The sequence below is a fragment of the Alosa pseudoharengus genome, unplaced genomic scaffold, assembly GCF_046254945.1.
Source record: "Alosa pseudoharengus isolate Yale_2024_CS ecotype anadromous, Long Island Sound unplaced genomic scaffold, YU_APseudo_1.1 YU_APseudo_1.1_scf_16, whole genome shotgun sequence".
In the NCBI taxonomy this organism is placed as follows: Eukaryota; Metazoa; Chordata; class Actinopteri; order Clupeiformes; family Clupeidae; genus Alosa; species Alosa pseudoharengus.
In genome coordinates, this window is record NW_027468630.1 from 2,412,702 (window position 1) to 2,484,465 (window position 71,764).

A 71,764-nucleotide genomic window follows, 5' to 3' on the forward strand; every position below is an offset into this window, starting at 1 on the left:
AACAACAAAAGCTGCCCCTGAAGCACCAGATTCTTGATCCTTTGATCCATCTGTAAAAATTAATAAATGCTCTTGATAATTTTATTGTACATGACACTGAAATACATGCACCAAATCCATCTCAGGATTTTCAGACTTAAACTTAAGCAGCTCTAAATCTTTCTTTGGGACCTCCAGTTGCCATAATGGAATTGAAGGCCACATTACTCCTGAACAGAAGCTCTTATCCAGAATAGACAGTTATTGTGCCACAGTCTCCCCTGTCCATCCAAAACATGACAGATTTGCCACTTCTCTCTCCCAGCTTGGTTGAATAGCAACTTTAACTGGGTGATCACACCCTTGACCCATTAAATTGACCCAGTAGTTTGCCTGCAGCTGTTTTCTTCGCAAGTATAATGGCATCTCTCCTGTTTCTATCTGTAAAGAACACACTGGTGAAGAGCGCACGGCTCCTGTACAAATTCTTAGCGCTTTTGCTTGGACTACATCTAGTCCAGCCAAAACTGACTTGGCTGCAGATCCATATGCCAGACACCCATATTCAATTCTAGCTCTAATTAAATAAATATAAATCTGTTTCAGAGAAGCTATGTCTGCCCCCCAATCCATTCAACTCGGATCAGTCAAAAACCTCAGAACTTGAAAGCATGACGAAATACAGAGAAGGCACAGATATTAACAAATACTAGAGAAACATGTACGTTTTTATATAAAACTTTAGCAAACACTCTCAAATTTGAGCATGCTATAATGTGAAAGATGCGAAAATTATATTTTGTGCATTGCATTCTGTACTAGGTCTCTAGGGTTCTGCTCCGTACCATAGTGCTCAGTGCGTCATCGCTTTCATTTTTATCATTGCGCAGGCTCAGTTTTCTCTCTGCTCCTTTAGAACACCTTGAGGCTAGCAAGCTAGTTTAGCAACGGCTCCGGCTGGCATGATGTTTTCTGCCGTGGTTCGGCTTTCAGCCTCAGGAATTAGAAGTTTAGCGCGGGCACGTCCCTCTTATACAGGTAAGGCGCAATGCCCGTTAGCAGTTTCTCTCATATTGTATTTGTAATGTTAGTTTATATCAGTCCATCACAAATGTCATACTGAACTGTTAGCTAGCGAGCTAGTGTCGAAATGCTAACGTTAAAGTACCCCCTGGTAGGCTGCCTGGTTCAAACGAGGTCAAGGAGAACTGACGTTTACGATAACGGTTCCAATCTCTGTGCTTTGAATATGGCATATTTCGTGGATAGTCTACTGTTCGTCATACTTTGGATCACACCGGTTTAAATAGCTGGTTGTATTTAATAGAGGCACTTGGAGGAATATCCAGCTAAATAACGTTAGCCAGTCATGACCTAGCCAGCTTAGCATCTGTTAGCTATGTTATGTGTCGCTGAGTTACACCTTCAGTGCAACATTAACGTTATAGTTAGCGTCAGTCAGTGGCTACTTAATTAAATAGCTAGAGAACGTCGCATAATCAGGAAAGGGTTTCATAAGAGGAAATACTCATTGACGACTCAACGCGAAAGTTCACAGGAATGGCTTTAACGCTAACGGTAGCAGCTAGTCCCACTCGTTGTCCCCTTAGCAGCTAACAATCTTTGGTCCCATCACTTGCTTTCTTTTCTAAGAGTGACGTTTCCTGTCCTTGCAGTTTTAATTTATGTGAGAGATGGCATTGCCATGGTTGTGGCAGTGCACATGAGCTACATGTTATTAATTATTTTCTCTAAACTAGAATAGAAGCATGTCCTTGCTGTGACCGATGTTGGTCTCTGGGACTATGGCGTTCAAAGTCAGCGCCCCTCAAGAACGTTACGTTGGGCTACGCCACTCTAGCAACGCCGCTGATATTTTGCCAAGTTGTGAGTAGAACAAGTGCAAAAAGTAATGCCAACACCTACGGAGACCCCGAGGGGTTATGGTGGCACATTTTTATGGTCAACTCTGGCGTTCTTTCGTTGTAGTTCTAGTTAGCATTCCCCGGTTTTGAGAGTATTTTAACTCAGTGCAAATACATTATATTATAAATTAGACTATGAACGAAGACTACACGATTTGTATGAGATAAAGGGAAATCCTGCTGTTGTCATTCATCCCTCTCGGTTTGTTTGTGTGTCATCACTATCCCAACAGAGAATACACTTTTCGTTTGAGCCACTTGTGAGTCACGTAGGCTATATTTGCCTATGCTGATGGCAGTGTAAGATAAAGGTCTTGTTCTGTTTTACGGTGCATCAGGGCTAGCCTACTTGCTGTTAAGACAGAAAAAAGCCAGATAAACTATAAGCCTTCACCAAATTCAGAGTTGTGCTTCTGGAATGTTCACAAGATGGTTTTTTTATAGCCTACATTTCAGAGTTGTTTGGTTTGAGTAGAATATAGGATACAAACAGTTTGTTTGTTTTTGCATCAAAATGATTCTTCTTTTGCACCAGAAAAGAAAATGAGTAGTACATTAATCCAATACAGAGCCCTGGAGCTTCATTGCAAAAACTGTTTTGAGTGTGCACTCATTTTACTAAATAATGCTCTCATTTTAATAGATTGTGGTTAACATTTAATATATTATCCCTCATTTTAGTAAATAGGCTATAGTGTGGCCTTTTGGCTAAATTGTGTGCTCATTTTACACAAACTAAAATGACAGCACAATAGTAAACGGGCCACAATTTAGTAAAATAAAGTTTGTATACGAGCTGAAGTGGAAGCCGGTGTATACAGACCACTGGAACAAAAGTAATGTCAGTATTTTCCATAGGTGTTATTGTTATTCCTGTATAACTAGGTGATGTATATAATTATTATTTCTCATTTGCAGCACCTCTTGCCTCGCGATGCTACTCACATGCCAAGGCGGAGACAGATGAGGAGTTTGATGCTCGCTGGGTAACTTATTTCAGCAAACCAGACATTGATGCCTGGGAACTCAAAAAAGGTATGAGCCGGGTGCCTATGACTACCTATCATATGGTGTTCGAAAGCATGTCCATGTTGGAATGTAATGTGGACAACCACGGTGAAGTCTTTAAAGGGGAACTTGGCATCTATTTCAACGTAATAACCCCGTTTAGAAATCATTTGGATGGTTAAAGGACCTGTTCTGGTGAAAATGGTGACTTTCCCCGCTGCGCCTAGCGTCCCCAGGCGGAAAACCAACCTTGCAACATTGAGACTACCGTCCCGGAAAAAGAAATTGGGAAACAAGAAACTCGTTTTAAATAGTGTTTCTTACCTTGTAACATCCACATAGTTCTGCCAAACTTATGCTAACCGTTCGCTAGCTTGTAAACAAATCCATGTGCTTTATCGTTACCTTTCCCACAGTTTGAAATAGCATAATGCACAATTCTCTAACTAATCATGTGAATACATGTATACATGTGAAATAAACATGGATAACCTCTCCTTCTGTCTGCAGGCATGAACACCCTGATTGGGTATGACCTGGTCCCTGAGCCAAAGATCCTGGATTCAGCACTAAGAGCCTGCAGAAGGCTCAACGACCTGGCCAGCGCCATCCGCATCCTGGAGGCAGTCAAGGTCAGCACTGTCCTCAAACCTGATCTCTGTCCTCAAACCTGATCTCTGTCCTCCAACCTGATCTCTGTCCTCCAACCTGATCTCTGTCCTCAAACCTGATCTCTGTCCTCAAACCTGCTCTCTGTCCTCCAACCTGATCTCTGTCCTCAAACCTGATCTCTGTCCTCCAACCTGATCTCTGTCCTCAAACCTGCTCTCTGTCCTCCAACCTGATCTCTGTCCTCAAACCTGATCTCTGTCCTCAAACCTGCTCTCTGTCCTCAAACCTGCTCTCTGTCCTCAAACCTGATCTCTGTCCTCAAACCTGATCTCTGTCCTCCAACCTGATCTCTGTCCTCAAACCTGATCTCGCACAAGTCTGCACTTTCAGGTGTCCTGTTGCCTGCAGTGTTGATGCTTTTGGTCTTGGTTGTATCTGTCTGCTGCTGGGACCGTATTGCATTTCATGATGGTGTCGGAGAAGATGAGGACTTTTTAAAAACAATTTAATTAAATATACATATTTAGGTCTTATTTATTATATCAGTCATTAATATATATTTATGGTATTTTGTAGATGCTTTTGTCCAAATCGACTTACAGTAAATTAACATTACATTAGTTAAAAATAATAGAATTAAATAAATGTGAACAAAGTCTACATTAAGCATAATAGTAAAAATAACAATGATGTCATTAACAATATCAAATCAACAATGAAAATAATGTTTTATTATAACAAAACATAAACATGCAAACCATAGGCTATAAATTATACCAGTGGTTCTCAAATGGGGGTACGTGAAGGCACTCCACGGGGTAGGTGAGATTTTAAAATATACATATATTTGAAAAGTAGAATCCATGCAAAAATACTTTTAAAAACAATTATTTAATACATATTTCAGGAACATATAAGTTCATAAAATGAATTTTATATTTCAGTAGGCTATGGTCACTGTTTTTACTACATTAGTTTGAATCATTTGCAATAAATTTAGTCATGGATTATTAAAATAGTTCAAAATAGTTTTTTTCCAAATATTTAAATTTTGTATGTGTTTTTTCAGTTCCAAAGTTTAATAAATTAGACACTGATGGCACAGTGCTCTGTTTTAAGTCTTTTTTTCTCAACTAAAAATGCTTTGCGCTGGTTAGGGGGTACTTGGCTGAAAAAATATTTCACAGGGGGTACATCACTGATAAAAGGTTGAGAACCACTGAATTATACTATAATTATTTTATACATACAAGCCAATTTGTATAGTATATATTAGTATGCATAGAAAACTATAATAATAAAATGTGAAATGAAACAAAAGTATACAAAGGCTAAATGGACGGTGCGGAAGCTTATTGACACTACTACTTAATGTCTGCCGTCTGCAGTTCCACCAAGTGTTTCAGAAGCTTACGGTGTGTTTCCACACACCGAAATTTCGCGTCGCTCTCATTGAGGTTGAATGGAGACGAAATTCGCCCTGCTTGGGCGAAATGAAAGCGAATCGCCGAGGCAGGCGAAACAAAGTTGGCCAAAGTTTAACTTTATTTAAATGAGGACCATTCAAGAATGAATCAGGTCTGCGTCTTTGTGTTTGGAGGCGGGAGTTACAAAAAAGTCTGACCAAGATGGCGTTGACTACCTGAGCTGTAACACAAAAATTTGTATGTGATTAAAATGTTTCTACATGAACATTGGCACTTGTATCAACACGAATTGTGGTTTATATGCAACACGAACTTAGTCAGAGCACATACACCACTAAATAGACCACTATATATGTTAGTTTAAGCACTCGATCTTTTTTAGCTAGCTGACAGGCGAAATGCTACTATTTTAGGACATTGGATTGCATTGTAAACCTAGCTAGACAGCTAGGCTACATGCTGCAACACAGGTATGAAATGTATTATGTCTTATTGACCTTGAATTGTCATGAATTGTTGTTTATAGGCAACATCAACTTAGTCGAGGCATAAAGACCCCTGGATATCTTAAGTACTTAAACGTTTGAACTAGCTGATTAGCCTAATTAGCTCGCTTGCCACCACTGGCTAGACACTGCAGTCAAAAGGTTAGCGGTTTCGCAGTCACGCCCCCGAGGCGAAATTTCGCTGGCCGAAAATCGCGAGGTGTTTCGCTGTGTGGAAACCCACCGTTATTCACACTACTACTTAATGTCTGCCGTTCCACCAAGTGTGGCGCGGCATGTTTCAGCAGCTTATTGACACTACTACTTTAATGTCTGCCATTCCACCAAGTGTGGCGCGGCATGTTTCAGAAGCTTATTCACACTACTACTTTAATGTCTGCCATTCCACTAAGTGTGGCGCGGCATGTTTCAGCAGCTTATTGACACTACTACTTTAATGTCTGCCGTTCCACCAAGTGTGGCGCGGCATGTTTCAGCAGCGGCTCTCCACTCTGCTTCACTTTAAATATGCATATTATCTGTTTTTGATCTATGCTGCCTAGGGATGCACGATATATCGGCGGCCGATATATTATTGGCCGATAAGTGAAAAAATTTAAATATTATTATCGGTCCGATAAAAGAATTCTGGCCGATAATTTGCGCCGATATTTTTTAAAGTCCTAATTTAGGCCTATGTAAGGTCCGTCTGGCTGTCTGGCTACACTGAGCTACTTGAGCTTGGTTGGCTATACTTTTTCCTCAATATAATGTCAGCGGTGTGAATGTATTTCACCACTCTAACAAAATCTGTGGATATGCGTTCATTTGGGAATCAGTGCATCTCAAAATCCTCTCGTGAATGATCCGCCATTTAACCTTACCAGAGCGGAGCTCAGCCCTATCTAGAGTCGTCTTGTGCTGATGTGTTTGCACTTTACCGCGCTGGTCGGGGAAACAAATAAACAAACTCGTTAGTGGGACGAGTACATAAGTAGGCCTAGTTCTAAGTTGTGTTTTAGTATTATATTTGCATTAATTTAGCTTGGGTTTGTATTATTACCTAGAAATATGCTAACCATTCCTGCTTCAGTTCCAGACAGGTCATAATAAGTTATTAAAACCTTCGGGGCTAACCCCTTTCGTTTCTGCTGCAGCAGGTTGTGCGCAACAGAGTAGACGGACATAAGATAAGATACAGTCTGAGGAGTTGCAGCTTTATTCAGTTACCCGCAGTTGAAACTAAACCTAAGTTTCCCTCACAAACTTTGATTTGGTCGCTATACTGTAGCTTATTCCCAGCTGAGCCGTTTATGAGTGTTTAGTCCTAAATGAAAACGATTCATACTCTCTAGCCACTCACTCGCAATTCACTGACGTCAGGTTCACTTAAAGGAGCCACACATACTGTAGGGCTAGGCTACTGTTATGTTGACTGCTTTACTATTGAGGACTATTATGAGTTGTCCATCATTTGGTGGTAGGTAAAATTACTGCAATAAAATTATGCTTATTAAATGCTTTCCCCAAATCACTTTTCTCAATTTTTTTTCAAGAGTGATATTATCGGTTATCGTATCGGCCACAACAAACCAATAAATATCGGTTATCGTTATCGGCCCTAAAATTCCATATCGGTGCATCTCTAATGCTGCCCCTAAAAGTGGTGTCGTATACAGATACACAGCCCTTTTGCTGGCAAGACGAGCATAACCTTTTATCTTTATATCCATGAGTATTTTTTGGTCATAAATTTCCGGAAGGTCCATTTACTTTTAATTATTGTTTAATTAGATAAGTTTTGCTTGTATGAAACAAGGATGGAAGATTTGATCATGCACATGGCTCTTGGTGTCCTTTCGCACAGTGGTCACCATGGTTACTAGTGCATTACTTTCTGCAGTGGTCACCAACCTTTTTGAGCCCAAGATCCTGACCTCGGCCCTGAACAAAGGCAAGATCTACCTTCAAGCGTCAAAAGAGAACCAAAGCCAAAATACTTCCAATTTAAGGCCTTTTATGTCAAAAATATCACATCCTCCACCCCCTCGTGAATCTGTGCCTCTGCACCTTTAAGTCTGAGTTACACAAGGTGACAAGGATGGCATGCATTTTACAAATCTAAATCAAACCAAAATCATGTAAGTGTTTGTGACAATACGTGTCATAATAAATTTGATAATGTTTGATCGCTGTTTTGGTATGACGCATCTTTCAAGTAATGAATACGCACTCTAGAAAGTAAGAGTAAACTAGGCCTATGTACTATGCGCTCCGTGTCTGTGCACGTCGGCAATCGCAATTGATTACGTTCCTCAAATGGAGAACACATCCATGTTTCCTCGCATCTCATGGCCACTCCAAGTAATCCTTCTGTGTTTGCAAAATTTCTGACAGTTCCTGATCGCTAAACTATTGTTTTCCTTTCCTGTCCGTTAGCAGTTGACGTAGAAGCACCTAGCATAATTTGACCTCAGCGGTGACGTAGAAGCACCTAGCATAATTTGACTTCAGCGTTGACGTAGAAGCACCTAGCATAATTTGACTTCAGCAGTGACGTAGAAGCACCTAGCATAATTTGACTTCAGCAGTGACGTAGAAGCACCTAGCATAATTGGACTTCAGCAGTGACGTAGAAGCACCTAGCATAATTTGACTTCAGCAGTGACAAGTCCTGCTGTGAGATGGAGAGAGAACCTGCAGTTCTGTGCGTCCTGCAAGTGGTTCTGTGCGTGTGTGTGTCTGCATGGGGTTCTGTGCGTGTGTGTGTCTGCATGGGGTTCTGTGCGTGTGTGTGTCTGCATGGGGTTACGTTCGGTTCAAGTCAGAAGTTGGTCCGTCCGGTCCCACATTCACGCTGCTCCATTATTAGATTAACGTTATCAGACAGCACTGTAAATGTGTGTGGGAATTTCTCACATTATGATGGCTAGAATTGTGGGACTTGAATAAATCATGCGCTATACATACCCGCAAGCAATAGCAAAGAAGTGGGCAATCGGTAAATACACCTTAACTTCTCCCCTCTGTTCCTCAGCCATTTTGTTTGTAAGAGTGATATGGATGGAGAATTACAGAACATTTGCGCTGATGCCTTATTTCCACTGTCTTTCCAGGACAAATCAGGCCCCCATAAAGAGATCTACCCCTACTTGATCCAGGAGCTGAAGCCCACGCTACAGGAGCTTGGCATCTCTACTCCTGAGGAGCTCGGCATTGATCAAATCTAATCATACATATTTTGGTGAGTCCTCACAATGGATATTGTCTGGAATTGATTGTATGGGGCATTGCCTGTACGGGTAGTGAAAGCTGGTGTGTGTGTGTGTGTCTATCCACGTAGCCATATTCTTGCTTAATTAATTTTAAGGAGTACCAAAAAGTCATCAGAAAGATGTGTGAATTATTGCAGTGTTGCTTTAAACTCTTGACTGGTGTATTTTTAAAATATGTGTGTTCACAGGTCTTGTGAAGTGTTCATCAAGATCAAATTCTGCATTTGAAGACTCTGCCTTCTATTTGGTTCTGGGATGTTAGACTTGATCCCCTCTGTGTCCTGTTGTGTATAAAGGTTATGGACCTAATAAACAGAGCAATGTACACTTTATGTTGTCAAATGTTATAAATATTTATCATACAGCACAACTGGAGTGCCTTTCCCACCTCTGAAGATGTAAAAGTATTTCTCTAAAAAGGCTCTGATTAAATACATTAGGGAGGGACAGCTAGTGGGCATACTGAGGCAGTCTAAACATGCACATTTGTCTTATGATCTGTATATTGCAAGTGCAACTTTATGTGTATAATGTACTAAGATGCCGAATAAACAATATGTATACATTTGAAGTAGAATGTTCTAGCAGTCAGAAAAACCAAGAGTGGTGTAAGGTAAGTCTATATGGCATATACCACAAACACTGATGTTCGCATCTGCATGACACTAATGTGAACATATACAGATCACCTCATCTGATTGAGCCGTTGCTAAACCCATTCCTAGAATGGCCACTGTCCTATCCGGTTCACAGTCTACTCTAAACCATTACGCCAAAACATTTTTTTTTTTTTTTTTAAATGGTCTCTTCCCCCTTCTATTTTACCTTCAATAAGGATACCTAACATTAGGCTACACCCTAATTACTAAACAGGCCTCAGCTATGTGGCCAAAGACCACATGGCCTACGACGGAGTATTAGGGCCACATGAAGGGGAAAAAAATATATTTTTGCTATGAGAGATTAAACTCGACATGTCTACTTTAAACTACAAATTTCGAGAGTAAAGTTGAAATATAATGTTGACTTTAATCTCGATGTGTCGACATTTCGAGAATAAAGTTGACACCATACTACTACTTTAATCTCGACTTTTCAGCAAAACTAGTTAGGAGAGAGAACGACCGCTCCCAAGGGGGTTGTAGAAAAGGGTCCTATGTTCCCCGCCTTGTATCTGACCACGGAAATTGCATGGGATATGCTTGCGAGTGCACATTTCGTGCACAAACGGTAGCAAAGTGTATTTTTCTGTCAATGTTGCTTGCCGTAGCACACCAGAGGGGTATTTCACAAAACCTAGATAAGGGATTAAGCTGGGATTTTTAGGTTATCCTGGATGAATTTAGCCTTGACTTGGTTTCACAAAAGAGATGGCACATAAATTACCATGGGGATTTATTCTATGCACCTAGCCTGGTCCCGACCAGGCTAACAGCCAAGCTAAGTTAATTCTAATGGTAATTATGTCGTCTTATTGGTTCAGCTAGCTGTCATTCACATCAGACCTCCGTGCTAATTTTTAAGGAGCTTTATTCCATTTATAAACTATTTGCTAAATGTATTTGCTCGCAAAATAAAACAGATTGTCTGTCTACTACCATATAGTTATTATTTTAATTGTGATAGCCTTATTATTATATATATTTACATATATTATTAACATAGGCCTAGGTACTCTTTTTTTGCTTATTTTATTGATAGACGTTTGATGAATAGCCTACTGTAGTTGATTGGAAGTGGAGGGGAAGTTCTCGGAGGTATTTTCAACTATAATATTAAGGTATGCATCTTTGCAGAGGCAAGCGCTTTCTTAATGACGTTGCGTTCCGAGACGAGAAAGCACTCACACGTGGGTTCATACGTACATTTGCATTCAGTTGGTCTACCACGCCTACTCCCGCTGTTTTACAGAAATAGCCATGATTCCCCATTCCAAAAATGACAACTTTACTTCATTGTTAGTCTGTATCAAAAGCGGTTGTTCACTTTGTGGGAATGACGCTATTTTCCGCGTCTTTCTTATTCCAACCGTGGGCATTTTGGAGCAGAAACGAGAACGCGCACACATCCTGAATTACTTACACCTGGCTTGACATAGTTGCTCCTACTCATCCTAGATTGGCGTTAGTGAAACGAGTTTAGCTAGGATGACCAGACAACGCTGTCAAACCTCGCTTTATCACTTATCTTGGATGTCTTAATTCTGCCTTTGTGAAATACCCCTCAGAGGGGTATTTCACAAAACCTAGATAAGGGATTAAGCTGGGATTTTTAGGTTATCCTGGATGAATTTAGCCTTGACTTGGTTTCACAAAAGAGATGGCACATAAGTTACCATGGGGATTAATTCTCTGCACCTAGCCTGGTCCCGACCAGCCTAACAGCCAAGTTAATTCTAATGGTAATTATGTCGTCTTATTGGTTCTGCTAGCTGTCATTCACATCAGACCTCCATGCTAATTTTTAAGGAGCTTTATTCCATTTATAAACTATTTGCTAAATGTATTTGCTCGCAAAACAAAACAGATTGTCTGCCTACTACCATATGGTTATTATTTTAATTGTGATAGCCTTATAATAATTAACATAGGTTATAGGTACTCATTGTTTGCTTATTTTATTGATAGACGTTTGATGAATAGCCTAGGGCCTACTGTAGTTGATTGGGAGTGGAGGGGCAAGTTTTCGAAGGTATTTTCAACTACAATATTAATATTGGTATATCATATATGTGCATATTTGCAGTGGCAAGCGCTTTCTTATTGACGTTGCGTTCCGAGACAAGGAAGCACTCACACGTGGGTGCATACATAAATTTGCATTCAGTTGGTCTACCACGCCTACTCCTGCTGTTTTACAGAAATAGCCATGATTCCCCATACCAAAAAGGACAACTTCACTTAATTGTTAGTCTATGTCAAAAGCCGTTGTTCCCTTTGTGTGAATGACGCTATTTTCCGCGTCTTTTTTATTCCAACCGTGGGCACTTTGGAGCAGAAACGAGAACGCGCACACATCCTGAATTACTTACACCTGGCTTGACATAGTCGCTCCTACTCATCCTAGATTGGCATTAGTGAAACGAGTTGAGCTAGGATGACCAGACAACGCTATGTCAAACCTCGCTTTATTACTTATCTTGGATGTCTTAATTCTGCCTTTGTGAAATACCCCTCAGAGGGGTATTTCACAAAACCTATATAAGGGATTAAGGTGGGATTTTTAGGTTATCCTGGATGAATTTAGCCTTGACTTGGTTTCACAAAAGAGATGGCACATAAGTTACCATGGGGATTTATTCTCTGCCCCTAGCCTAACAGCCAAGCTAAGTTAATTCTAATGGTAATTATGTCGTCTTATTGGTTCAGCTAGCTGTCATTCACATCAGATCTCCGTGCTAATTTTTAAGGAGCTTTATTCCATTTATAAACTATTTGCTATATGTATTTGCTCGCAAAACAAAACAGATTGCGTAGGGCACCAAAGGACAGAGGGGGCACCCAAATGTAACCAATGAATAGTAGCTTTACTGCAAACTGCGTTTCACTCTTCATCAATAACGTTTACAATGTCAGAATGCACTAACACCATGGTACATGGAAGTTTGATACTTTTTGGGTTCTCTCAATCTCCACCACGTACTAGTAGAATGGAATTGGTGGGTCTTCAATAATTCGTTTCCCAAGCATTTAGGCTACATGAAGCACATGATATGCCAAGTCGACAAAAAATCCATTCAGATAGCTAGGTGGATACCAGGCTCATAATTCACTTTTATTTGCAAAACGAAATGTGAAGCAACATGTCATTCCATACTTTCCAAAGCAATGAAGGCTGCTTAAAACAACTTAACATTGTGCATATTATTGCTAATATTGTGCTATCAATGTAACTCAACAAACAAGGCTTGTAAACAAGAGCTGACAAAAGGGCATTATGAGAACGTAAAGACCAATGCTCTTAAAGTGACCGTGCAGCATTTATAAGAAAACATGGTCTGTATAATAGGCCTTTTATTTTACTTTAGGTGTTTGAGTTACCATTTAAATGTCACTCACTCAAAGCCACTCACTTAGGGCACCGAAATGGCCAGTAGGCCACCATCTTGACATGTCTTTATTAAGCTTTGATTTACAATAGGCTCTCTATTGAGCAGGCCTAGGCCTTAAAGTTACAGTATTTATATCACAATTTACCAGACTTTGACCTTTTGTCGGTTTTTAACAAAATTCTTGTTTTGCATCATGAGCACTGCGCCTATTGCATTCTTACTGTATGTTGTTAGCCTTAAGCCTAGCTCAGTCATTATGCTATACCACATCTCCCTCCATTGGAAGAGCAATGAGCTGCATTGAGCGTAATAAACTGCATTTAAAATGGCAAATCCATATTTCTAGATATTTTGGTGAAAGTAACTTAAAAGTAATGCAATAGTAGCTAGTGTAATGCCTTACAATTCAGAGACAGTAATATTATAATGTAACAAATTACTTTGAAATGACAGTAATAAGTAATGCATAGTACATTACGATTTTGAAGTAACTTGCCCAACACTGCAAATAAATCAATTGTCATCAGTTGTTGTATGGTATGCACGTCCATAGTGGGATATTTGCACGCACAGCACTATTAAAGCGCATTCGAGATCCAAAATGTTAGTAGAGGCGGAGCTCCACCTGTAAGATATATGACAGAATCCTACACGTGAGATAACTTCGTTTTTTAAGACAGTTGATTGGTCAGTGTGCGGTAGATTACACGATTTGAGCTATAATTTAGCACATAACCTCCTCCCGACCAGGTTTGGTTGACAGCATAAGATACCATGGTGATATAGCGACACTAAAACAGATCCACTTTCGTGTCACAGTATACCCTGGCTTTGAGCGCAACATACCTCGCTAACCCACTAATCGAGATTCGTAGTACACCCCACTGGTCCCGACCAGGCTAACAGCCAAGCTAACTTCGCATTAAGGTAACTTCGCATTGTCCGCTTCAGCACTAAATTGAGGACAGCAACACACAAGAGCTGCACCTCTCACAGAAGAAACGCGCTACAACTACATGCCTTTTTGTTGATATTTAATTGGTTTGTTTTGTTCATTTTTCCGTTCGCTGGCACGCTGCAGGGGGGACTGCGCGTTGCTCCGAAGCCCCTTTGGTCTGACTCGTCAATAATCCAAAAATGTCCCTTTGGGTCTACAGCCCAGTATAGTTTGATATCTCTTTGTTCCATTAAAATGAATCCCATTCTTCCGACAGCTCAACCAAAGGCTATTTTAGATCACCTCCTTCACCTCTTGTAGCCTACAGTAAGAATCAACAATGACATATGCCAAGTGCAAAGCCAATGACAAAGCCATGCAGACTCGGCTAGATTTAAACACAGCAGGCCGTTGCAGCAAGACAGTGAGCCAATCCTAATATCATAGGAAAACAGGTGGGGCTGTGTCATACAAGACTTAAGTGTCTCAATTAAATCAATTAAACGTGACTATATCGCACTGGGCTCCGCACTGCGCCTCTGTGCAAAGAACTTCAGTTCGCGGCGCCCCCTCTTCCTTCCCTCCTTCCCTCATCACAAACAAAGTGTTTTCCACCAAAAGCTGTCACCGGTCCGCACGTCTGTTGTAACTGTGTTGACTGAAGGGATTGTGTGTTTCTGGTTAAATAAAACGGATATATGTGAGTGTTTGTATGTGAATATTTTCCTTATTTATTGATGTCATACAGGTAGCCTAAGTTAAGTTTATGCTAACATAGCCTAGCATTATTAACTTAAACTCGTCTCTCTTAGCATCTGTTGAACCTTCTTTTCATCTTCTGAAATTATCGATGCGCATTAAACTGCATATAAGTCAAGCAGCTATTTCAAGCAGCTACTGTTACAATTAAATCAATTAAACGTGACTATAGGCCTATCACACTGGGCTCCGCACTGCGCCTCTGTGCAAAGAACTTCAGTTCGCGGCGCCCCCTCTCCTTCCCTCATCACAAACAAAGTGTGGGCACGGAGCAACAACAACCCGCGCCTTGCTGTGCGGCTGCAGTCTACTTGGAAGCAGCGGGGAACATAGGACCCGGGGAACATAGGGATGACCCCCTCCCAAGTACCTGCCACTGAATCAAGTTGGCTGACGACTCAGCAAATGTGTAGCCTAGATGATTTGGTGAAATTGTACTTTCACGGAATTTTGAGATGTTGAGTTTATTCTCGTCATGGAAAAAATATTTTTTTCTTCATGTGTGGCCCTAATACTCCGCCGTAGAAACAACATGCATGCTGTCTCACTTGTGAGTTTTAGCCACGACCTGACACTAGACTTGATGCTATTCATGGGTTTCATCAGGTCCCTTTCCACAGGTGTATAAAATCAAGCACCTTAATTATCAATGCAGACTGCATGGTGCTTGATTAATAAACATGTGGAAAGGGACCTGATGAAACCCATGAACAGGTTATGTGTGGTTTGGGTGTGTGCATGCGTGTTGTGCTGTACACTACTCAGTGAAATTGATGAGCGGCCGCTACTACCTTGTTCTTGTAAATACTTCTCACGGCTTGAGCCTTTTCCTCCCTGGACACCAGTGCAAGTGCAACAAGTAGGGTGGACATTCCTGCTGCATACACACCCCAAAACAGTGGCATTTTGATAAAACTGCTCATTTTAGAACATATATAGAACATTTTGAAATTGTGTATTATTTGGAAGTATTTTTACACTGGGCACCACGTTGTGTGCATGCCTTGAAACCGTGTCACCGCGCACTGGTTTCAGGCTATCCAATTACCCATGGTGCACATGTGTTAGTGAATGTTCTATTGCACTTGCACTGAAACGTAGCAGAGTCAGTAAACTGTCAGTGAACACGTCCACATGGCTAATGCTCGTTTTGTCATTCCACAACACATCAGGGGAGAGCGCGAACGCAGTCCCCCACTACCACAAATTATGCAGTCGAGATTCCCACATTTGGGGAATTCGTTCGGGTCAGCTACCGCCGAAGTGCAATGGCAGAGCCTCGCCAAAGGTGAACCACCTTCTTGATCATGGTATCTCCCCTGCCAGGTAAGTATGAGTTGTACACGGCATACGAGGGCACTACACCCAATGCCATACATGTCACATAGGTGGCGGTCTTGCTGCTACGTTTAAAGTTCAACACTTAAAATAACAGTATGTTTAAACAAAAGCTAAGCTATGTAAGCTATATACCACACAGAAATCATGTCGTCCTCAAAACCCCCCACCAAAAGACATAAAACATACAACAAATTCTAAAACCGTCCCATGATGCACCACTTTCCACGCGTAGCGTAGTCGTAGGCTAATGAACAAAGCAACCGAGATCCGAGGGTCTGAGCGAATAATGCAACAAAGCCCTGAACTATTAGGCAGGACTTGTGTTGGTGTTTTCATGAATTAAAGTCAAATATGAGTGTTGGAAATGTGTATTTTGCACTGGGCACCACGTTGTGTGCATGCCTTGAAACCGTGTCACCGCGCACTGGTTCCAGGCTATCCAATTACCCATGGTGCACATGTGTTAGTGAATGTTCTATTGCACTTGCACTGAAACGTAGCAGAGTCAGTAAACTGTCAGTGAACACGTCCACATGGCTAATGCTCGTTTTGTCATTCCACAACACATCAGGGGAGAGCGCGAACGCAGTCCCCCACTACCACAAATTATGCAGTCGAGATTCCCACATTTGGGGAATTCGTTCGGGTCAGCTACCGCCGAAGTGCAATGGCAGAGCCTCGCCAAAGGTGAACCACCTTCTTGATCATGGTATCTCCCCTGCCAGGTAAGTATGAGTTGTACACGGCATACGAGGGCACTACACCCAATGCCATACATGTCACATAGGTGGCGGTCTTGCTGCTACGTTTAAAGTTCAACACTTAAAATAACAGTATGTTTAAACAAAAGCTAAGCTATGTAAGCTATATACCACACAGAAATCATGTCGTCCTCAAAACCCCCCACCAAAAGACATAAAACATACAACAAATTCTAAAACCGTCCCATGATGCACCACTTTCCACGCGTAGCGTAGTCGTAGGCTAATGAACAAAGCAACCGAGATCCGAGGGTCTGAGCGAATAATGCAACAAAGCCCTGAACTATTAGGCAGGACTTGTGTTGGTGTTTTCATGAATTAAAGTCAAATATGAGTGTTGGAAATGTGTATTTTGCACTGGGCACCACGTTGTGTGCATGCCTTGAAACCGTGTCACCGCGCACTGGTTCCAGGCTATCCAATTACCCATGGTGCACATGTGTTAGTGAATGTTCTATTGCACTTGCACTGAAACGTAGCAGAGTCAGTAAACTGTCAGTGAACACGTCCACATGGCTAATGCTCGTTTTGTCATTCCACAACACATCAGGGGAGAGCGCGAACGCAGTCCCCCACTACCACAAATTATGCAGTCGAGATTCCCACATTTGGGGAATTCGTTCGGGTCAGCTACCGCCGAAGTGCAATGGCAGAGCCTCGCCAAAGGTGAACCACCTTCTTGATCATGGTATCTCCCCTGCCAGGTAAGTATGAGTTGTACACGGCATACGAGGGCACTACACCCAATGCCATACATGTCACATAGGTGGCGGTCTTGCTGCTACGTTTAAAGTTCAACACTTAAAATAACAGTATGTTTAAACAAAAGCTAAGCTATGTAAGCTATATACCACACAGAAATCATGTCGTCCTCAAAACCCCCCACCAAAAGACATAAAACATACAACAAATTCTAAAACCGTCCCATGATGCACCACTTTCCACGCGTAGCGTAGTCGTAGGCTAATGAACAAAGCAACCGAGATCCGAGGGTCTGAGCGAATAATGCAACAAAGCCCTGAACTATTAGGCAGGACTTGTGTTGGTGTTTTCATGAATTAAAGTCAAATATGAGTGTTGGAAATGTGTATTTTGCACTGGGCACCACGTTGTGTGCATGCCTTGAAACCGTGTCACCGCGCACTGGTTCCAGGCTATCCAATTACCCATGGTGCACATGTGTTAGTGAATGTTCTATTGCACTTGCACTGAAACGTAGCAGAGTCAGTAAACTGTCAGTGAACACGTCCACATGGCTAATGCTCGTTTTGTCATTCCACAACACATCAGGGGAGAGCGCGAACGCAGTCCCCCACTACCACAAATTATGCAGTCGAGATTCCCACATTTGGGGAATTCGTTCGGGTCAGCTACCGCCGAAGTGCAATGGCAGAGCCTCGCCAAAGGTGAACCACCTTCTTGATCATGGTATCTCCCCTGCCAGGTAAGTATGAGTTGTACACGGCATACGAGGGCACTACACCCAATGCCATACATGTCACATAGGTGGCGGTCTTGCTGCTACGTTTAAAGTTCAACACTTAAAATAACAGTATGTTTAAACAAAAGCTAAGCTATGTAAGCTATATACCACACAGAAATCATGTCGTCCTCAAAACCCCCCACCAAAAGACATAAAACATACAACAAATTCTAAAACCGTCCCATGATGCACCACTTTCCACGCGTAGCGTAGTCGTAGGCTAATGAACAAAGCAACCGAGATCCGAGGGTCTGAGCGAATAATGCAACAAAGCCCTGAACTATTAGGCAGGACTTGTGTTGGTGTTTTCATGAATTAAAGTCAAATATGAGTGTTGGAAATGTGTATTTTGCACTGGGCACCACGTTGTGTGCATGCCTTGAAACCGTGTCACCGCGCACTGGTTCCAGGCTATCCAATTACCCATGGTGCACATGTGTTAGTGAATGTTCTATTGCACTTGCACTGAAACGTAGCAGAGTCAGTAAACTGTCAGTGAACACGTCCACATGGCTAATGCTCGTTTTGTCATTCCACAACACATCAGGGGAGAGCGCGAACGCAGTCCCCCACTACCACAAATTATGCAGTCGAGATTCCCACATTTGGGGAATTCGTTCGGGTCAGCTACCGCCGAAGTGCAATGGCAGAGCCTCGCCAAAGGTGAACCACCTTCTTGATCATGGTATCTCCCCTGCCAGGTAAGTATGAGTTGTACACGGCATACGAGGGCACTACACCCAATGCCATACATGTCACATAGGTGGCGGTCTTGCTGCTACGTTTAAAGTTCAACACTTAAAATAACAGTATGTTTAAACAAAAGCTAAGCTATGTAAGCTATATACCACACAGAAATCATGTCGTCCTCAAAACCCCCCACCAAAAGACATAAAACATACAACAAATTCTAAAACCGTCCCATGATGCACCACTTTCCACGCGTAGCGTAGTCGTAGGCTAATGAACAAAGCAACCGAGATCCGAGGGTCTGAGCGAATAATGCAACAAAGCCCTGAACTATTAGGCAGGACTTGTGTTGGTGTTTTCATGAATTAAAGTCAAATATGAGTGTTGGAAATGTGTATTTTGCACTGGGCACCACGTTGTGTGCATGCCTTGAAACCGTGTCACCGCGCACTGGTTCCAGGCTATCCAATTACCCATGGTGCACATGTGTTAGTGAATGTTCTATTGCACTTGCACTGAAACGTAGCAGAGTCAGTAAACTGTCAGTGAACACGTCCACATGGCTAATGCTCGTTTTGTCATTCCACAACACATCAGGGGAGAGCGCGAACGCAGTCCCCCACTACCACAAATTATGCAGTCGAGATTCCCACATTTGGGGAATTCGTTCGGGTCAGCTACCGCCGAAGTGCAATGGCAGAGCCTCGCCAAAGGTGAACCACCTTCTTGATCATGGTATCTCCCCTGCCAGGTAAGTATGAGTTGTACACGGCATACGAGGGCACTACACCCAATGCCATACATGTCACATAGGTGGCGGTCTTGCTGCTACGTTTAAAGTTCAACACTTAAAATAACAGTATGTTTAAACAAAAGCTAAGCTATGTAAGCTATATACCACACAGAAATCATGTCGTCCTCAAAACCCCCCACCAAAAGACATAAAACATACAACAAATTCTAAAACCGTCCCATGATGCACCACTTTCCACGCGTAGCGTAGTCGTAGGCTAATGAACAAAGCAACCGAGATCCGAGGGTCTGAGCGAATAATGCAACAAAGCCCTGAACTATTAGGCAGGACTTGTGTTGGTGTTTTCATGAATTAAAGTCAAATATGAGTGTTGGAAATGTGTATTTTGCACTGGGCACCACGTTGTGTGCATGCCTTGAAACCGTGTCACCGCGCACTGGTTCCAGGCTATCCAATTACCCATGGTGCACATGTGTTAGTGAATGTTCTATTGCACTTGCACTGAAACGTAGCAGAGTCAGTAAACTGTCAGTGAACACGTCCACATGGCTAATGCTCGTTTTGTCATTCCACAACACATCAGGGGAGAGCGCGAACGCAGTCCCCCACTACCACAAATTATGCAGTCGAGATTCCCACATTTGGGGAATTCGTTCGGGTCAGCTACCGCCGAAGTGCAATGGCAGAGCCTCGCCAAAGGTGAACCACCTTCTTGATCATGGTATCTCCCCTGCCAGGTAAGTATGAGTTGTACACGGCATACGAGGGCACTACACCCAATGCCATACATGTCACATAGGTGGCGGTCTTGCTGCTACGTTTAAAGTTCAACACTTAAAATAACAGTATGTTTAAACAAAAGCTAAGCTATGTAAGCTATATACCACACAGAAATCATGTCGTCCTCAAAACCCCCCACCAAAAGACATAAAACATACAACAAATTCTAAAACCGTCCCATGATGCACCACTTTCCACGCGTAGCGTAGTCGTAGGCTAATGAACAAAGCAACCGAGATCCGAGGGTCTGAGCGAATAATGCAACAAAGCCCTGAACTATTAGGCAGGACTTGTGTTGGTGTTTTCATGAATTAAAGTCAAATATGAGTGTTGGAAATGTGTATTTTGCACTGGGCACCACGTTGTGTGCATGCCTTGAAACCGTGTCACCGCGCACTGGTTCCAGGCTATCCAATTACCCATGGTGCACATGTGTTAGTGAATGTTCTATTGCACTTGCACTGAAACGTAGCAGAGTCAGTAAACTGTCAGTGAACACGTCCACATGGCTAATGCTCGTTTTGTCATTCCACAACACATCAGGGGAGAGCGCGAACGCAGTCCCCCACTACCACAAATTATGCAGTCGAGATTCCCACATTTGGGGAATTCGTTCGGGTCAGCTACCGCCGAAGTGCAATGGCAGAGCCTCGCCAAAGGTGAACCAATTTTTCAATTTTTTCAATTTTTTTACTTTATTGTGTTTCATAGCAAATACATACATAAGACTCAGAGGTATCAGCTTAAAAATACATGTACAAGCACATTGTGGAGGCTAAAATCTTTTACATCTTTCACTGCATTTAAATCAGAAGGATATCACATCAACATATCACAAATCCATAATACATGTTACACAAGTCGCAAATTCTGTCCCATTAAAAGCATAAATCCCACCCAAACAAATTTCCCATACAATCCATTTTCCACATGACTTTTGTTTTTTCCTTCCCGTACTTCAACAAGTCCCTTGTGACATAGTCCTTAATGCTGTTCAGTGCCATACTTTTTGCCCCACCCAAACTAATCTTTTCTTTTTTAAGGAATAACCTATTCCTAACCACCCACAAAGTACATTTGACACAATTAATAACTGCCCAGAGTCTACAAAATTCTTGATCTTTTTTCTTTATGTGTAATCCAAAAAGTACAGTTTCTCTACATAAAACCATGTTTTTATTTCCAAACCATGGCCTAAACACATTCCACACAAGTTTAGCAAATGTACAGTCCCAAAACACATGATCTATTGTTTCTTCATTACAAAAGCTTTCTCTGATACATTTAGCACTAGCACACAGACCCCATCTGTAGAGGACTGTTCTTGTTGGTAAACAGTTCTGTGCCACCTTCCAAGCTACATCTTTATGTTTGTTAAACAGAAAGGGGGAGGATGTACATTTCCATACTCGTACACACTGGTTTTCTGTCAATGCCCTAATTGTTTCTATTCTCGGGGGGGCATCCTCCAATAATTCATGTATGGCACCGCTACTTAAATCAGAGCCTGCACATATGGTTCCTTTATGCTTCACTAAAAAATCTTTTGCTTCTTGGTAGAGGTATGGCCGAGTATCCGAGGAGGGTAGGGTGAGAGGTCGCCTTTCCCAGTTCTTCCCAGGCATATACCTGCCCACCCAGAATTTGGCAAAGAGAGTCCACAGAGCTTCTCCTCCTTGGTCTGCTATTCCTTTTAAGATGTTACTCAGGAACATTGCTTTAAATTTCTTTGTAATATCCAGCACGTCTCTGCCCCCTAAAGCTTTTGGTTTATACATGATTGTCCTTTTGACTCTCTCTGTTTTTCCCCCCCAGATAAAGCGGAACATCTCCCGACGGGCCAATGTGATGAAGGGACTGGGGGCAGGAAGTATCATCGCCAGGTATGATAAGGCTGATAGAATTTCCATCTTTGCAATCATAATTTTGCCAAGCATTGTTAAATCACGTGATCTCCATAGGAAGAATTTCTGTTTTATTTTATTTATTCTCGTTCCCCAGTTTTTCCTATCTGTCTCTTCTCCAAAGTAAATCCCAAGAACCTTAATATTTTTATCTTGTTCAGTCAACCCTAAGGGTATTTTGTTTTCTGTCCAATTACTGTACAAGATTTCACTTTTACTTACATTCAACTTAATTCCTGTTGCTTTAGAGAATTGTCCACATGTAGCCAATCCTGTGTGAATAGAAAGGTTATCCACTGCAAAGAAGGTTATATCATCCATATACATAGATAATTTTGCCTGTCTTCCATTCCCTCCAGGGATTGGCATTCCTCTGAAGTTCACATTAGAACGTATTGCATTGGCTAGGGGCTCCATGCATATGACAAATAGTGAAGCTGACAGAGGGCACCCTTGTCTTAGTCCAGACTGCAGCGGGATGGTTGCTGATGGGTGGCCGTTGATCATGGCAATGCTGGAAATGTTGCAGTACATCATTTTAATGGAGGACAGAAACAATGGTCCAAAATTCATCTTTTCTAAAATTGACATTAAAAATTCTCTATCAAGTTTATCAAATGCTTTTTCATGGTCCAGGGTCACAATGCTCACTGGAGTTTGTCTTTCCTTAGAGTAGAGGATAATGTCCCGTGTCAAGGCAAGATTATCTGATATTCCTCTCTTTGGGATTCCGCAGGTCTGTTCAGAGCTGACGACTTTGGCCAACACAGTTTGCAATCTAGAGCACATAACTTTAGCACAGATCTTATAGTCAGTCCCTAAAAGGCTTATTGGTCTCCAATTCTTTATGTCTGATTTTTCTCCTTTTTTAAAGAGGAGTGAGATACAGCCGTTTCTCATACTGTCAGTTAATTCTCCCTTCTCCTGAGATTCTTTATATATGTTAAGAAGCTCCTCCGCTAAGATGTCCTTAAAAGCAATGTAAAAATCCCCTGGCAAGCCGTCAAGTCCTGGTGCTTTATTCTTTGATAGGTTATCTATGGCCTTTTTTATTTCATGTAGCGAAAAGGGACTTTCTAAAAGATATTTGTCTTCATTTAACAGGACCTTTTCTATTTGTCCCAGAAAACGCTGCTTCTGTATAGAATTTGTACATGGCTTCTTATAAAGATCTTTGTAAAAAGTTTCCACAACATTTGCCAGCTCATTTTGTTTGTCCACTTTGATACCATCTTGATTTTTTAGTTCTTTTATTGACTGACGTGGTTTCAGCAATTTCCTGAAGAAATACTGTGTACAATTTTCGTTCTGTTCAAAGGTTTTAGCTCGACTCCTTTCTATAACTCCTCTTGCATCTTCTGCTGCGATGGTCATCATTTTCCCTTTAATCAGGGTGATCTCCTCATCTACATCAAAGCCCTCCTGCTGCATTTTATAGAATCTCTGCAGTTTTCCTTGTAACCTTTTTAGATAAAGTTTTTTCCCTTGAGCTTTCCTTTTCCCTTCTATTTGGAAGAATATTCTTGTTCTCTTTTTAATTTCCTCCCACCAGTCTGAAGCTGAGTTATAAAGACTTTTCAATGAAATCCAATCATAAAATTTTGCTTTGTATCTGTTAATTACATTGGGGTTATCTAAAAGGCTTGTATTCAGTTTCCAGTAACCTTGTCCAGCTTTTATAGACCCAGGGATTTTTACTGCACAGGTCAAAAGGGAGTGATCTGAAAAAAAAGTTGGAGCCACTGTAGCTTGTATCACCTCAAGACTTGTTGATGTTAAAATCATGTCTATTCTTGAGTGTGCCTTTCCATTTGTCCAGGTAAAACCAGGCAGATCTGGATTTTCTTTTCTGTAGGTATCAATCAGTTTAAAATCCTTTATAATGGTCTTCAACAGCTCAGAGCTACTATCTGTTGTGTTGGCTGTTTTGGTTATTTTATCTTTACAATTTAGGACACAATTAAAATCACCAGCTATTACAATGGGAATGTTACATAACAATACAGGATATAAAGCTGAAAGTGTTTCTAACCGATCTTTTAAATCAGTAGGGCAATAGATATTAATAAGTCTCAGCTCAAGCCCGTGCCTCTGAATATCGACACAGATCAGTCTTCCATCCTGTATAATTTGAATTTTCTGGACCTCAATATTATGAGCTCTAAAAAGTATTCCTACTCCAGACGCTCTGTTAGAGTTATCTCCTGACCACACAGAAGGCCCATGTGTCCATCGTCCTTGGAAGGTTTTATAATTATCTTTATATGAAAGCCAACATTCCTGTAAGAAATAAATGTCACTTTTTAAGGTTTGTAGATGTTCAAAAACTGCCTCACATTTCACTCTATCATTTATGCCACGTACATTAATAGATGTTGTTTTTAGAGTGTCCATTAGGGGAACTAGGGAGGATATCAATGTTCATGGCGAGTCTTCTTCCTTTTTTTTGCATGTTTCTTTTTATTTGCTAGACTTGCTGAGGAGGTATTTGATTGTAAAGAACTTTCTTTCATTTGAGTTGCTGTGGAGAACCCTAAGACCTCATCAGGCTCTAAGAATGGGGTTTCTAGAGGGGATTTGGGCGACCAGTTGATCTCAGCCCCCCACTGTGCCTCCCCAGAGGAGGTGGTGAGGACTCTCTCCCTTTTGTCTTCTACGTTTCCTCCACCAGAGGGAGACACAGGGAAAGCAGATGGTGAACTTGTAGATGGTGAACTTGTAGAGGGGTTCTCCCCAATGTTGGAAACGATTGACTCCAAAGGACTCTCTGCTCCGATTTCTGTAGTTCCCAGGAATCCTTCGGCTTGTGAGGGTGGAATTACAGATCCATCTGGGCTCTCATTGAGGGCGGCCGAAGACTCGGATGAACTTTCTGAACAGGATGTTTCACTTTCCATGTCTTCTGATGGACTGAAGGGGTCCAAACTTCCTTTAGCTGTGGCCTCATTCATTTGTTGGTTTGGGTTAGTATCAACCTCACTTGAAAAGAGAGAGGGGAGAAAAACTGTTCCTTGTGTTTCAGCCAAATCAGGCTGATTGTTGTAATCAGATTCAGGTGAGGTGGTAGCCATGTTGGAAGCATGTGCTTCCAAAGTTACTACCTCCATGTGTTGAACAATGGTGGCACTATACTCCGTTTCTGAGGGGGGAGCACACATTTTAACACGGTTTGCATAGGCTCGTGGACAATCTTTAAACCTGTGGTCTTGTGAAAGGCAAAGATTACAAACTGTAGAAGCAGTGCACTGTGAGGCAGTATGTTCTGTGCTCTTACATATTCTACAGACCTCCACAGTGCATTGGGCCGCGAGATGCTCTTTGCTTCTACAACGCCTGCATTCCTTCGGTTGTCCTACATAAAAAACAGAGCCTCTAAAAGAACCAATCTGGATATTATTGGGTAGATGTTGAATCCCATCACCGATTCTTTTCAGCCTGACTTGGAATCTTCGTTCTCCCGTTTTAATTCCATCCACATCTTTTACTTCAAATCCAGAAAGAACTGTGGCATACCTCATTAACCATGTGCTAATGTCCTCAATCTTCACTTTTTCAGAATACATCACAACATGGACGATCTTTAAATCTCTCTCTGACAAAGGTATGAAAACAATCTTCTGAAAGGCTGCAGAATCCTTCTTCTTTTTATCAAATCTCTCACAGCACAGTTCAAAAATCCTTAAACTTGCAAAAATGACTTCAAAAATCTTCTTACCAGGAAAAGCAAAGACATAATCCAGTTGATTTGTTGGAAATCCCAATTCTTTTTGCAGGATCTGGCGACTAAACTGCAATCGATCCATCTCCAGATCTTCCAACAATTCGAATCTTGCAGCATTCCTCCTTTGTCCTGGTAATGCCATGCTTCAGTCCTTGCACTCCAGCCGTCAAGATGAATGGGCAAACAACCTTCGAACCACCTTCTTGATCATGGTATCTCCCCTGCCAGGTAAGTATGAGTTGTACACGGCATACGAGGGCACTACACCCAATGCCATACATGTCACATAGGTGGCGGTCTTGCTGCTACGTTTAAAGTTCAACACTTAAAATAACAGTATGTTTAAACAAAAGCTAAGCTATGTAAGCTATATACCACACAGAAATCATGTCGTCCTCAAAACCCCCCACCAAAAGACATAAAACATACAACAAATTCTAAAACCGTCCCATGATGCACCACTTTCCACGCGTAGCGTAGTCGTAGGCTAATGAACAAAGCAACCGAGATCCGAGGGTCTGAGCGAATAATGCAACAAAGCCCTGAACTATTAGGCAGGACTTGTGTTGGTGTTTTCATGAATTAAAGTCAAATATGAGTGTTGGAAATGTGTATTTTGCACTGGGCACCACGTTGTGTGCATGCCTTGAAACCGTGTCACCGCGCACTGGTTCCAGGCTATCCAATTACCCATGGTGCACATGTGTTAGTGAATGTTCTATTGCACTTGCACTGAAACGTAGCAGAGTCAGTAAACTGTCAGTGAACACGTCCACATGGCTAATGCTCGTTTTGTCATTCCACAACACATCAGGGGAGAGCGCGAACGCAGTCCCCCACTACCACAAATTATGCAGTCGAGATTCCCACATTTGGGGAATTCGTTCGGGTCAGCTACCGCCGAAGTGCAATGGCAGAGCCTCGCCAAAGGTGAACCACCTTCTTGATCATGGTATCTCCCCTGCCAGGTAAGTATGAGTTGTACACGGCATACGAGGGCACTACACCCAATGCCATACATGTCACATAGGTGGCGGTCTTGCTGCTACGTTTAAAGTTCAACACTTAAAATAACAGTATGTTTAAACAAAAGCTAAGCTATGTAAGCTATATACCACACAGAAATCATGTCGTCCTCAAAACCCCCCACCAAAAGACATAAAACATACAACAAATTCTAAAACCGTCCCATGATGCACCACTTTCCACGCGTAGCGTAGTCGTAGGCTAATGAACAAAGCAACCGAGATCCGAGGGTCTGAGCGAATAATGCAACAAAGCCCTGAACTATTAGGCAGGACTTGTGTTGGTGTTTTCATGAATTAAAGTCAAATATGAGTGTTGGAAATGTGTATTTTGCACTGGGCACCACGTTGTGTGCATGCCTTGAAACCGTGTCACCGCGCACTGGTTCCAGGCTATCCAATTACCCATGGTGCACATGTGTTAGTGAATGTTCTATTGCACTTGCACTGAAACGTAGCAGAGTCAGTAAACTGTCAGTGAACACGTCCACATGGCTAATGCTCGTTTTGTCATTCCACAACACATCAGGGGAGAGCGCGAACGCAGTCCCCCACTACCACAAATTATGCAGTCGAGATTCCCACATTTGGGGAATTCGTTCGGGTCAGCTACCGCCGAAGTGCAATGGCAGAGCCTCGCCAAAGGTGAACCACCTTCTTGATCATGGTATCTCCCCTGCCAGGTAAGTATGAGTTGTACACGGCATACGAGGGCACTACACCCAATGCCATACATGTCACATAGGTGGCGGTCTTGCTGCTACGTTTAAAGTTCAACACTTAAAATAACAGTATGTTTAAACAAAAGCTAAGCTATGTAAGCTATATACCACACAGAAATCATGTCGTCCTCAAAACCCCCCACCAAAAGACATAAAACATACAACAAATTCTAAAACCGTCCCATGATGCACCACTTTCCACGCGTAGCGTAGTCGTAGGCTAATGAACAAAGCAACCGAGATCCGAGGGTCTGAGCGAATAATGCAACAAAGCCCTGAACTATTAGGCAGGACTTGTGTTGGTGTTTTCATGAATTAAAGTCAAATATGAGTGTTGGAAATGTGTATTTTGCACTGGGCACCACGTTGTGTGCATGCCTTGAAACCGTGTCACCGCGCACTGGTTCCAGGCTATCCAATTACCCATGGTGCACATGTGTTAGTGAATGTTCTATTGCACTTGCACTGAAACGTAGCAGAGTCAGTAAACTGTCAGTGAACACGTCCACATGGCTAATGCTCGTTTTGTCATTCCACAACACATCAGGGGAGAGCGCGAACGCAGTCCCCCACTACCACAAATTATGCAGTCGAGATTCCCACATTTGGGGAATTCGTTCGGGTCAGCTACCGCCGAAGTGCAATGGCAGAGCCTCGCCAAAGGTGAACCACCTTCTTGATCATGGTATCTCCCCTGCCAGGTAAGTATGAGTTGTACACGGCATACGAGGGCACTACACCCAATGCCATACATGTCACATAGGTGGCGGTCTTGCTGCTACGTTTAAAGTTCAACACTTAAAATAACAGTATGTTTGAACAAGATTTAAGATATGTAAGCTATACCACACAGAAATCATGTCGTCCTCAAAAAGACATAAAACATTCAAGAAATTCTAAAACCGTCCCATGATGCACCACTTTCCAGGCATAGCGTAGCCGTAGGCTAATGAACCAAGCAACAGAGATCTGAGCAAATAATGCAGCAAAGCCCTGAACTATTAGGCGTCCTAGCTCATACAGGGCGGCACTACAAACCTTTAGAGCACGTCCACCATTATTTAACGCTGTTAGGTCTGCCTAGCTTTCAAATATCTTGCAGCTAGCATATAGCAGATGTAACACATTTTTATATATTTCAGACATCCAAACAGTTTATGCATGAGCCCCATGAAAGGATGAGAAGGCTGTACCGTGGGGTTACGTCAAGGCACACGTTCTATTCAAATAATTAACACATGCATGTTGGTATTTAAAAATATAGTTTAGAGTTTCTAAATGCTAAAGCTATCCGATTGGTGCGAAATCTTAAACCTTCCGATGAACCCCGCATCCAGTTCCGAACTATTGTTCCTGTGGTGTTGGTTTCTCGCGCGGCATTTTGACACGTAACTAATGTTATCAGGCTATTTGTGTTAGGTCAAGTAGGCTACCACCCCTCTATTGGCCACTCATTGCTTAATAAAAGTATGTTTTTCTTGTTCGTTCAGCATGACAATAGAGGTTGGGGAGGATTCATGGTTAGGCATCCAATTTTAAACGTTTCCCCAATTTTTGTTGTTCTGTCTTTTGGCTACTTGGGAATGTACTTTTTGTTAGTTTTGTAGCAGCTATGCAGCCTATGTCGTTCTAGACCTACTGTGTTTGATGTGTGGTTGGTTTTTGCACACACTTCAGGTAAAGTTTAGAAATGGGTAAATAGGACCTTTTGTCCCGTGATGAAATTACAGTTTTCCCCATAGGGTGGAGACATTCGCCTTCTTAATGCATTAGCCTTTTATCCTTTTAGGCACTTTAACGGTTCAACCAGAGAATGGGTTCAACGGTAACTTTTTATATCAATAAAAACTCTAGCATAGTCTAAAACCTGAAGCTGCCTACAACCCAATCCTTTTTAAAAACGCCAACATCAAAAAGAATTAAAGTCGCCAAAGTAAGTTGTAGGCTATAGCAGCTAATTAAAACAACTTCATGTTTGGTAGCCTATAGCCTATGGCATTTTCACTGACCACTTTCGGAGGATGACAGCAGGTATAGGCCTAATGGTGCCTGCATGTAGCCTCGTCAGGCTAGCCTGCATGCCCACAAGATGCTAACTAACCTATGGGGGCAAGCATTTAAGCGCGTTGGGACCTCTAAACACACATTTAGAAAACCATTTCAAGACCTATGGAACACGAGTCCTTACGAGACACCACCGTGCTCGTTTAACTCAAATAATGTGGCGAAACATTATAAACGTTGTGTTTTTGCGTGGAGTCACTCACCTCACCTTTGACATATCCAGAGCGGACACGCCCTCACCGACTAGCCACCGAAACGAAAACGTTTTCCTGTTTTGATTTGTTGCAATTTGTTTGCAAAAAGAAACGATCGAGCAGTGCAGTCGTCATGTCCATATGACTACGAGTCCACGACATAGTAAGATTAAGAGGAAAATAGACAAACAATCACCCAGAAGAGCTCGATATGTTTGGGAATAGGAATACAACATTTGGCATAGGCCTACTTTAATGGTTGACATTGTATAATGCTGTTTGTCTAATGCAATGTATTTGTCTGTATTCAAATTCGGCTTCCTGGCCTCTGGAATTGAAACGCCTAACTACAACCCTCCTGCTCAACACACACATTCCATCCTCCTTTGCTGAGACCTAGTCTATGTTTCGAGTTCATGATTTTTCTGCACTCTGTGCAGCTGGTTAAAAAGCCCACAGTCCCCATCAATCCTCTGATGTACCTGCGGTCTGGACCAGCAGCATCACCTAGTCTGCTCTCACAACCAAAGGGAGCCCTAGGAGATGGACACAGCAGGGTCGTCTCCAGGGGACCTGCAGCCTACATGAAGAGGTCATGCTCCCTGCAGGAGGCCTGGATATTCAATCTTACACCTTTACTTGCCTCCTGTGATACACAACTACTGATTTTATTTTTGTTGAAGGCTGGGAGCATTTGGAATGTATAGCATGTCACTATGATTTGACACAGTTCAAAAGCGCTTTTGCACACCTCTTTTGGCACAGGTGCGTCGGAAAAGGTAAGGTCACCGGTAATGCGTGTAATGCATTACTATGATTTTACATAAAATGTTTCAAAATGTCTAGACATGGGATCATAAACAGTATTAAGGTTAGAATTATATTCAGGATTAAACTCATGTCTTATAACCATCAGTTTCTTATAGACTAATCTCCTCTGGTAACTATTCTACTGTAAGGGGTCAGCTTGGTTCAGTTCAGTCCGGTTGAGTTCATTTCTCAGCATGTAGTTGTATGACTCATGAGATCCAGCTGAGTCAATTAGACCGGAATTTCATTTTCTGTTGCCAAAGGTCAATGAATTAGTCAAGATAATTTAATGAGAAAGGTCTTTCAGTGCAGGTAAAAAGAAGCCTAATCCTGAACTGATCTCAAAGCCCTTCATTAATCTACAGATTATTTCTTTAATTACATTTTGTGAAATGAACTCACTCATAGGCCTTTTCCATCAGCGGAGAACTGTCCCTGTTTTGGATCATGCTCCAGATGCTGAACCGTTTTACACCAAATATAAATCGGTTCAGAACCTGAAAGTTGCAGGAGCTGGCATCATTTTTTTTTCTTTGAACCGAAGGGGATTCGACATTCAACAGGTCCAATATGGACGCTACACCCTCTGTTGATGACCCCTCCAAGGTTCCGATCAGAACTGGAAACGCAGGCTGTTTTACTATAGCACCAAGTTTCAAAGAATACTGAACGGAACCGGTTCTCTGTTGGTTGAAAAACGCCCTAATTTGTTATGGAATAGCTCCTAAAGGTAGACATTACATGTGGGTTACCAGGGCATCTAACATAAGACAACAGCTCACAGATGCTGCAGAAATAGTTTATTAATAAATGGTTAACATATTGATAAGCAATATTAATTAAGCAATTAATTGGCATATAAATTGGGTTCAAAGACAAACACATGTAAACGATACAAATCAGAAAAATAATCATTTAATACTGTTCTTTATGGTAGAGCTTCATACTTCAAATTTGTCTTTTTGTTGGTGCTAGATGTAATGCCATAAGAACTATTGAGCTGTAAAGAAACTTACAGTAAGAGCTGAGTGAATGAACTGGCATTATAATAAAAAAAAATGTTAGGCATCATTTAATTTTAATTTCATGACAGTCACAGTATAGATCTGGAAATCAAAGCCAACTTCCCTTTCAGACAAGCGGTAAAAACCCAAGGAGTCAGGGGAGAGAGCAGTTCCAGCCTGCCCCCTCACAACTTCTGGGTGATGGGACTGAAGGATTTGGGGTCAGCCCGAGCCTCCTCCATGAACTCCTCGATCTCCTCAACGGTACGCGGGACGCAGGTGAGCAGCTCCATTCCGTCTGCGGTCACAGCGATGTCATCCTCAATGCGCACCTGTTGGGAAGATAAAGAGGACAATAACCGGTGACTCAGACCGTCATACCATTCCTCAGAGATTTACACACAACGTCACAAGAGTGCAAGGTGACAATACTATTAATATAAAAATACACAGGAATGTTTAGACAGACATGATTCTCAAGAAGTTCATTGACACCTGTTGTTTTGTTTTAGAGACCGACCTTCCTAAAGAATGCTACTACATAAGGAGATGTACTCTCTGTGTGTGTGTGTGTGTGTGTCTGGCATTCCCAGAATGACAGTGTGTGAGCACTCTCACCCCTCCAAAACCACGGAAGCGAGGCAGCACGTCGTTGTTGATGAAGCAGCGCTGTGCTGGGGAGGCCAGAGCCTGATCCAGCAGGTGGTTGATGAAGTAGATGCCCGGCTCCACAGTCAGGACCATGCGCTCCTGAACCAGGCGACCCATGCGCAGGCTTTTCAGGCCCGGTTCATCGATACGCTCCACTCCCTGAAACACAGGGGCCCAGGTACAGTTACAGGCATCAGCTCAGCAACCCTCTTTGCTATTTGAGTTCTTCTCATGTTTACAGCGGTAAGACTTTTAACTTTCCTTAAGAAAAATGTACAAATCTAACTGGGAAGCTCTTGGATGATACTTGCCTCAGGGTAGCCACCAACATCATGGACATCAATTCCCAGCAGGTGACCCAGACCATGGGGCATGAACACAGAGCCCATGTGCACCTTCATCATGTCCTCAACACTGCCCTTCAGGATGCCAATTTTCACCAGCTCCTCGAGATGGACACGGTCAGCCAGACGATGCATGTCAGTCCATTTAACCCCTTCAAGCAAGTCAACCCAAATGACACTTATCACATCTTTTCATTTAATTATGCTTTCATAGGAGAACATATTTATAGTCATTAGTACAAGTGCTACATTCTTTTTTAACAAAATCAGTAATTATGCAAAATTTCATACAATTTAGAATTCAACCCGCTGAATTAATGATCAACATCAACATTAATTTGAAGAGAAAAACATCTTTAAAATGTCTTATAAGCTTAAGAGCTCTTCACCTAGTACCTGGTTTAATGGCGGCCATCACAGCCCGAGAGGACATGAGCACAGCCTCGTAGATGGCCTTCTGGTCTGGCGTGAACTTGCCATTGGCTGGAAAAGAGCAGGTGATGTCGGAGGAGTAGCAGTAGTACTCTCCACCCATGTCAAACAGGCTGTGAAATAAAAAATAAAACAAAACAGAAACTATTTGATTTAGCCTAATTTAAAGAGCTATTTCCAACACCAATCACAGGGAGCCTGACTTATAAAGATGGTAAACTGCAGAGCAGTTTAAATACAGGGAAGAAGGCCTCTCAGATCTACTATTGTGGTGTGAACATGAGCTCTTTAAAGTGCTGCTTTAAATCTCCATCAACACGCCCACTGAACAGGCTATGTAAGATTCATGAGAGATTACATCTGTGTTTCCTCTTGCGATAAAATCAGACATGAGAGATTGGTGAACCTCTGCCCTCATAACACCACGGAGGGGTGAAACACTGACCGAATCAATCATACAAGTACACTTAACACTAAAACACACAAAACAGTTCACAGGGTCCTTTAAAAAGTAAGACAATGATCTGACTGGTCTCAAAGTCTGTTGCTGAGTTTGTGTTTCAGCTCACCACATGTCTCCTTCATTGATAGTCTTGTCATTGGGAGCTCCGGCATGACCATAGTGGAGAACTGAACCGTTGTGTCCGCTGTCAATCAAACAAAAAAAAGAATCACGCACAGGTCACAGATAGCCTTGGCTTTAATACACCAATAAGGAGTCATGACTTAAAAAGACTACAGAGCTCAGGTGTGAATCTAAAACACTGACCACTTCGAAGAATCGAAGAATGATAATAGCGTTCTATCTAGTAACAAAATTGGATCTCTGCAGTAATCCTCACTGAGTAGCAATTAAGATGAGACAGTAATGGTGTGGTGAATTGAAATAAAGGGTCAAAGGTCAAACACAGAAACTACACCTTCTCAAAGTTTATCAGTGAATCCAGCTGCATGTTGTGGGGATACACTTGAAAGGCAGCACTTTCTGGATGAAGCCTTACCTTCCACAGATGCATGTGTAGGAGACATGTCGCATTCCCCCACGAGAGTAGCAGTAGTGCTGGAACAGACTGCAACACAGAAACACAGATGCACACACTCACACACTGCAGTTAAGACACCTCAGGGCTCTCGTTTGAAACTTCCTGGACTGAGTGAGTGGAGGCGTCGTTTCTGTTGGCGCACCCAGTTCATTAGCAGCTCAGGGACATCATCTCACAGCATATGCACAGACTGTACAAATGTGTTAGACTATGATTTGGAGAGAGTAGTTCTATCAAACAAAAACTGAGAATGAGAAATATTATTCATATTATTTTAGGCCCCAGCGGCTACTGTGTGCTAACAGAAATACTTCGAAAAATGACATACTGCCAAATATTTCAAAAACTCAAGCTATTAACAACAAATATTTCCTCCACCATCAATTATCCTTGTGTACCAGGAAATACGTCATCAGACTTTATGACAACCAGAATCCAAGTAGAAAAATTGAGAGCTCAAGATCTATGACAATAGATTCAGGATTAGGGTGACAAATACATTGTGAACATGTTTCAGCAATAAGGGAAAAGATACTTATTTACACCACGAGACTAACATTACCTGGTTATGATGGATTTAGAGAGATCTAAACAAATCTGAGGACATGTGGGAAAACTCTGCACTTCTCTTAGTCAATCTGAGCTGTGCAGCAGCCTCACTGAAGACTCTTAACTCACTCTACACACTTAAACAGCCACATTCTCAAACACATGCAAAAATCCCTCTCCACCATCTGGGAAAATGGTGTGAAATATGGAGAGTGTCACATTCACAAACAGCTTGTGAGGAAACATGGAGAGAGGGAGAGAGAGAGGGGAAGATATCAGTCGGGCGGAATGAGTCAGCCTCACTCCTCCCCCAGTGAATGAGAGGAGGCGTCTTTCTGTGGAAAAGTGCTGGGGCTCAATTAGGTAGTGAGGTGGTTAGGGTTTGCTATCTGTGCACATGTCCTCAGCCACCAGGATGAAGGTGCCAGATAGTGAGCTGGTGAGGGTTTGCTATCTGTGCACATGTCCTCAGCCACCAGGATGAAGGTGCCAGCATCAAACAGGAAATGGACTCTTATGAGTGCACACAATAATGGATTCTCACACATCCTTACAAAGGTTTGGTTTTAAGAAAAGGACTCAACTTTGGTAGATTGATTGAACACATTTGACCAATGACAAAACACTTGCATCTCTATGACGGACCCTCATAACACTGAAAACAGAGCTGCTGAAGCTCAAATAGGATTGTGTGAACAAACTTGTTGTATAGGTGAACTTTAATGATATAACTACTGCAAGAACACAGCATGGCTTAACATCTTCAAAGTAAACATTTCACTTGTATTTAAAATGCAGCCTAATGTTAGAGCTTTTATTTACTAGATACAGTAAACAGCTTAAAATATCCATTGCTGACCATCAAAGGAAATCAAAATCATCAGGTCACCTTTTCAAAGGAAAATTTTGAAAAAGAAAAACTGAGGGAACTAAGAAGCGGAAACATTAATGTCTGATGATCCACCAGTGTTGACCACAAGTGTCATGCTCTCCTCTGATCTTCAGCAGCAGACGAACAACTTCACCGTTTCACCATTTAGAAATATTATTGTCAACATTTTGATAAATATTGATATTGATATTTTATAATTGCCCAAAGATTAATGAGGACCAGACTGTTTCCCACCCATCTACAAAGCATTGATCCTTGACCACAGGGCAATTATTCCTGGACCTTTAGTCAGTGTCAGAAAGATCTCACTCAAATTCTGCAGATAAAAGTTCACTGTGGGCGCCTGTCACCTTGAGAAGGTCACAGTGAGTTTTAATTGGCAGACTTGTGTACACTTGTCATGCATGTGACCCCAGCTGAATTTTAATGCAGAATCTCAAACCAAGAGGACAGACTGATGGTCTAGCAGTCATTAGTCTCTCAGTTTGGTGTGTAGATAACCACTGAGAAGTGTCAGTATATAGCAAATGGATTTTACTAGTCTCTTCTCATAGGCAAATTATTATAATATGGAAAGGTCTTTAAACTTATATGACAGCCTTGTTAAAATGCACAATCAGGGTGTCTGTTTGCAGCTGTATTTCTGTGATGAAAGCCGTTTATAATGCAAACAAGAAATAATTAAGACCTCAGACCGCCGCCTCCCTCTGCCGGTGCCATGAGTGATGGTTGTGCTGCCCTGACAGCAGACAGATTAACCCCAGCGCTTACACACGGCTGCCTCCCAGGACATAAATCCTCAGAGAGAAATTCAGGCTGATCTGGGAGAACAAGGCTGCCTGCCGTGTTCAGCAATTAGGGAATATTTTGCCTGTTGCACGGTCAGCTGTCATCAAATTAATTATGTCAGTGTCAGAACTCCAATTGCAATTCTCCAACCTCATACACTTGTGGAGATGGAGATGCTCATGTGAGTGCATGATCAAGCATCTTGCATTAACTAGGACCACATGTAAGCAGTGGAGCATGATGTTACATCAACACAAACAGAAAGATAAGACAGACAGCACCCACAGACAGGGAAACACACACACACACACACAGAGTACTCAGCTGTGCCGAGCTGAGCTACTGGTGTGTCCTTTCCTCAAACCCTCAGCAGGCTCCGCTTCAAACTGCTTTCATGCTGCCGCAGTGGCCCAGGCCTGTCTCTCCTGAGGGGGCTTTATAAGCACTTCCACGTGGCACCACTGGCACATGTGCCCGCTCTGCTGCCCTCTGCCTCTACAGATGCCAGGGCTGGAGATGGATTTTCCACAGCCGGCCCCTGGGACGTGTTTCCATCTTATTACTATCCCAGAGAGCCTTGCTGCTGACTCCGTCCCCGACAAACATAGCCATGCACCGGCAGCAGCGTGACCTTGAGGGCAGCGCAAACGACCTTGCATCCTCCGCAGGGGCCACTCCCATCCTGCTGCCGTGGTAACAAGCATCAGGACGAGCTTTGATTAATGCTTCTGGCCCACTCCGGCAAGACCCAGGTCCGCCCCTGCCCAGAACCGCTCCTCTGCAACCCGTCTTGGACCGGCCAGCGATGGAACTGGACAGCAGATTTATCAGCGGCAGCAGCCCCAGAGCAGCAGAGAGGGGAGAGGAGCTGGACCGGAGGGGCTCTGCACCACATACTTCTACCTTCACAACCACAGGCCTCCACCTCTCTGCAGCCCACTAACTTATGGAGGAAGCAAAAACTGCGTAGTTTAAAGCATAACTAAGAAAAATGTCCATGACTAAATATTCCATTCTTTTCAAAATGTAATTGTGTTCTGTCTTTGCAAGTTCTTCAGTGTGACCTGTTTTAAGTAACGGATTTAGGAGAAATTCCTAAAAAAAAAAAAATGGGCATGCCAGTCGTAACATAAGGACTGTTAATTGGTTTTGCCTAAGAGTAATTCAGAAAGGCTTGTAGCGTTAAAAGCAGCATCTAAGTCTGGGACAACTTAGAAGTAGTCAAGAGGACTCCTAACTCACTAAGACCTATTTACAAACAATTGCAAACCAACTCTTTGTATCATTTAATGTATCAATATTTAAAATGTACATGCAGAATCACAGGAGATCTCAATCGCGAGGGAATAACTGTGCATTATAGAGTTTAGAGGACCTGTCACTCATCACCCAATCACCGTGGTCACTGCAAGTTAGCTTGCGCATGAGAGACGTCCACCATAGCAACGGAGCTCTTGTCTTATGAGTTGTCATTTTCCCTAAAAAACTAAAAATTGGTCTCTGCAGCTTTGTGAAAATGTTTTAAGAGAAGTTTAGTAAGAAAAGAAAACTTTTAGGAGTACTAGCAGCAAGATAAAAATGCTTTGTGAATATAGGCCCTGTTATCTTTCAGGACAGAAATAGCCATAGCCATGACTGAGAAACTCATTTAAGGATCAATAAATGACAAGGATGACAAATGGGATGAGGAAAATACAGCTTAATTAAATTCACATTATTTGAACTGAGAACATTAAGATTGCTCCAGTACCTCTCCTGGGAAAAAAATCAAAGCAATTTAAAACATGAGCAATGACACGACTATTCCTGGAGATCAGCATGCTTATGCAGAGGTGCCTTTAAAAAGCTGTAGCTCTCACTGCTAATCCAAACTGCTAGTCAGCCACTCAGCAAACGCCAGCCATCTCACTGCTTTTGAAATGCACAACCATCTGCCCGTCCTGTCAGTGCGGCCGGTATGAGTCAATTTAACACAATTTGTCTCACAGGGAAGCTAAATGTAATCTTGTTCGTGCTGGCAAACAGAGGAGTGTGTGAAGTTAGCAGAGCTCATTTGTTATGTTAGTGTACTAGCAAACAGAGGAGTGTGTGAAGTTAGCAGAGCTCATTTGTTATGTTAGTGTACTAGCAAACAGAGGAGTGTGTGAAGTTAGCAGAGCTCATTTGTTATGGGAGACATGGTCTGTCAGCGGAGGGGCTCATGACACATTAGTCAATGTTAGTTTGGTTACACTTTACTTGACATTATTACACAGCTCTTCAGAGTGCTGCAGAATGCTCTATTCACTTGAATGGGCCTTCCCAACGTTCGGTGGTCTGCTAATTCTCAATAACAGACTGTTGCTAAGTATAACAGACCGCTTTCAAGGAAAATGGGCTTTGTGCTTTTAATTTACGTCTTTCATATTACTGCGCAAGGACAGGAACATTCAAAAGTGAAAGCAGACGGTTGATCAGCTGTGTTCTAAAAGAATGTTTGATTCAAGTTCAGCGTGTGCTGTTGCGAACTATTTGTTTCTCACCAAAAGCCACGATGATACGGTAACAAATAGGCTATAGCTGTGGGGAGTTTATTGTTTCGTTTTGGCAAGTAGCCGTGTAATAAGCGGGATAATGTATAGAACGGCGGTGATTATTATAAGACCCCTCCACGTCCGGTTCGCCCTGTCGGGACTTATTTTCCCAATAATGACCGGCATTCTATACATTATCCTTTACGTATCGACAGTGACATGACACTGTCATGATGTGTCATAAACAAGTCATAAACGTTAATGACATAACGCTTCTGTTATTAAGTGACATTTGTTTTTTGTCATAACAAGTTAGGGTTAGGTAGGAGTAAGGGTTAGTGTTAGGGTTCATGTGTCATGACAGTGTCATATGTTCATGACCGTGTCATGTCACTCTTATGTCGATACTGTCAAGTAAAGTGTTACCGTTAGTTTAAAGTTAGTGAAGACATTCAAGAACTATATCCCAAAAACCCACCACTATTTAGATATGGGGTCATTCCGTGTGAAATCACCCAATTTCAGCGCAATTTGGCAGGTGACCCTCTCCGAAAAAAATCACAGGTGTTTGTAGACCAAATCCATGCATAGATCTTAAATAGTATATCTGTATAACTAATCGTTGCAAAACTACAGCCCTTTGAAACTTCAAGTCATTTTAAGCATTGTGGTGAACAATCCTTTTTGTTCAACTTCCAGCATTATTGGCTCTTTTGGTATTTCACACACATTAGTGAAACTATGTGAATAGAAGTACATTTTCCTGTTGAATTAAAAAATCCAATCGGATCAGACGTATCTTGTATACTTTCCCCTCTGCAAAGCTCTGAAAATGGCTATAAATTCATAATGTGAAAAGACATCATCACCTTTTTATGGGCTTCTCATTCAAAAAGTATGTGACACAAATTCATCAGATTTTGAAACTGTGTGTTTTGATTGGATATGTGCAGCAAACAAGTGACTCTCTTACTCTTCCATTGACTTCCATTGTATTAAAAGAGCACCACATGTGGTGCAAAGTGGTACTGCAGATAAAGTACAAATTCAGTGGATTTATAGACAATATTTGTAAAAAATCATATCTCAATGAAGAAACTCAGCAACAAGCCCACATTTTGGGCAGATGATCCTCACATACAGAATGATATATGGTAAAATTTAAAAAAAAATCCTGTTAACTGTCCACGTGGTGAAATGAGAAGATGAAAACAGGCTTTTTGAAAATCAAGCCCAATTTAATAAAAATGCTCTGACAATATGATAATGTTAACAACCAAAGTTAATGCATGGACATGACCTTATAATCCATACATGAGTGGGAAAAAAATCTGATGAATTTGTGTCACATACTTTTTGAATGACAAGCCCTCAAAGGTGGTGATGTTTTTTCACATAATGAATTTATAGCCATTTTCAGAGCTTTGCAGAGGGGAAATTACACAAGATACACCTGATTTGATTGGATTGTTTAATTCAACAGGAAAACGTACTTCTATTCACATAGTTTCACTAATGTGTGTGAAATACCAAAAGAGCCAATAATGTTGGAAGTTGAACAAAAAGGATTGTTCACCACAATGCTTAAAATGACTTGAAACTTCAAAGGGCTGTAGTTTTGGAACCATTAGTGATACAGATATACTATTTAAGATTTATGCATAGGTTTGGTCTACAAACACCTGTGATTTTTTTCAGATTTTTTGGGAGAGGGTGACCTGCCAGCCACTGGGTGATTTGACACGGAATGACCCTATGTTCTCATGAACAATTCCTGTTTGCTTCATCTTCAAATTAATTTTGATGGTATATGGTCACATGAAGGGCAGATTCACGCTGTTCTAGTTATATATACATGCATCATCTAGTTATACATATGCATCATCTAGTTATATATACATGCATCATCTAGTTATATATACATATGCATCATCTAGTTATATATACATATGCATCATCTAGTTATATATAGACATATGCGTCATCTGAGCGCTACTTATGGCTCTTCCCTGACAAATAAGTTTATGAAAATATTTTCAATACCATAATAACCAGCTGCTGACACACTACATTTTGTGTGTGTGTGTGTGCGTGTGTGTGCAAGAAAGAGAGAGAGAGTAAGTGTGTGTGTTAAAGGAGTGTTATGTGACCGCAACAGTAGGCTGTCACAGTCCATTATGTAAACGTTATACATTTTACAAATGTATAATGTGTATAAACGCATGTCAAAAACGTAGAGTCTGCAATGGACTCACTAGTCACTACAAGCCCCAGAGTGCAATCTGTCTCTCTGCCCTTTCACCCCTGCTGTCTGCTTCTAAAGAGAGCTGCTATTTCTGCTCTCCTCTCAGTGTCCGTTTGGGGAAAGGAGAGGAGAAAATCCCACTGGAACGCCACAGCTTATCTCCAGCTTTGTTTAAAGCAAAAAACAGATCTGAGTGAACTGCTCCAAGGCTGCTGGGCGTAATGAGTGGCAGGGTGTGTTATCAGCTGTAGCTCCAGTGTAGAACAGCTACAGGATCACACACACACACACTCAGAGATAGGAGAGATACTGTGCCTCTGCTAGCAGAGCTTACTGAAGAGATTATCTCACAGGCATATGGGGACAATAGGGTATACTTGTCACTGATGGCCTTTATGTAAGTGATGCTGTACTCATAAACATTTTTTAAAAGATGTTAAATAAATGTAAAGGGACATACCTCTCCATTTCATATTCCTTCTGGCCAGGCCTCACATGCTTCATCACCTGTGGAGGAGAACTGGGGTCAAGTTATTCAGAATAATAGGATGATATTCTCATTATGTCAGCAACTCTGTGTTAGTGAGGCCAGTTTGGTGTGAGTCATTCCTGCTTTAGCTGTAGGCTAATGAAACAAGCACATATCTCACACAGACACAGAGAGCACACAAAAAAGGGGAATGTTGAGTGTGAGCGAGCAATTGGAAAATGAGGGGAAATTGTCTTCAAATTTCACACTATTTTATCCTTCAGAAGAGTGTGATCCACTTGAGCTCACTGAGCTGCTGGCTCTCTGACAGAGAGGAGTTTAAAGAGAGAGAAAGAGAGAAAAAAAGAGAGAGAAAAAGAGAAAGAGAAAGAGAGAGAGAAGTTTCACTAGAGCTTTCTATTGGTTGCCATTTGTTTGGCATTTCCTGATTGGAGGCCTTAAGGGGCAGATCCACGGTTATGTGCATCCACGAGTTCATTCACTAAGTGGCGTCTCCAGAGTGGCATTTCCCATAGACTGGCACGAGACAATTAACAAGTAATACAAATAATTAATAAGCACACACACACACACACACACACACACACCTCTTTGTGGGCCTCGCTAGAGATGCGGTTGGTATAACGAAGGACCTCCAGCTCCATGTCGGTCTTGAGCAGACGGCTATTGGGAAGGACAAAAAAACAAAACACATTAATAAAGACTATTTATCCTCCTTCAACCTTCCCAGCTGACCATGCAGTCAGTCCTCCAGTGCATCTGCATCTCAAGCAGTGCCAGCAGCTCTCAATTCATACAATACAAAGAGAACTGCGTTAGTTCTGAGTTAGTTACTTCAAAGGAACCTCCATGTGCAACAACCCAGATAGTTTTTGTAGATATTTCATGAACTACTTACTACCCCCCACACACCCACTCCACCCCCGCCCTTCATGATCTCTGCCTGCTCCCAAAATACGCCCTCAACACTCAACGGCCGCACAAAATATTCACACCGAGACAGCTCACTAACATCCTCACTGGTCTGTCTAATAAACAGAGCAACAGATACATCTTTATCTTCAATCATGAATGTTCTGAGGCTGTCCACAAATAGCACCCAGCTGTGAGATCGCATCACTTGTGAAATTCTAATAAACACCTTTTGGGATGAATGACTCACCGTGCCGGCAGGTGCACAGAGTACAGTAACACACGATTTTAGTCATCGCTATCTGACTGGGATGGGGGGAATGAACCCCCCACACCACACACACAGGGGGTGTCAGAAATCTCATTAGCGAGGTGCATTTCTTGTTGTCTATTCTTGGTCAACTCTCTGTCAACATTTACTTCAACTCAATTAACTGAATGACTCACAGACAAACTGTCAAAGTTACATTTTGAAACGTGGGAAAAGTCACATCTCTTTGAGACATGAGACAGTATAACTCATTTGGTTTCGATAGGGACCCATATTAAGCACACATACAAATATGCAGTGTTGCTGCATTTGTTTAGTGGTGGAAAACTGATGTTATGGTCATGACTTGAGGATATGTGGTGGGCTTTTGAGTTTTGCGAGAGGCTTGTTCATCTGTAATAGGCAAGAGAGGGAGAAAGAAATGGAAAGCTTACAGCAGACTGAGGAGCAGCCATAATGAAATGGCTTCAGGAAGCAGTAATAAGATCCAGAGCCTAATACCAGGGGCAGCCAGGCGAGCACGAAGACCATTCCAGCTGAGCAGCCTGGCTTATGGCTCTGCCTGGGAGGCCGCACACACACAACCCAGAGAAAAGCCCTCGTCTCTGGAAGCGCACATGAAATTACCCCACAAGGAAGCTCTGGACACCGCTGTCTAGGCTTGGCTAACATAAAACACACACTGCCTGGAGACCATTTTTAATGTTTTCAGTTTAATGTACAAAGACAACAATATCCCATTGATACAGAAATTGAAAACAGCAGGCTTGCAGAGTCTGCAGAGTCATTTCCATATATATGCCCTGCTGTGAAGTACAAGTGCAACCCACCCTTGTCTGACATTTAGCACAAGAATTCAATATGTGCTTAAGTTCACCAAGAGTTGTATAATCTATCACACACACACACACACACACACACACACACACAGAGAGAAAGTAGGCAACACTGAGACCACTCAAGAAAATGCTACGCTCAGACAAAGAAACCTAATCTAACCAACAATTTCTTCTTCAGTGGACATCCTATTTTACAGACACTGCCTCCGATATTCTTTAGGGCGATCCCAAAGTGCCTCTCCACTCAACACAGCCATCTTAAAGTGACAACGCTAACATTGAGTATAAGTATATATACTCTTTTGATCCCGTGAGGGAAATTTGGTCTCTGCATTTATCCCAATCCGTGAATTAGTGAAACACACTCAGCACACAGTGAACACACAGTGAGGTGAAGCACACACTAATCCCGGCACAGTGAGCTGCCTGCAACAACAGCGGCGCTCAGGGAGCAGGGAGGGGTTAGGTGCCTTGCTCAAGGGCACTTCAGCCGTGCCTACTGGTCGGGGTTCGAACCGGCAACCCTCCGGTTACAGGTCTGAAGTGCTAACCAGTAGGCCATGGCTGCCTCATAAGCATCTCTCCGAAACTCCAGAGACACAACAGAGTTGCAGCTGGTCCGCAGACAGCTATATTTGCCAAGAGGGGGCACAGCAGAGGACATGTAAAGACAATGTCAGATAATCTCCGCTGCGACAGACCCACACAAGCACACAGCCCCACGACAAGGCAGGAGAGCAACTCTGAAGCGACCTACTCAACCTACTCAAGCCCACTTCACTCCACTTCATTGTGTGTGTGTGTGTGTGCGCGCGTGTCTTGTGTGCAGAGTATTTCACTTAATTTGACTGGCTTTTGATCATTACAATATTTTGATCATTACAATATCTTTAGAAGGGGTTTGATGTCTGAGGCTTTCCATAACAGCACAGTCAGTCACTGAAACTCATCCTCCTCTAAAGTGCTACCAGGTCTATTTAAAGCCTGTATACAGTAGAATTTTCCTCCTACTGTGGTCTGTGAAACTTCAAAATCAAAATGTTGAATGGATACAGAAGTTGATGGTAAAATAAACTTTTTCATATCAAATATAAGTCACATAGAAACAAGCACTACTGTGAATGAGGCTTCATAAACTAGCAGCAATGTAGTACACACACATAACTTTCTTTTGATGCTTCAAATAGCATTAATTTATTTAACGCATTTGATCTTAAATGAAAGCATCCAAAGGATATAAAAAACCTACAAATTGGTGAATAATGAATGGCTACTTTGTCAGATCTTTTGAGGAAACATTATCTGCCAGTCAATTATGTTTTACCAATAACAAAGACAAATGTTAGTATCTGACTTTCTAATTATTTAGATCCTGTTGAGAACACCACCAGCATTCAACATGCCCATGTCCCTAATTCACTCAGGTTCAAATTTACACATTTCTGATATTTGCCATACAATCCAAAAACACTGAAATAACCCAGACATTGTCTTTATTACACCGTCCACTAAGAAAAAATATAAATGTTGCAGTACACAGAGCGTGGTATATAAAACAGATCTGTTGTCATTTTCATGAATACAAAAGCCTACTTACCATTCCACAATTACAGGGTGCAGGAGGGTGTTGTTTACTTTGAATCTGTAAATGTTGAATGTATAATGTAAAAACAATGTACCATAATAAGGAAACTTCATTCCACACATTTTAAACAGAGCATGTCCTACTCCTTCTGTCAGTGTATATATTCAGTTATCATCTGCTGAGTAGTATATAACAGGTCAAACAAAGTCACGCTCCTGTGTGTAGCTGCAGATAAGATCAATGCTTTGCTATACCATGGAAAGAAAGGCATCTAGGGCACACAATTCCCTTTTCGTAAATTTGAACTTTTTTTGGGGAATTTAGCTTATATATTACCCTGTAACCCATTACTAGTGAATTATGCTAAGCTAGGCTAATGGTATCGGGTTATCTACGCTCAGAGAAGAGAAGGGTATGTATCCTCTTATCTCATTTTGGGGTATGGTAAATAAGCATGTGAGGAAAATTTCAGCATAAACCATGTAGTTTTCAGGTACAATGCAAGTGGCATGAAATTCAAACATGTGCTTTCTGAAATAGGCTTATTCAAAAAATGGAGAATGTCTCCTACAGTGGATAAAGTTATTTCTGCTACATAACAGCCAGAAACAAACTGAATTACAATCACATTCTACAGCTTTCTACAGCATTCACAGCATAGCTGCTAATATGAGTGGAAATGAGCTTGGAAAACAATAGATGATTAGACTAATGAATATTTGATGCTACTAAAACCTACTGGCTGATTCCTTCAAAGGAGGCTTCGCGACAGGTACTCCCACTATCAGTATTCACACCGCGCTGCAGAAGAAGAGCAAAAGGAAGCAGAGCAAAACAAAGACATTTCAGAGGAGGCTTTCAAGTCCTTTATGATGCTCATCCACTGAGAGAATACAGAGACACACAACGGATAGCTGTCTGCCTACATAGGATGCCAAATGAACTTATTCCGATTTGTGACAACAAACCCAGTGAGGCTTGCCAAGCAAGCAACAGTGATGTTGATGGTGGAGACCGTTTCATCTCTAGAGATGCCAAACCATGCGGTGAGGAGATTTCTGTGCAAGCACTACATGACACACTAAGTGCACACACATGGAATATGTAGACCACTTTAAGATCCACTTTTGCTTTTAAAAAGTTGAAAAAAATATTGAAATGACATGTGGATAATGTGAAACATGAATATAAGATACATGTATTTCAAGTCTTTATAATATCCTCCTCCACTTCTTCGGCCTCTGGATTTTTAACAATATACAAATCAACACATAATACTTAAGCTTATTTTGTAAATCTATTGGATTAAATGTGTGAGATGGGGAGTACGCTTTTGTTAAAAATGCATCAGCCAAATGTAATGTGTTGATGATTTCTTTGTGAGAATTTCAAAGTGTGCTCACATCATGTCATGCCCTCAGTTAATTTCCTTGATAAAGACTACAGCAGCTACTGCTACAAAAACACTGAGGGGGTTGGAGGGATACCCCAATAGCAGTGAACCTACCAGAGTAAGGAGGGCCGCTGGACTCCGCTTGGCCAGAACATCAGCAATCTGTGGAGCAGAGCAGAGCAGATGAGAGATCAGAGAGGACAGACGTGAAGCATCAGGGAGGCTGAGCTTGTTGCCTCATTATTCTGTGCTGTGGACAGGAAGGCATCATCAGCACAGCGGACAGAGCAGTCTTGATGGAGAGAACAGGAAATGACAAAACTCAGATGAGTCCAGCAGACTTTATCAAAGCTCTGTAGTCCGCTTATGCCTTAAATGAGACAATGACTCTCAGCAACACAAAGCAGAATTTAGGAAAAATGAGCCATGGGATCCAGTGCACACACACACACACGCAGACACATACGCACACACGCACGCACGCACGCTCTCTGAATAAAGCCATCATGGACACACATATAACTCAAAAACTGAAATCAAATCAATGCTTAAAGCTCAGACTGCAAAATCCTCTTTAAAATCCCTCCATCTCATCTAAACATTTCTGCTGGATGTCTTTTTAACAGCTCTCTTGCAGACAAACTATGACAGTTACTTTTTTCATATCCTAAACTGGAAATCAGAGTAAAGAGGTGATGGCTGTTTGCCCTCACTTTCTAAGCCGTGCCTCACACAGTAATGAATGAGAAAGGGCCAGACATGAAAGCAAATGAAGCCTGACGAAGCTTTCATCTCAGTATTAACAAGTCCAGCCACAGCCTCTGATTAATGGCATGAAGATGCATGATGATACATACCACACTTAATGTTCCAAAGCCAAATTACAAGCTGTAAACAATATAAAAGCAATGAAGCTCCTCATTCAGAGGAGCAACATATTAGGAGCAGGATGTGTGACATTCAGACTTTGAAGCGCTTTCATAGTTTCTGTACGTCCTAATGAGCTCTGATCCATCACTTTGAAAATAAAAATGATCAGTTTCACATGTTTAAAGAAGGCTTCTCTGGGGGCAGCAAGTAGCACACCACACAGACCTGAGTGCCCACGAGGAGCCAGGTCCAAACCCATCCTACTAACGACAGCTAAACGGGGGTCGCTGTGACACAAGCGGCTGCAGTTTCTGCAAATCTGACCCGTGGTCATTTCCTAATACCACCCCATCTCCCTCCCTCCCACTCACCTTCTGTCATTTTTCACTGTCCTATCTGAATAAGGGCAAAAAGAAAATAAACAGCTGCTAGAAAACTCTAAACTAATTACAAAATAAATCTGTGAAGTGAAGATCGAGGTTTAGTGGACAATTCTATTTCCTTGAGATGTAAAAACACAAAACCTGGCACCAAGAGAGCAATTTGTGCCATACCATATATAAATGTAGCATTCATGTTACTTGTGGGAAATGATTTAATCGCACTTATCCAAAAGAGGCATGAAAGGTAATGAAAAACTGATGCATGAGTGAAAATGAACAAACTAATTTTTTTCTCTTAAAAATTGCATGGGGACAAGAGAGAACTGCTGACTTTTAGGGATGCTCACTGGCATTCACCATTTATGAGGCAATCTGAGGATGTTTCTCTGGTGAATGAGTTAGATTCCAGAGCAACTTGACAGCACGGGTCACGAGCAATGGTCCCAGATCCAATCACTCAGGTGATCCCTCTGACAACACCCCCAGCATGAGGAAGGAACCGGCTAAGAGGCGTGTTTCCCTGGAAACTGGCCTACTCAGAACCTCTTCAAAGAGGGAAAAAAGGGCACTGGACTTGCACCACTCCCATTCTGTTGCACCACACTCATACAAAGGAAAAGTTCCTTCGATGCTGAGGATAGAAAGTCTTATCTGGATGCATACCTGTGTATACATCACGCATGTATCCACAAACTAATAAACTGGTAAACTCAGTGTGGCCCTGGTTTCAAAAGTAGGACAAAAAAGGCAAAGGAGTTGCATCACTCCCATTCTGTTCCTCACCACAATATTTCAAAGCATTTTGACTCTGATGCTTTGATGCTGAGGACAGAAAGGTCTTATTATGGATGCATATTGCATAACTGTAACACACAATGCATCCATGCTGGTAAACACAGCCTTGGTCTGGCAACTGATTCAGAACCTTCAGAATACATTCACCTACTAATTCAGAATAATGCAGCTACATTACAAGAATAATGTATTAATGCAAATTCAAATACTAGCACAAACAGGGTCACATTTCTACTGCAGCACTGTGCAGTTATGTCTGCCATTGCCCATGAAATAAAACCTTACTGTGTTACTGTGCCTAGTGAAAATATGCATGTGGTACACAGTATGAAACAAGAGGAGAAATTGCCTATAGGTGGCAGTGGCTGGTCTTTGTTTCTGAGTCATGTTTAATGTTGTCTAACATCAGTTATGCTCAGTGGTTCCCTTTCCTCTGAAAACAGGTTAAGCAGGGCGGGCTGATGGGCTTTTATCTCAACGCTGCTAATTAGCGGTTAGCCACACTGTGACAGGAATAAATGGGTATCCAGAAATGACATGCTAATGCACACTCATAAGGCTTTGACAAACGCAGAACAAAGCAGGGAGGCCATTTAAAAAAATACATTTTTTAAAAATCAGGATTTCATAGGATGAAAATTGCTCAATTTAACCCATTCAACTCAACACCATCTACTGTTTAAAATGATCTAAGGCCAATGCTGACATATAGTGACCGTGTTGGAGGTCACCAAATGACAACTGATGTGGTGATTGAAACTCCTCATACACTGAAGTTTATGTCCCATCCCTTCGCACCCAACTCAGCCCCACTCCAATCCCCCTCCCATTTTTAGCTTTTTTTGTTCAAAATTATGCTTTGGAGAGGAGTTCAGAGGCTCAGAGCTGAGGCTACAGTTACACTTTAAAGAGCAATCTCTCATACTCACATCACAGGTGTAGTGCACTTCATCAACATCGTATTTCTCCTTGTAGTGCTCCCTTGGATAGATCCTGTCAGCAGACATCAGAGAGACGCTTTTTAATGAGCTGTTCTGGAGGGAGTGTTTAAACTGCATTCTTAAACTGCATTAAACTGGATCTGTTTTACACTAGTTAGCTTTCCTTTGGGGCCTATAGAGCGTTTGATGAATCTAAAAGACTACACTACCCAGGAGAGTTCTAGTACTCTAAAAAAATAGGAAAAGATTACCATAACACTATCACATAATATGCTGTTTTTTCTAAACATAACATATGGTCACACCTAGGCTTGGGTATCGAATATCGAGTATTGGTTGGAACCGGGACTATCTTTGCGATTTTCCCGGAATCGTTCAAAAGTTTAAATTTCGATTCCTACTTTCGATTCCCAGTCTGCCGACAGGAAGAAGAAACGTCTGAACACCAACGAAGAAGCGCATAGTTAATAGAATTAAAATTCATGGAGAAGGTCAGACTATTTCATTCAGAAAGCAGGGTTCCCGAGGATCCTTAAAAAGTCTTAAATAGGCTACAACTGAATTTTCGAAAGAGAGGTATTAAATGTGCGTATGGGACCGCCAGCGAGTGCAAGAGAGCGAGTGATGTCTCCATCCAGTTTCGTGTATTTAAAACGCAATTGTATACGTGATAGGCTATTAGGCTACGGGAGGAAGTGTAGTGGTTGCAGAGTGAAGATGTTTTTCACGGGTTTGGTTAAAGGTGTGAAAACGGTAATAATACAGTAGGCCTATGTACAAAATAATATGCCTGGCGTTTTCGTGGTGTAGCTGAGGCCTGAGAGATAGACAGGGTAGCCTACGTGGAATGAGGGAGCCTACGGTAGAATGAGCGGGAGAAAGAGTTGGTAAGCCAGTTAGCGATAGGTTGGCCATATGTTCGAATTTAGGCCGGACATATGGATTTTAAAAGCCCTGTCCGGCGTCCGGCGCAGCCTCAAGCCGGACGTTTATTTGTTCTCCTTTTTGGAGTTGCGCTTGGCATCTAAAGTCTTTGCTCGGACGCAGCATCGTTTCACAAACTATGGACGCGAAGACTGCTGGTGAAATTATGTGCAGTGCTTCGCAATCAGGAGGAAATACTGTATACCGGTATGTTAAGTTGATCTGTTTGCATCTTTCCAGCGTGTGTTGCTGGCCTAGCATAGGGAAGAAAATATCTGTCTTAAGTTATAATAGCCTACCTGTAATATCTGCCAGCAGCTTGCTTGCCAGCGTTTCCCAGTAGGCTAGGCCTACTTAGCAAAAGTTGTGAAATATAACCGCATATGCTTTGAATGTCGGCGACTGCTACATAAAAATACGTGCGTTCATAACGTGCGTGCTTGAGATGAAACCAGCAGTTTTCAGCAGGATCATGCGAAGAGGACCTGTCTCTTAATTAATTTAAAACAAGTCAATGGTTTTACAATGTTTCAGTCAAGCTTTGGTTGGTTTAGATACAACTGGTATGCAAAATGTAAAGTAGTGGATTAACTTTAATTTGCTGTGCTGCATATGGACAATAGATGCACATAGTAAATTATATAAAGTAGGCTTATTAAAATATGTAAATAGCTTAGTTAACTTTGAAAAAAATATTTAAGGGAATCCAGTCCAGTGCACATGTCTTTGGCAAGTAGCCCTAGGCTACTACAGACACAGGTGAAGAACAGCCTCAGCAGTAAGCAAAACCAAATATGTACAGTACAGCCAGCTTCAAAAGCAAGCAGTCCAGACCCTAAAATTGGGCATTTATAGCTGTGAAGGTAATTCACACACAATTATTTTCTTTCGCCAAAATATTTTTGGTAACTTCTGTAGACATCCAAAATGGGGTGGGGGTTAAAATTAGTAGGAAAAAAAAACTATTGCATTAAACAGTCTTATATATCTTTTTGCTGTGGTATAGTCTTAATTTTCATTTAGATGTCTTGAAAAGGTCTTTAAAAGTCTTTAAATTTGCACTTGGAAAATGTGCAGATACCCTGAGAAAGACCGTTGGTTAGCTAGCTCATTTAAAATATCCTAAACTTTTTTTGACCCTGCCTTTAAAAAAAAATCGGAATCGAGAATCGTTAGGAACCGGAATCGAAATAAGAAATCGGAATTGGAATCGGAATCGTTCAAATTGAAACGATACCCAACCCTAGTCACACCTATTAGTTAAGATTTTCTCAGGTTTCAGGAAAATTGTGTGAAACATTTGAAGAAAAGGAATAGTATATTAAAAGAATAAGAACAGTGCAAAAGCCACTCATACATTGTCATTCAGACATCAAGTCATTTCAAAAGAATAATAATGAAAGTGTGAAAGATCCCAGTTCCCTCAGCTGCAGAAAGGATCAGAAGAGAAGACTCACTCTCCCATCCAGGTGGCATAGCTGTCGGGCAGCTTAGGGACGAAGAGCAGGGATTTCCCTGACTCCACGTGGATGGCTCCAAAGCAGTCGGCCTCGGTCACCCCAAAAGCCCAGTGGAAGAAGGACTCCTGCAAACCAGAACAGCAGACACAGACAGTCAGGACTCAACAAGGCTCCAGCTCTGAGAGTGGGTCTCCATGTCAGATCTCAACAAACCCACAGGGATGTCCCCAAAGCTGCTTCCCTAAGGCTGGCACAAGGCATGCCCTTATGTGACACCATACAGTGCCCTCAAGTCAGTGGAGGAGGAAGTACTGAAACTACTTAAGTAAAAGTCCAAATAACCAGAGAAATATTTATTCTAGTAAAAGTACCACAATGACAACCCTACTTAAGAAAAAAGTGCCTGCTTTTAAATGTACTTTAAGTATTAGAAGTAAAAGTATTTGCAAAATGATTTATTATCTTAATGTCTATATTATAAAAAAAAAAGGCTAATGCAATTGTGCTTACCATCTGTGATCATAAAATGTAAGAGAACAGAACAATGGTGTTGTAGAAATGTAGTGGAGTAGAAAGTATAGATAATAGCTGCAAAATGTAATGAAGTAAAAGTCAAAAGTATGCACTATAGTACAGATACATAGAAAATGTACTTAAGTACAGTAACAAAGTATTTGTACTTTGTTACATTCCACCACTGCCTACAGTATCACTCACACCCACTATTTTAGTATGTTTTATCTTCTACTGTCTGTATTGTGCAGTGGAGTTTTTTATATGTATATACTTATATTACTTTTTCTGCTGTGAGTGAGTAAGTGAGTGAGTAAGTGAGTGAGTATGTATCTATCTATCTATGAAACAATAGTTATATTTTATTCATCCATGCATAATTTTTTGACTATGGTCTCTGAATATTTTCACACCAAATGTAGGGTTAGGGCTGCACAGGCAGAGCTCTACGAGCTGGCCTATAGGGGGATGTGAAGATGCTGACTACATCTTCCCTGTTTTAGGACACAGTTTTTAATTCAATGCACTTTTGCACATGTTGTCAGCATGTTAGCTGACTAACTGTCTGCAGGTGATGGTGATAATTGGGCCACACCCATTGTGGTGGTCTTTTAAAGGGCCAGGGGTGTTGGTGTGTGAGAGACTGATTGATGGGCAAGTTATTGTGTGTTGTCCATTTTTAAACATTTGGACAAATTAAAGAAAGAAGATGTTTTCTACCAAACAATATCCTGTTTTTATCTTGTTAAAAAACAAGATGGTGGACACATTGTTCACAGGGGAGAAGAGACTGAGAGCATTATTGGGTGAATGAGAGAAAAACGGGAACAAAAACAGCCTGCTGCAGCCTGGAACAGGCTGTTTTGTTCGTTTTTGGAGCCCGGGCAGTGTATTCAGGGGACAGGCAGCTAGCGGATCATGAGGAGATGTTTGCTGTATGCTATAAAAAAAGCTTTAGCTTAGAAACCATGTAACATCGCTTAGAGCACCTTTAAAGTTTAATGAAAGATTATGCAGCTAGATAGACTAGCTGTCTTTAAGGAGGGTGTGTCTGATGTGTTATGGATGAAACCCTGGCCTGTGTATAGCATAGGGTTGACATGCTTTGATTCAGAGTATTGGAGGGTTGGACAGAACAGGGTGAAACAGGCACAGTAATATCTCTAGGTGGAAGAAAGAATATGTATTTCACCCCTCCAGTGAAACAACAGTCAAGGACACATTCATATCTATGTGGACTTTAAAATATTCTGTGGCACATCATAAATACTTCCCAATAAGAGAGAAAATATGCTTTCTGTGCTATCTACTGATATATGATTGCTTGATGTTAATGTGACTGCACTGTATATATTAAAGGTTGTATCAGTGATGGCGGGGTAACGCCACTTCTGTTGACATTCAAAAAAAACAGAGAGCTAGCTCGCTACTCCCTCCCCCTCCCTCCCGTGCAATTCAAACTCTACTGAACGTGCATCTCGTTGGTTATTGGTTGGAACACTTTATTTTGCCTTTGAGTGGTTGGCAACACTTGTTGGTAGCAATTGTTTTTGTGTACAGATCTCGGAGCCTAGGCTGCCTACAGAGACACGTTTTTTTGACGGCCTGCTTATGGGGCGGGCAGTTAGCAGATCGTTAGGAAAGATTAGATGAATGTGATCATTTATGTTTGGGCCTACAGTCTCTGATACAACCTTTAAGAGACACAACGTATGTAAGACAAATGTATGTAAACGGACGATGATGCTTTAATGCTGTGTCACCTACCTGTCTGAAGACGTCGTCAGTGTCTGTGCAGTATCTTTGCTTCTGCTCCCCTCCCTGCAGCAGCACCATGGACCTGGGCTGCACTCCATCAGTGGCCTTCAGGGCCTTGGAGAGGCGTCTGCGGTTCTCTGCAAACAGGGCAGCAGACACCCTCAGAGTGTCCTTCCCCAGCCAGAAGACTGCTCTGTAGACATAAGGAACACAATGAGACACAAGGGTCACTCAGTGGGCTATGGTTACCATTAGCTTATGGCAGTAGAATGGCACTGAAAAAGTTGATGATGAAAGCAAGGAGCCTGCACACCTTGATGGATTGCACTGCAGGTGCAGCTATTTCACAAAAAAAAACTATTTATTCAATTTTAGGATTATGGACTAAGTAGTTGTCTGTAGTTAATCGTCAGTAAAATGCAAGAGTCATTTATTTGCTTAGAAGACACATTGTAGACCCCTGATAGGTTCCCCAAAACCATGATCAATACTAATTTAATTACCATTAGGCCTATATCCAGTGATATAGCCTAGTCAATATAGCCTTTTAACAGGTAATGTAACCTAACCTACATTAATTATTTATCAGACATCACTCCAGATTTGTTTTAGACCATTTCAGAGACTTATTAGGATACATGACCCATAGCTTTCATATTAGATTAGATTAAAACTAGGGCTGTCAATCGATTAAAAAAAATAATCTAATTAATTACATACTCTGTGATTAATTAATCTATATTAATCACATATATAATTTTTGCTGAGAAAGTATTTTAAATATTTAAATTCAAATGAATCATTGAATAATCAGCATTAGTGACATTAAAGTTCAAGAACTCTTTTATTATTATTTTCACTGTTCAAATAATGGCCATAATAATCTATGATATGACCTAATATGTTTTTTCACATACAAGGCATTTCAGGCCACAGATATAACCTAGGGGACACAATGAAAATAAATGAACACTCCCCTCAATGTCAACACTATTTCTTTCCATTGATGTGCGACTTTAGAGTTGACAAACTCCGGTGACATGCAAATTCCTTGCTGCAGACATTGCAGAGGACTTTATTTTAATCAACACCATCAGGCCGTTTTTTAAAAGTAAATGTTCCAATCAATGATCTAGGCAGCACATTTTCTTCTCTCTCCTTCATTTTACAGTAATGGTTACTAACTAGAACGGCTCGGGGTCAAAGGTCATACGGAATTGTTTAATCTGCGCTTTAATCAGTTATTTTTTCTCAAATTAATTCATCGAAATTAATCAGTTATTTTGACAGCCCTAATTAAAATGAATGCAAACTGCTACCTAATTAAAGAACTACATCCCCCATGCTTTGATGGCATTGATCTGTTCTGCTAATTAAACAAACTTTCAAGCACTCCAGATGTTAAATTTCTACTACAAAAAAGAGAGACAGCAACCAACCTTTAGTCAAGGCCTACCTCCAGTACAACCTAAAGACGGAATACCAATCTTCCAGTACAATGACAGTTTAGTAGATACTGCCTAGTATGCATGGTAGCGTTTTGAGATCAATTCAGTCATTCTTACTAAATGCTGACCAAAAACTAGACTTCCAAATGGACAACATATGGGTTATTTTGGTCAGCACTATGTGAGTGAATGACCTTATTGTTAAAGGTCAAGTTGTTGATTTGTGCACTTTGTGATTTCTTGTTGCAAGATGGGGACTTCTACTTGTGTCGTTTAAACCTCAGAACATCATGTTGTTGAAGCTACTTCCTTATATCAATGCTGACTTCCACTTTATCTCCATCATGTTTCCCAGTAAGAACAAAGGCTACATTTCATCTGCATTTCTTAATTCATGACAGTACCTTATTACCACACTGGGGGTCAGCAACTTTTTTAAAAGCCACCAGTGGTATTTGTAGTTTATCAATTACCCAAGATGTGATCATGTGATTTAGACAGCTTGAAAAGTTAAAACAACAAATTGCCAGTGGTGTAGTTCAGATCATAATCCTGTACAAGGACAACTTGATCTGAGTCTGTGCAATGATCCAAAAGCACCGTCTACTAAGGCCAGGCTATGATAATTTCCAGATAAAGTAGTATCATATACTATAGTCTCTGATCTGAGATAAGGTGTCAAAACAAAGTGCAATGATCTGTAGTTAACTGCTGTGATCAAAGGGTAACTCAACACACCCTATACCACTCGCATTTTATTATCCAGAATATTCAAATATAAACTTTGGAGCCTTATAGGTAGGACTTCACCAGTAACTGATAACCGTTTGTCTGGTCCAATCTACAAGAGTCTAGATATTGGCGGTAGGAGACTAAAAATGCATTATAAATAGCCAGGGCAAACATAACCAACTCCCATTAAAAGAGAGCAATTAAATACACTAGTGCTGCCCTATGCACAAAAACACGATCATATGACAACGTGCTACGCAGATGACTTGCAGATAAGACTACAACTTACTCATTAACTAATGCATTTAAAACACGGAGGGTAGGTTTCCTAGAGAAAAAGTAACGCTTGCTATCCACGGTTATTTTAATCAGAAGTGTGACCAAACTAAGTTTGGCAACTTAGCCTAACGTTATGTTGCTGCTTTGACAGTAGAAGCAACACGAGAAGAAATTAGATTCCCTTCTAATAGAAAAGCTACTCCCTTAAGCGAAATAACAGCACAACGCACAGTCATAACAATCTATTACCATTCACACAATATGTTTGTGAATACACGCAGACAGTTTTAGGAGGAGAAGCAGAAACCACTCACCTCTGACTCGCGGCCATCTTGATTGCGTCAAATCATGTGAGTCGCATCAGCTGATCAGCGTCAAATGATTTACTGGCTGTTTCTTAAAGTCGAGGATCCTCGAGGATTCTTGCTTGGTAGCCTACTTGTGCAGGAAGCTTAGAGGCTAATAGAGTGTGATAGCCCTCATATAGCAGAAAGACCCAAATGCAATCTTTACACACTGTATGCTTCATCGCGATTCGCGAAGTGCTTGTGGCTAAAATAATGTAACAGGGCTGTGCCTGTTACTTCCTGTAACTGGGCATGCTGGGAGTGGGTTATGTTGTTTATGTTAATGTCTTTAAACTGTTGTTTGGGAATGTTTAATGTGAGGGGATGTTATTGTGTACATGTCGCATTCATAATGTTGAGGTGGATGAGTTAATTCACGTTGTTATGAGTTTGCCACCATTGTTATGGAAACTGGGGCAGAGATACCCCTTGCTGTTAGCATTGTGCTTTGTGATCTGTGAAAATAAACCTGATCTTGCTTGAGAGTCAATAAAACTTGACTGAGCAATACTGAACAATTCCTGCTTTTGTCACAATAATTAATTGGATTAGCTTTATGTATTTTTACATTTGCCGTAGTACTGTCGATAAAGGGGGTCCTTGGCCAGACCCTAGTGGTATTAGGGGGATCTTGTGGAAAAGTTTGGGAACCCCTGGGCTAGGCTACAGCAAGCTACTGGTGTGCGTTATTGAAAATCATGCCTCCAGCCAGCTCTTTTTGAAGAACAAGCAGTTCACATTTAAATACATAGTGAACTGCCTTAGAAGGCCTACAGATTTTAAATCATCCATACATGTGTGCACAGGTTTGGGTTTTCTGAGCACGCTGAGGAAGCACATGCATCCTCCAAAACTCGGCAAAACCTTGGTAGAACTTGGCTTCCCTGTATGACTGTCCAGCACCTTTTCTTTGAACCGTATCTTTGATCCTGCACCAAGTGTTTTGTCTGATAACGGTCTCAAGCATATCAAAGCTCCAGTATAATCAGTGGACCCGGCAGCATCCCATCACCTCAAGGCCCACACCACCCTGCATCTAAAGACTGAGGGGTGAAATGCGGACATGAAGTGAAATGCGTCTACACCACCACTAAATATGTTCACTATCCGTACAATGCAATATGTAGTGGCCAGCACTGAACAGGCAGCAGAGAGAAACAACCAAGAGCCCTACATATCTCATAAATACTGGCACCTCCACCACACAGTGCAGTTCTCATTCATCTCCCCTTCAATCAGCTTTGGTTTGGGAGAGGGGAGGACTTAAGGGACTAAATATCTCCTACATTATGAGTTTTACTTCACTATACGACAGAAATAAAAACACAGTATTAGATTTGCCCATATCATAATTTTTCTCAGTGCCGAGGGACAAATGGGCAAATCAAGGGTTTTCCTTCATGGCGCTCTCACACCAAAAGAGCTTTGTAATCAGTGGACATGCAGCTGTTTGCTGATGTGACACCCATCACCCCTCCCCAAACACACTCATGCACTCACAACTGGGACACACGACAGACAGGCTAGTGATCACAGTTTGACTCCTGAGTGGTTAGATCTGAAGAATAAATACTATTTAAGTAAGTAAAAAAACACATATAAATAAAATTGCAATAATTGCTTAAGAAACTGAAATGAAGACATTGAGCCCCACCTGTCCTACATGATGACTGACAGGTTAGTATTTCACAATACAGATAACAGATAACTGAATACACATATATGTCCTGGAAAAAAACATTCTTTATTTAAAACTTATAAATATCACCAGTGTCCCTGGACTTTATTTCACCCCAAGAGTGACACACATATCTATGATAATGAGCAACTGAGACATATAAAAGAAGGTGTCTCAGTTAAGTTATTACTACAGCTGCTACTACTGTGAGTGAGAGACAGTGTGTTATTAAAGATGAGGGCTGTCATCACACTGCTGGTGCTGCTGTTCTCCATGTGTGGAGCTCACACTCAGAGCACCCAGACTGAATTTCAGACAGAGAGCCAGAGCACTGGGGCTGCTGCTGCTGCAGTCTAGCTGGACGTCTCTGCTGAGCTCAAGGAAGTCAGAGACATGGTGGTGGAGCTGAGAGTGCTGCTGACTGTCAACCAGAATGAGCTACAGAACACCAAGGCTGAACTACAAAAGACGCAGGATGAAAATGTAGCCCAACAGACAGAGCTGGCAGTGCTGAACTCCAGACTGGACACTAACCTGGTGCACGTGATGAAAGACATTGCAACACAACACACAGACCTGACCACCATGACGACTGAAGTGATGAACCTCATCCAAGCACAACTGCAGCACAAGAGGCCAGACTGGCTGCCAGTGAGACTGAGGTGGAGGACAGATGGGAAATGCAGCACAAGAGGCAGAGCTGACAGCAGTGAAGAACAGACTGGCAGCCACTGAGACTGACGTAGAGAATCTGGAGAAAGAGATTGCAGAGAAACCCAAAGTGGCATTCTCAGTAGGTCTGACAAAAGAGCACATAGGGGCTGGGGATACTGACTTGAACGTGGTCTTCACTAGAATCATCACCAATGTTGGACAGGTCTACAGCGAAAAGACAGGCTTCTTCACAGCTCCAGTCAGGGGAGTCTACTACTTCAGAGTCACTGTGATGGATTTGGATCCATTAAACCCCTTGGTGGCTATCAGGTTGTGTAAGAATGGAGAGCAGGTCATGTATTTGTCAGGTTATGATTCTGACAGAAGACGTGCCTCTCAAGTGGTGCGACGCTGCAGCTGGAGATGGGAGATGTAGTTAACATGCAACTTCCTGCCACCTACAGGCTCTATACTAATCGCACCACCTTCAGTGGCTTCCTGCTCTTTCCTCTCTGAAGGGAACAAACTGCTCAAAGTGATGAATAATGTGCCATGTGAATGTGAATCATGAGCAAATAAATCATTCTAAAATAGCTTGTGTGTGTTCCCTTTTTATCTGTCTGTTACATGTTTTTGAGAGGTTGTCATAGGTGAAGTGGGCAGATGTTACAAACAATGTCCACTAGCAGCTGATCTGTAATGGCTAATTCTAGGCAGAGACTGAGTGATTCTGGTTAAATATTTTGGCAGGAAAATGGAAGTTAGGAAGGGAGAAATATTTTTTTTAAAGAATGGCAGTAAAACAGAGAATAATGACACAACAGAGAAAGAGGACAGGAAAGAGGAGCAGAACGGGAGTTAGGGGAAGTAGATCAGAGAGACAGAAGAGAAGTGGCCAATCTCAATAATACAGTTATGTGCCTTTAACATTGTTGTTGCAATACTAAGTAGCCTTGGTCCCAGCTGTGGCGCAACTGGCTGGGGCACCTGCACCGTATGCCGACGACCCGGGTTCGATTCCCGCCCCGTGGTCCTTTCCGGATCCCACCCCTGATCTCTCTCCCATTTGCTTCCTGTCACTCTCCACTGTCCTATCATTAAAGGCATAAAAGCCCAAAATATATATATTTTATATATATATATATATATATATATAAAAAAAATACTAAGTAGCCTACATAATGCCTACTAAGCAGCACTAAATGCAGCTGAATGCCTATTCCATACATGACTGCACTGAATCATGTGGCAGCTCCCAGTCCCTTGACATGTGAATGGTGTTCCTGGGCCATATAAGGCCCCAGTGGTTGAAGAGTCTGCACTCAGCCCGGAGGAGGAAATGGACTGAGTGCTTTGTCTGACCCAGGAGTGCTTTTAACATCGCTTCATGTGGATGGTCACCCTTTCATCAGCGAGGAGTGCCTCTGATAAAGCTCTGGCGCCACCTGGGATTCAGAATGCCAAGCCCAGCAGGTCATGGCTGGGGTATACAGGCTGGTCTGAGACAAGCTTCCAGGACACAGAAAGCACCAGCAGAATCCCCTGAGGTTTTCAGTTTGTGTGTTTTCAAGTGATACACAGCGAAATAGATAAAAGTGGAACACAGTAAAATTCCAAGAGTTAAAATGACAGAGTAGACTGTTATTGACTCTAATAGAGTTACATTTACTACAGTTGGAGTAAAATGTACTCTAGCATATTAGTTAAAAAACAGAGTTAAAATCACAAGAGTTAATCATCCACCCCATTTTCTCATTTGGACGCCATTTTAGAAATTTTTTTGGGAGATGTCTGCCTAATTATTATTTGGATATTATTCATAAAAAATCGTGTTTTTCTTCTGGTTAATTCCAAAGTCATTCGGTAGCTTTAAGATTTTTTTCTGGACTAGGCTACTAAAAAATTACTTGCAAGTTTGTAGGCTAGCATGTGCTACAGTAAAATAGGCAAATACTGCTAAGCTATCACCCATAAACCAGGCTATAAACGGAGTCTCTGTTATCAAGCCTATTGCTGTTCACAAAGAATAGTCAAAGCGAACAAACATTATAATAATAATAATTATTATTATTGTATGTTTGTTACATGCAATTGTGTAAGGGCTCAGACAAATTACTAACTGGCGAAACGTGCCCTCTGGTATCTCACGTCAGAGACGAACGTTAGTAGCTTATCACCCACTTCCTTCCATTTGAGACTGCAGCGACGCGACGGAGCCTGATTAGAAGAATCTCTCTGTTGCAGTTGAAGGTGAGTAGATGTTCATCTAAAATACACTTACTAGAGATTTATTTCACATGTTCCGTAGTATGCCGCGAAAATGATAAATGATAAGTGGTGACGCGAAAGAGGAGTGTAAACTGAACGTAAATGTATGGTCAAGATATCGTTCTGAAATGTGTTGACCTTCAGGGGCTAACGTTAACGTTAAGTTAACTGCTAACGAAGGTTGAAAGTTAACATGAACGTTAACGTTACCTCTGTGTAACATGAGGTACATGTCAATTCGTGCTCCTGTATTGTACAATGCTATACGTTTTTTTATCATGTTAATATTTACTCAACCAAATATGATACCAGTATAATCGTCTTTAATGGTTAACATTGACTTGGTTAGCCTATCAGCCAACGTAGCTCTCATTGGCAGCTTAGCATAATGCAAATCAGATATCAAATAAAGGCTATGGTTAGCTTAATGAGGTAACAGTTACTGTTGTTAGCTACTTAACATTAACAGTCATTAATAGGGCAAATTAGCTTAAAGGTCATGCTCTACTAAAAAGCTTGTTTCACGTAAAGCAGGCATCCATAAGCATGAATTTGGCCTTCACAAGTTGGTTATTTCAAAACTAGCTGCATTAATTTACTATCAAGGACATGTGTTGATTGCTGAATGTGCATCATTGATAGCATAGAAGACACGTGTTCAGTGCAAAGTGCCAACAGGTGCACGTGCCACATTTACTAGTTTAGTCAGTGTCACTGAGAGTTGTTACCTGGTTTGTTTTAAGAAAGTGTTTTAAAAGTAGTGTTGATTTTGTCTGAATGTTTGATTTTATGTTTTTTCAGGATGTTGGTGAAAGTTAAATACCAGGCAGACCAGATACATTTAAAATGGTGGAAACTGATGCCACTCTAGAGGATTTCTTTAACCAAGGTACTGATTTATTCAATTGTTGCATTGTTTAAGTCTATTGTCAGGTTTTTTTTGTAATGTTCTGTTAATTTTTATTTTAGTGTTCATGAAATTTGATATTGAAGCCAAACACCAAGCTGGGCTAAAATGTATGATGAGTTTGGTACAGAAGATTGACAACTATGTGTCTGAAGATGTGGTGAAGGATCCAAATTGTGGTGTATTAAAGCTGAAGCCTGCAGAAGATGATGGTGAGTTGTATTATGGAATGTAGTTAAAACTTGGTACAAGTTTTGTGAATATATCAACAGCGGTTGCAACACATTGTTTTGATGGAATGCCACTCTGTGGGGTTTGTGGATGTTGATTATGTCCGTCTTTGAGCCTATTTAGTGTTTAAAAATCTCAGTCATCAAAGACTACATGACATACAGCCGTCACAGGTACTGGACATGACTATATTACTGATTTATTCTGTCCTCTGCTTTGTAGTAGATGCATTATGTGATTCAGATGACACCACTGCCTTGTCTCCAAATAAGCCCAAGGGAGATGATGGGGTAGAGCAAGTAAGTGGCATTTTTTCCCTAGTTAAATATTGGTAAAATCTTTATGCTGCCCATTAACACAAAGGTAACCTAAACTGAAACCCACACTGAGGTATTTTTTTTTTCTTCAAAAAAATTCCACACATCAGATCTGTGCAAAATGATCTTTTTATTCTAGATTTCGGTCATAGACCCTCTTCAGGAATCCTGAAAAAGGCCTATGACCAAAAGCTATATAAAAAGATAATTTTGCACAGATGCGAGTGTGTGGATTTGTCATGCTGTGCTTGACTTTTGACTTTAAATCCCAGTATCTCAACCACCAGATGAACAGTATTTTTTGTTTCTTTTAAATGATTGAACTTGAAATGAAACCATTTCATAAGTATTTCTGCATACAAATTGTAATGAATCTGTTTAAGATCAAATACATTGTTTACAGTGCACTGAATTTCACATTGATCTCCATTTCTCAAGGTCACCGAGAACTGTCGGTACAGGGAAAAAACAAAAAACAAAAAAACAATCGGATTCACTTAGCTCGAGATGCTGCAGCCACGAAGCTACTGCGCTACACTCTAGGGGCATGTTCCTGAGCCCCAATGTTCATGACCCCAGAGTGTAGCGCTGTAGCTGCACAGTCGCTTTAGCTGCTGGCTGTAGCAACTCGAGCTATGTAAAACCGATTGTTTTCGTTTTACATACTCGGTGATCCAAGAAATGGAGATCTATTTGGAAAATCGCTGGATTTCCCCTTAATGCTGTAACTCACCCTACTTTATACTGTTTTATAGGAACATTTCTATGATCCAGCCAGCGGATCAGGGTACCTGGCCTGACGCATTAAAACAATTCAGAGGAAAGCCTCAGGAACCACAAAGTCCAGCACACAATGAACATAATGGAGGACCAGCTTCTGAAGATGTGCCCGAGCCAGTCCTGAATGAAGAACAGCTGAGAGAGGCGGTATCTCTAATGAAGCATTCTTCTGATGAAGAAGTTGTGCGGCTGAAGGTGAACGTTTGATTATCGTCAGAAAAAATGGTCCATGACCCTCAATCACCTCATATGCTTGCAACATTCTCTCGATTTGTGGATGTAATGGATCAGATTGAGCAAGACTGTTACTGTTTGGTGAGATTTCAGCGAAGCTTTTTGAGAGGTGGTCAACTATGTTCAAAGAGAAGACTATTAAACAGAGTAAAGGTCTTTCTTCCTCCAGCATCGAACTGCAAAAAAGGATCCAGGTAGCAGAATCACCACATGGGCTGTGTCCCGGTAGAACACTCAGGTTAAAGTATGGTGAGACTGGGTGTTTCAGGGACATTTTCTGGCTTTTAGAAAACATTTGGAAAGGTTACATGAGTATAGCGTTAATAATGTTCATGTTTTGGAAAATAACTGTAGTGAACACACAAGTAATGATTTGGCGGTAGATTTTGATACAGTGGTTCCTGTTATGCATTCTGCTGTACATGAGATACAGGTTGAGGAAACTATTCAGTTTTTTGAGTGATAAGCAAAGTGTTGAGGAAATGAATCATACTTTAAGTCATCTTAAATCTCTTCTAGGCCCCATCCATTGGATCATGCCTTAGGTATGAGCTACACCAGGCGCGTAACTGAAGCGATCTGTTCGCGACGCGTAAAATTCATTTTTTTCAAACGTACGCGCCGCTATCACATCTGGTGTAGCTACCTCCATTGATTATAGTGCCAGCTAATTGTTGCAGCAGACGCTATGCGAACGTAAAGCTTCAGTTACGCGCCTGGTGTAGCTTCACTGTTAGAATGTGTGGACTTAAACATGTCTGTGATGCTAGAATGTTTCAGTACAGACTGTAGAGTGAGTAAAATTGGTATGTAAGCTAATGTATCACTAACAACAACTTGATATTATGTTCTAGTGGCTTTGTTCCATTTGATGCCAAATGTGTTGTACTGTACATGCATTTACAAAAGGAAATATATTGTATATTGATACATTAACATAATATTTTGTAATAAATATTTTTTCAATAATTTGTCTATGTCCTTCAGATTTTGTAGAACTTGATAAAGGGTAAATAAAGACAAGCAAAATGGTGACTCTAGCAAGAGTAGCTGGGAATAAACTCTGAATAGAGATAAACTAAGATTACCCCATTAAGAGTTAAGATGACTCTGGAAAGAGTTGTTGGCTTATAGAGTAGATTTTTCTTTACTCCCTGTGGAGTTTATCTTGGTGATTTTCCAACTCTCTATAGAGTAAATTTAACTCTGAAAAATGTGCTCTAGGAGAAGAGTCAAATTTACTCTCTGTGGGGTGGGACCAATGGGTCTCTATGACAGAGTCAGAATCGACTCTATTAGAGTCGAAAACAACTCTGTCAATTTTACTGTGAAGGCACTGAGGTCACCTGGGCTGATATTTTTGGTCCTTTCATTTTTACTTTCATTTCTTTTTATTTTCTCTTTTTCTTTGTTCCACCAGAGTAAGAGAACTTGAGTTGTGCGTCATATAAAATCAACCCAGTCAACTTTTAGTTTAAACACCTCCAGGAGTAAGTGAGACCCTCGCGTCGTCTCCAACTACTGTACTTAATCCCACACATTCTATCAAGGGAACATGCCTCTCCTTCTGATCAGAGAGAATAGGATATGAGGAGAAATCATGCAGATCTACAGCATGGGAGATGGATGGGTGGGTGGCTGTGGTGGCTGCGTCTGTGGTGTGGTACGCTGAGGGGAGGCTTCCTTCCTCTTGGAAGGAACACTACTCAGGAGCCCACAAGCTGCTACTCACAGAGGCCCCACACTGCCTTTGAAACATCTCAGAAACTTGCTGATAACACACAAGGCAGGTAGAAGATTACCCCATGACTTCAAAAGGGATCACTGAGGATCAGTTTCACTTCTGCATTGTGCAGGAGTTGAACAACACTTTAACTGTAATTTAATGAAGTATCAGGGAGTTTTGGTCTAAAACTAGAGAGAACCTAAACAGCATACATAAACAAACACTTCCAGGTGATATCATGCAGTGAAGGGTTTTCTGGTTTCAGACCTGAACCACATTGGGCACAGTCTGGATAGCTATTAGTGGGAAGGAGATTAGCTGTTCCTCACATGATATTCCTCCAAAATTTCTTTTTAAGATGATGCTGCTAATTAAAATGATACATTAAGTGGCATACTATTGCTTTAATTGTACATCAGAATAATTACACTTAGAACCATGTAATGTTCTCGATTCAGCCCATGATCTTGGTATTGTAACTTCTCGTGAGGTATATCTTTAGTCTGGCTTTGTACATATTGTATCTCTGATGCGACATCCTGGGATACAGGAAGTGTAAATCGGTCTCAAGAGTACTATAGTTTCTCATATCTCACTCAGAGAATCACAGAAAGCTAACAGTTATTATAGGCCACTGCTGATTATAAATTAGAAAAGGATGTTGGGAGCGACATGTTTGCCCTAAATGAAACCTGTAATGAAAAATGTAATCCGTTTACATTCTATTTTCTCCTCGATCCTTCTATTCAAGATTCTTTCATGCCCTCCAAACTCCATTACGCTCCTAATTCCATGGTGGATTATTAACCGAAACATGTGCACCACTGTATGAAATCAGATAGGGATATTGGGGCTGGGGAAGAGCTGGAGATGTAATCCTCTGATTTGAATATGACGGTGGCTTCAGTGGTGATTTGCATTGGTTCTGGCATTAGCAGTGTCTTCATTATGGCTGATGAGGTCAGTGGGCTGGGTGCACAGTGCCAACTCCTTACAGGGAACTTCTCATCATCCAGCTCTTGTTTTTTAACTAAAGCAAGCATGTATGAGAAAAAGAGAGAAATAAAAAAACTGCAGGGACCCACTCTCCAGTCTGCTTCAGATCTCTACGCTGTCATGTTAGGCAGTCAGAACTCTCTCTCTCTCTTTTACTCACTCACTCTCACACACACACACACACACACACACACACACACTTCCATAGATTGGCTGAAAGGCTAACTTGACCCTGGGATGTAACCTGAGATCATTATTTAATGTCCAAGCCTGAAATATAGAAAATTGGCTGTCTCCAGGTCTTGCAGATATTGGAATATTGGAATATATGGCCGTGGTACAAGTGAAGTCACAGCTCATCTCCCTACTCCCCTCCAGAAGACAGATCACACTGTGGCCTGACACAAGCATGAATCCTGCCAAACCAAATAAAGCCGTCCACTCAAGACCAATTACCCTGCGGCCTGTATTTCACAAAACAAAGATCTCAGCAGCAGCTGTTTTCTATTTTCTACTTTGTAATTTGGCATAATTTCACTAAATCGATCTACTGCTTTGCTTCTCACATATTGTGCCCAACTGTCTTTGCCTGGCTGAAGGATTGTCCAATATTTTTGTGAGAACCGACTAATGGACGGGTAGTCAAAACCTTGATGAGGGCTGCTGCAAAAGATTGGAGCTGGAGATTATTTTCAAGTCTCTACATCAAAGAAATCGATTGTTAGTGAGATACAATATAAACAGCTATTTAGATTTAAACCACTACATTTGTTCAACAAATAAAATCAGTTATCTGTGACATGAGTGGAGGCCAATGATAAATAATTGATTTTCTTTTTCAAAACTATTTTGTCAAACATAAAGTTACAGATATCGGTGGTCCCTCACTAATGCAGAAAATAGGTTTCATTTACGCACAAGCAACTGATCTGGACTGAATTTTGTCTGCAGCAAAAGGAATCGCTCAATCCTGACCTTTCACCCATACTCCAAGTGTCATGCCTGCACCTTCCCTGAAAAAGATCCAGGTGTGACTTCACCAATACAGTTTATCCATCCTGACTGCAGTGCCAAATAATTTATTTTCATATATCAATAATCAAAACATGTGCAAGACAGGCAGGCCATTAAGGTACACCACTGCCACTGCTGAGTCAGGTGGAACTGGAGATTACGAGTTATGGGTACAGCTGGGTGAAGGTCAGTCTTTTAGTTTACCTGGACCTCAGCCAAGCTGGTCTTGTACTGAGACTGACCCGAGATGTTGATCAAAATAAAAATGATGGCTTTAACATTAATTAGTTTCCCCAAATCCACAGATTATTGTTTCCAATTTCTTGGAATTTCCATTTCTCTCTGTGAAACACATCAACTGGTGTATTCCTTGAGGACCAACTCCAAAATATGGGCATTTCTTATATAAACTGCTCTTACTTGTATTCTACAAGGTGAAACACCATATTGCATTCAAAGTCAGCATCAGGCCTATAGTTCTAATAACATACATATACAAATAATGTTACAAAATAACAATATTTCAGTGTCAAATATGGTGCTTGAAGTGCTGACAGCATATTTTTCCGATGACACAAGGTTACATATTTGCTAACATTGTTGAACGGGAAAGAAATGTAATCATATTATCTTGTATAATAACACAATTGTGTTCACTTCCAAGACAGCATTCTATTTTATACATCGACGGAACCTTGGGGCTGTTTTCTTTTCCAAACTGTGCTGGATGTATGAAAGTTGTGCCTCATAGTGTAATATACTTAGAATGCATCCCAGATGACTGCATCCTGCTCTCCTTTTGTGTGACCCATTGACGTGTATACCAATGACTATTGGTGTATACAAGATAATATAGCTCAGTGGTCCCACAATAACTTTACAGGAAAATCCATGAAACATGTTTTTTCATCATTTTTTTTACATTTATAGAGGAGGTGGAATCGGATTACATTGTATTAACATGGGTCAATACAGTCACTGTCAAAAACATTTGTTCAAAGATGTTACTGATTATCACTGGTATACCTGACAATATACTTATGCAACCAAGGCATATTCAACTTTTCTTTCACCACAACATAACTGGCAAGGACAATTTCTCTGATAAAGTGAGCTTAGCTACTCTCCAAGTCCCCATTCTTTATTTATTACCACAAGCAGCACTTTGACACTTTCAAAATGTGATTTTGCTGTCAGTTGTGAGCAAGAAGCAATTGTCTCAACATGAACGGCCACCCAAATCCGAACAGCATACATCAGGACTGACAGCTGACTTCTCATCAGACAAAAGGGGCCGAAGGACAGTATTGATGAATGATTCATTGGGGATTATGTGTTCTTTGGTCCGAGCTTAGTGTCATCTCTCCTGAAAGGTGACATCCATCAAATCAAGTGGTGCTTCCTCCACAGCAAGTGTTTGTGCACACACTGCTTCATGTCTAAGAGCACAGGGAGAAACATCCACACATCAGTGACCAGAATAATCCGTTTATGACTTTCTATCATCTAGAAATTATAACAACCTCAAGGACACAGTGTTACATTCTATCATCTAGAAATTATAACAACCTCAAGGACACAGTGTTACATTCTCTATCTTTAGAGCTAACAGCACAGAAATATTTTTAATGAAGTATTCTAATAAATAATGGCAATTCTATAGTGCTAAGAAAAATAATCTAAACCCTTTTTGGTCACTCTCAAGAAATAATTATCATATTTTTTACAGCATTCAATTTTTTCATATAAAAACTTACTGTATGAATAAGTGCAGAACATATTTATACCAATGGCTCTGGCCGTGCCTGAATCTTAAGAGAGATGCTTCAGTTCGGCTTCGTGCTCCTTTTTATTTTGCCCTGTTTGCATTAAAGGTAGGGTAGTGATGTTAGTGATGTAGTGATGTTAGTGATGTGACTTAACACTTTTTGAACATTTAATTGCTATCTCCTCATGATCCACTAGATCTCCATTCTCTGTGAACACTGTTAAAAAAAAAGTTTCTCAGAGAACACTGAAAGGAGGAGTGAGCTTCCTCTCTAGTGTGTTTTGTTGGGTCTTTGGTTCAGAAGCGTGTGCTAAGAAACATACACATAAATATAAACAAACGCAATGTCATCAATGCTTACCCAACCTTTAAGAAAAGAGGAGTGGATGGGGGCAAGGACAATCTTTAAGAAAAAAGGAGGCCAGAATGTTGTATCACACGCACACACACACACACACAGACAAGCAAGCACACACACACAGACACACACAGACACAACGACACGCAAACACACACACACACACACACGCACACACACACACACACACACACACACACACACACACACACACACACACACACACACAAATACACCAAAGAGAACCATAGATTTACATAAATTTGAGCCTGTGTTCCAATGGTGGTAGATGTATGGGGCCTCACCAGGCCTAGTTGCCATAGAAGAAAGCCAAGGACGTTTTTAATGTGGAGTAACAGTAGATCTAACTTTGCCTACTTTATTCTCTTTGGTATTGACCTGCTGAAACAGGCCTGTGTTTTAGGCAACTTGAGCTTTTAGCTAGACTACACCTACTGTAGCCAGGTCTATGCCAAGTAATAGGTTGGCAATAGGCCTAATTCCAGCTGTAAACAATTTGCTGCCTTCTTCTTCTTTTTTCAATGTATACGATTGCCATATATGTGACACAAACATGCAGGCTACAATAAAAAAAAAAGCCATAGTGATATAGCAAAATATAGTGAGTGTTTTAAGTAGGTTATGCATGGCTTAGGTCATGTAAGAGATTAGCTTGCCCTGCCTCTATAAAACAAGGACTTTTTACACACTCTACAGTTGATGAATTATATTAGCCCTGAAAAGTGGAAACGTCTGGGTAGATAAGACAGGCTATAGGCGGCAACCAGCATAGTCATCTGAAATGTAAAAGGACAGAAGTCAAATGTCTCCACCCCGTGGGGAAAACTGTAACTGTACCACATAGGAGGTTTGTTTTCCCATGTGACGAGCCCAGCGTGGGTAGGCCTACTTGGGGCCTGTACTACGAAGGGAGCTTAACCAACCCAGATGTAACCCAAGGTTACTTTGTTAAACCGGGGTTGACAAAACCTGGTTATCTTTAGTGGTGTTAATCGGTACTACGACGCTGATTATGAAGTTGATTTGTTGAGCCGGGGTTAACCTCATTGGAGTTTGTGCGCGTTCACATAAAAGGGGCGGGTTGCAGCGCAAATCACCACTTTCAGTGATGACGCGTTCACCTTATTTTACGGATGAGGAATGCCAATTATTATGACAAATACGTCGGCAAGGCTGTTGGCAACGTATTGCAGATCCTAAATGCCTATAAAAGTAAAGTTTTATTTCCACATGTTCTTCAAATACGGAGGAGTAATAGCTTGCGGAATGTATTTAATGAGTTGAAATAATTAAATTACTTATTTTGAGTTCATAGAAATGCCTACAGATGCAACACAATTTAGAAGTGGGCATATAGATTACAGTAATAAGGATAATTGAATGTTTAAGTAGCCCCATTGACTGATTTAGTGTATGCCTAAACCTGTGAACATTTCAGATGCAACACCATTGCCAAACGCACATGGCAGCAGGTGAAAATGAAACACAAACACATTATTCAGAATAGTGGTTTATATAGTCATAGCTTGCATTAATATTTCTTAATTATGAAAACATGTAGGCCTATGCTTATAGCCTTCACTTGGCCTCTGTTTTACAGCTAACAAGAAAAAGGTGTATTTGAACACTACTGTAAGGCACCAGAGTGTTTTACAGTAGCAGAGGAGTTGGCCATCGCAAATAATAGTGGAAGGCCGATTATG

General features: G+C 41.4%; 2 protein-coding genes, 10 non-coding genes and 1 pseudogene across 12 annotated transcripts; 1 reads left to right on the forward strand and 12 right to left on the reverse strand.

The window, feature by feature from the left end:
- Nucleotides 1-898: 898 nt before the first annotated feature.
- On the forward strand, nt 899-9,043 carry LOC143125321 (cytochrome c oxidase subunit 5A, mitochondrial-like). Its single transcript, XM_076286667.1, has 5 exons — nt 899-1,017; nt 2,823-2,939; nt 3,423-3,544; nt 8,553-8,680; nt 8,900-9,043. The coding sequence occupies exons 1-4, from the start codon at nt 942-944 to the stop codon at nt 8,664-8,666; spliced, it is 429 nt and encodes a 142-aa protein (XP_076142782.1). The 5' UTR covers nt 899-941; the 3' UTR covers nt 8,667-8,680; nt 8,900-9,043.
- Nucleotides 9,044-15,627: 6,584 nt separating this feature from the next.
- On the reverse strand, nt 15,628-15,792 carry LOC143126363 (U1 spliceosomal RNA). The gene has a single exon (XR_012987471.1). It is a non-coding gene; the product is annotated as a U1 spliceosomal RNA (small nuclear RNA).
- A 575-nt stretch (nt 15,793-16,367) lies between these two features.
- On the reverse strand, nt 16,368-16,532 carry LOC143126364 (U1 spliceosomal RNA). Its single transcript, XR_012987472.1, has one exon. It is a non-coding gene; the product is annotated as a U1 spliceosomal RNA (small nuclear RNA).
- A 575-nt stretch (nt 16,533-17,107) lies between these two features.
- LOC143126365 (U1 spliceosomal RNA) lies at nt 17,108-17,272 on the reverse strand. Its single transcript, XR_012987473.1, has one exon. It is a non-coding gene; the product is annotated as a U1 spliceosomal RNA (small nuclear RNA).
- Nucleotides 17,273-17,847: 575 nt separating this feature from the next.
- Nucleotides 17,848-18,012, reverse strand: LOC143126366 (U1 spliceosomal RNA). The gene has a single exon (XR_012987474.1). It is a non-coding gene; the product is annotated as a U1 spliceosomal RNA (small nuclear RNA).
- Nucleotides 18,013-18,587: 575 nt separating this feature from the next.
- On the reverse strand, nt 18,588-18,752 carry LOC143126367 (U1 spliceosomal RNA). Its single transcript, XR_012987475.1, has one exon. It is a non-coding gene; the product is annotated as a U1 spliceosomal RNA (small nuclear RNA).
- A 575-nt stretch (nt 18,753-19,327) lies between these two features.
- LOC143126368 (U1 spliceosomal RNA) lies at nt 19,328-19,492 on the reverse strand. The gene has a single exon (XR_012987476.1). It is a non-coding gene; the product is annotated as a U1 spliceosomal RNA (small nuclear RNA).
- A 575-nt stretch (nt 19,493-20,067) lies between these two features.
- LOC143126369 (U1 spliceosomal RNA) lies at nt 20,068-20,232 on the reverse strand. Its single transcript, XR_012987477.1, has one exon. It is a non-coding gene; the product is annotated as a U1 spliceosomal RNA (small nuclear RNA).
- Nucleotides 20,233-20,807: 575 nt separating this feature from the next.
- LOC143126373 (U1 spliceosomal RNA) lies at nt 20,808-20,947 on the reverse strand (annotated as a pseudogene).
- Nucleotides 20,948-26,703: 5,756 nt separating this feature from the next.
- Nucleotides 26,704-26,868, reverse strand: LOC143126370 (U1 spliceosomal RNA). Its single transcript, XR_012987478.1, has one exon. It is a non-coding gene; the product is annotated as a U1 spliceosomal RNA (small nuclear RNA).
- A 575-nt stretch (nt 26,869-27,443) lies between these two features.
- On the reverse strand, nt 27,444-27,608 carry LOC143126371 (U1 spliceosomal RNA). The gene has a single exon (XR_012987479.1). It is a non-coding gene; the product is annotated as a U1 spliceosomal RNA (small nuclear RNA).
- Nucleotides 27,609-28,183: 575 nt separating this feature from the next.
- LOC143126372 (U1 spliceosomal RNA) lies at nt 28,184-28,348 on the reverse strand. The gene has a single exon (XR_012987480.1). It is a non-coding gene; the product is annotated as a U1 spliceosomal RNA (small nuclear RNA).
- Nucleotides 28,349-31,490: 3,142 nt separating this feature from the next.
- Nucleotides 31,491-57,320, reverse strand: pepd (peptidase D). The gene is made up of 15 exons (XM_076286669.1): nt 57,077-57,320; nt 54,313-54,496; nt 52,030-52,157; nt 49,637-49,700; nt 46,774-46,821; nt 46,006-46,067; nt 45,279-45,323; nt 42,247-42,322; nt 41,630-41,676; nt 34,140-34,208; nt 33,708-33,785; nt 33,103-33,251; nt 32,674-32,858; nt 32,330-32,521; nt 31,491-32,043 (listed from the first exon to the last, which is right to left on the reverse strand). Exons 1-15 carry the CDS (start codon nt 57,091-57,093, stop codon nt 31,897-31,899), a joined length of 1,491 nt encoding a protein of 496 aa, XP_076142784.1. The 5' UTR covers nt 57,094-57,320; the 3' UTR covers nt 31,491-31,896.
- Nucleotides 57,321-71,764: the final 14,444 nt, after the last annotated feature.

Excerpts from the sequence above, each read along its gene's own strand:
- LOC143125321 (XM_076286667.1), top strand. The coding sequence starts at position 942 with ATGATGTTTTCTGCCGTGGTTCGGCTTTCAGCCTCAGGAATTAGAAGT. Across the intron at positions 1,018-2,822 it reads GGCACGTCCCTCTTATACAG|CACCTCTTGCCTCGCGATGC; the intron begins GTAAGGCGCAAT and ends TCTCATTTGCAG. Across the intron at positions 3,545-8,552 it reads GCATCCTGGAGGCAGTCAAG|GACAAATCAGGCCCCCATAA; the intron begins GTCAGCACTGTC and ends CTGTCTTTCCAG.
- pepd (XM_076286669.1), bottom strand. Across the intron at positions 46,822-49,636 it reads AAGTGCACTACACCTGTGAT|ATTGCTGATGTTCTGGCCAA; the intron begins GTGAGTATGAGA and ends TCTGCTCCACAG. Across the intron at positions 32,522-32,673 it reads ATGTTGGTGGCTACCCTGAG|GGAGTGGAGCGTATCGATGA; the intron begins GCAAGTATCATC and ends CCTGTGTTTCAG.